At 44.8% G+C, this 72089-nt stretch overlaps 1 protein-coding gene and 1 pseudogene across 2 annotated transcripts; one reads left to right on the forward strand and one right to left on the reverse strand.

The window, feature by feature from the left end:
* Positions 1 to 7684: 7684 nt before the first annotated feature.
* Positions 7685 to 8158, reverse strand: LOC132213841 (jun dimerization protein 2-like; annotated as a pseudogene).
* A 13890-nt stretch (positions 8159 to 22048) lies between these two features.
* Positions 22049 to 59589, forward strand: APOB (apolipoprotein B). 2 transcript variants are annotated; one of them, XM_059660452.1, is made up of 29 exons: positions 22049 to 22296; positions 22678 to 22716; positions 23772 to 23887; positions 25306 to 25451; positions 27503 to 27656; positions 28476 to 28631; positions 30137 to 30261; positions 30928 to 31013; positions 32201 to 32420; positions 33168 to 33395; positions 33614 to 33731; positions 33836 to 33982; positions 34701 to 34912; positions 35177 to 35414; positions 35939 to 36115; positions 37517 to 37708; positions 38805 to 38972; positions 39436 to 39650; positions 40433 to 40600; positions 41798 to 41919; positions 44182 to 44392; positions 44973 to 45148; positions 45272 to 45459; positions 45937 to 46073; positions 47573 to 47946; positions 48462 to 55982; positions 56367 to 56481; positions 56583 to 56763; positions 57639 to 59589. In XM_059660452.1, exons 1-29 carry the CDS (start codon positions 22227 to 22229, stop codon positions 59292 to 59294), a joined length of 13656 nt encoding a protein of 4551 aa, XP_059516435.1. In that variant the 5' UTR covers positions 22049 to 22226; the 3' UTR covers positions 59295 to 59589. The 2 variants fall into 2 exon arrangements, with proteins under 2 accessions (XP_059516435.1, XP_059516436.1); XM_059660453.1 differs by having other exon boundaries at positions 22681 to 22716.
* The last annotated feature ends 12500 nt before the right edge of the window (positions 59590 to 72089 follow it).

The following is a 72089-nucleotide window of genomic DNA, read 5'->3' on the forward strand; positions in this document are numbered from 1 at the left end:
AAACATTTCCAGTGACAACCCACCAAATATTGGCTCACAGAATATCACAGATCTAGATATCATGCATGAAGTGTAATTATACCTCATAAAAGGAAAGATTACTAAGTATTATATAAGGTTTTAGCATAAAGATGTCCTAAAGTACAATGTCAAAACCAGGACATGGCTTTTGACTAAGATTATTATACCATCCTGCTTATCAGGTAGTCATTGAGCACCGCCTGGGCACCCAGCATAGCATTAGGCACATACAACCAAGTTGACTAGGCTAGACATGTACTAATAAGATGATGGACGCAGCATGATAAAGTGGAAAGAGCCCTTGACTTAGAATCTTCAGACTGGTCATAGCTCTAAATGTCACCACTTGCTAGCTGTGAAACTCAGTTTAGAATTGTTGTAAGGATTTGTTTTAGATGTTATATAAATTTTGTATGGATAGAAAATATTTTTATGGTTTTAGAGGAGAATTCAAAATGGAGTGGAATTACTTGTCAGGTTCAATATAACCCAATAAGAAAAGCCAGTGTTTTGCAAACAAATTGTCAACCATTGGTGGCTCATGAAATCAGTTTAATGGGTGGTGGTCTTTTTTTGTTTGTTTGCTAAGTGGAACAGAATAGAAAAAAAACAGAGTATATTACATGTAGTATGGGCCTTTTTGTTTCAGGTAACTTTTGTCTCTATTATATATAGATTTGTGAGTATTATACTGTGATGAGAAAATATTTTCTTAGTATGGGTCACTTACCAAAAGTTTGAATAGCCTGGATTTTCTCTCCCTTGGGTCATCTTCTTTCAGCCTTGACCCTGGCCATTTACTATATACAGTAACTATAAGCCAGGAAAGGGCAAGAGATGGAGAGTGGACCAGTCTGTAATGTGAGACTTGCAACATTTGTGTTCTTGATGCATGTGCTTGAAGTGAACCTTTTCTGTCAGGGCATTCTCACAGAAGCTTGACCTCTGCACTCAGGAGCTATCAGTGACACGTCCTGCCTGCATAACTTGGTCCAGCTCCACTTTAAGGCAAGGGGTGAGGGTCTTCTGGGCCAATGCTGACAGCGCTGAACCAGAGCTAAAGTCATGTCCCAGGTCACATGGGCTTTAGGAAGCCTCGCTTAGAACACCCCTCGAAGCATGGATAGAGCCCATCACTTTGGGACCTCCTTCTCTGTCCCCGCTTCCTATCACTCACACACACACACACACACACACACACACACACACACACACACACACAACAATATCCTCACCCTGAGGAAGACCTAATTCTAAGGCTGGAGCAGGAACCTAATTTGAAGCCACTGGGTGTATTCTTTCCAAAGCACAAATGTTTTGTCAAGACAACTGGTTCTGATCTTGTGACTCAGTGCACTGATTCTCTGGCTCCTCCAGAGATTTTCTGGTGAGAAAGGAGCAGTTGAAACTTTACTTCTGCCCAGCTGGTGTGGCTCAGTGGTTGAGCGTCAACCTGTGAACCAGGAGGTCATGGTTCGATTCCTGGTCAGGGCACATGCCTGTATTGTGGGCTCGATCCCTCACATCCCCAGTGAGGGCTTGCAGGAGGCAGCCTATCAATGATTCTCTCTCAACATTGATGTTTCTGTCTCTCCCTGTCTCTTTCTCTCTGAAATCAATAAAAATATATATATATATATTTTTTTTTAGAAAAACTGTAGTACTTAATGAAGAACAATGATATTCTAATATTCTAAGATCATGGTCACTGACAGCAGTGACCTCATGCATGACTTGCCCAGTGTGGTCAGGTTGGGGCTGTTGTGCTTGCCCTTGATTGCCACCCACGCCCAGCACTCACAGTGCATCCCCGCCTTGCCAGCCTTGAGGAATCCTTCTCCCCTGAGAGCTTAGACTGGGGGCAGTGGTGGGAGTGTCCTCTGGAGATGTCAGACACCAGAGCACTGAGTTTCTAGGGGGTTTCCCACTGGTGCCCTGGAGCTCCCTGTGGTGACAGCACCAGCCTCAACTCCTGGTAAATTGTATATCCCCACAGGATCTAAAAACTTACTCCAGGCCAGTCACTGAGCTAGGAAGTTTGGAGATCCAGAGATGAACAAAGTGTGAGGCTGACCCTTTAGTTGTCACAGTAGACACCTTAACTGAGGAGTTGTTGGGCTCTATAGATGGGTTTCAGGGGCTTCATGACCTGAAGACTGGCGTTCTGGGCGGAATTATTTGCTGCACATTTGTAGAGTTTTATAGTAAGAGGGTACCAGCTTTTCTCAGATCATCAAAGGGCAGGACTCTGCGGTCCCAACATTTCAGGAATGATGAGTTTTCTCACCTGTGATTTTTATATATTCTCATATTGAGAGGAATAGCCCTATAACCCTGGATTTAAAAAAAAAAAATGAGGGGAAGGCCTTTTAAGTCACAAAAGCTGGCTTCTCTCTGGTTGACTGCCCAGCATCTACTCAATAAGTGGTCAGTTAGCAGATTCTAGTGACCAGAGTATCATCTCCTCAGTGGGAATATGTTTACTGTAGAAGGTCAATCAGAAGTGCTTTAACCAAAGGTAAGGGCTGACCCTCATTTCCTGAAAATATAGTCACTGCACTCTCTAACACTTGTGCAAGTATTCCAGAGTCTGCCCTATTTAGTAGCATGTTCACATCAAGTAAATTGATGGTAGTCAACTGGTTGTGAAATGCAGCCAATCCCACTGTTTCTTGTCAACGGGGTGAGGAACGGGAATTGCCCCACGGTGGATTCTGTCACCATGATTACTGCTGTCGCTATAATATATCCAGTTGGACCAGGATGTTTCTTTTTGAGTTGGCTTAATGAAATTCATAGTCCCAGTTAGCTAATTGTTATTTGAATGCATTGTGTTTATACATTCTGATTTCTAAAAATTAAATCTATGCAAATCTAAAATGGGTAATTTCAAATTGGGTAATTTCTCTTTGCTATTGTTGTGCAAGAGGTATTTTTCTTTTTTTAACATATATTTATTTATTTCAGAGAAGAAGGGAGAAGGAGAGAGAGTGCCGGGAGCCGGTCCATCCTTGCTGTTTCAAGGGACCTGGCATATATGGCATACGGTTCTTAATATGTTTGCTCACCTTCTTGGCGCTGTGTTTTAACCAAGGTCACCTCTCCGAGAAAGGTTGAATCCCCAGGTAGGGATTTTCCCCTGAAGTTAGGGAGGGAATAAAACCCCTCAACTAAGTGCCAGGCGGGTAATTAATCCCTTTAACTACGAACAATCATGCTTAAACTACATAATCTTTTCTCCCTGGAATGGAGATAAGAAACGCCCTAACCTTTGTAATAGAGATTGATAGGATTGAATCAACTGGTATAAATACAGTTGTAACAAGACAGAAACTCTCAGAACTTAGAACAGAATCAAGAAGACAGAATCTACACGGAGCCTAGAGACAGAAGAACTTTGCTGGAGAGAGCATGCCGGAGGATCCTGGAGAGGGACTGGCCTCGGAGCCTAGAGACAGAGCCTAGCGGGAGAACATGGCAAGGGATCCTGGACTGAACCTGACTACAGAGATTGGCAGGAGAACCTGACTGGAACCTGGACACTGAACCTGACTGGAGAGCCTGGACAGAACCTGGCTGGAGAACCTAGCGAGGGAACATGGCTACAGAACCTCGCTGGAGATCCAAAGCAGAACCTCTCTGGCGATCCTGGCTAGGCTACTGATCAACTGGACGCTGTCTCCGTGCCCTTCCTTCTTCGCCGACTCCGTCTACACCTTTGGGGACCCCTGGACCCGCTGGGGTTGGACCCCGGCAAGAGAGATAGAAACATCAATGATGAGAATCATTGATAGGCTGCCTCCTGCACGCCCCCTACTAGGGATCGAGCCTGCAACCCGGGCATGTGCTCTTGACTGGAATCAAACCAGGGACCCTTCAGTCCACAGGCCAACGCTCTATCCATTGAGTCAAACCAGCAAAGGCTCTTTTTTTCTTTATTGTTGAGGATCTGGGGGTGGGGGGGAGTTTACCTGCAGAAATTGTCCTCTAAATTACGAAATAACTTTTACACAATTGTGTAATCTGAATCCACGTGTTTTTAACAAAAGATTAACTGTGACCTAATTTCACAGCTTGTAGCTTTCCTTAGTTTAAAGAATGTTCATTCTCCATGTATGCCTGAAACTAATACAAAATAATGTTAAATGCAAACCATAATTGAAAAAAAAAATAAAATGAGAATGAGATATCACCTCCTAATAAGAAAAGACAAGAGGTAAGTGCTAGCAAAGAGATGAAGAAAAGAGAATCCTTGAGTACTGTTGTAAATTGGTACAGCCACTGTAGAAAATAGTATGAAGTATTTCTTCCCTCAAGAAGTTAAAAATAGAACTCCCATATGATCCAGAAATTCCACTTCTGGGTACATATCCAAAGGAAATAAAATCAGTAACTCAAAGAGATACCTGCACTCCAGTGGCTATTGCAGCATCATTCACAATAACCAAGGAATGGAAACAACCTATGTGTCCATTGATGGAAAAGCAGATAAAGACATGGCATACATATAATAAAATATTATTCAGCCTTAAATAGAAAGAAGTCCTGTCCTTTGTGACAACATAGTTGAACTTGGATGGCATTGTATGCTGAAATAAGCCAGACAAATTCTTCATGGGATCCCTTATATGTGAAATATTTTCTTTAAAAAAAAATTGAACTCATAGAAACAGAGAGTATAAAAGTAATTTCCAGGGGATGGGGGATGAGGGAAGAGATTAGTAAAGGGGAATAAACTTTCAGTTATAAGATGAATTATTTCGGAGGATCTAATTTATAACATGACTGTAGTTGATGACGCTGTATTGTAATTTGCTAAGAACAGAGAATGTAAATGTTCTGACAAAAAAAAGAAAGGTGAACATATGAGGTGATGGATATGTTAGTTCAATGCATACATATAGCAAATTTTCACATTGTACACTTTCACTATCTTAAATTTTATTTGTCAAGGATACCTCAATAAAGCTGAGGTAGAAAGGTTGACTCCTAACTTAAATTGAGATTGCTTCTTTCTCTTTGCATGAAAATACCTAATTTTTTAGAATAAGTTTCTTACAGAGACATAATACTAGTAAAATTAATTCATTCACTGTTAAAAGTAGTGTTCTGACAACAAGTGAAAACTTTATGATGCAGAAAATGTAAGTTGTCCTCTATTCATTCTGTCCAATATTCTAAATCATAGCTGGGTAATTATTTTGATGAAATACTAAAGGGTAGGGAAAGTTCACAGTTAACTATACTGTGTAACTTTAGTTATGTAATGTTGATTTTGGAGCGCTATATAGAATGAGTTGTATAGAATAACCTCTGGTTGGCTGCTAAGATAATAGAAAATAATGTCAGGCAACTTTGTGACCAGTAAAAATTTAATATGACAATTTAAAAATATCCAATTAGATTATGAGGTTGTATTTCAAATACATATTTAAGTGATAATGGGAAATATTATTAGAATTGGCCCAGTAACATTTTTCAGGTAGCTGAGGTGTAAGAAATATATTCTTCCCTTCATAACTTTATGTTTCATTGGCATGAATTGGTAGGTTCTTTGCTAAAGATGTGAGCTGGTGGTCCATGTACCAGAACATTAATACTTCCCAATTCTAAACTACTTTATTTTTCTAAACCCCAAAGAATTTGCCCTAGCTGGTTTGGCTCAGTGGATAGAGTGTTGGCCTGTAGACTAAAAGGTCCCAGGTTCAATTCTGGCCAAGGGCATGTATCTCGCTTGCAGGTTCAAACCCTGGCCCTGGTCAGGGCATGTGCAGGAGGCAACCAATCCATGTGTCTCTCTCACATTGATATCTCTCTTTCTCTGACTCTCCCCATGCCTTCTACTCTCTCTAAAAACCAATGGAAAAATAGCCTCAGGTGAGGATTAACCAAAAAACAAACAAGCAAACATATAAAGCCCAAAGAATTGTACCAGAGTGAAAAGTATATCTTATTACTGAATCAATCATAAAAAGCAATTAAAAAGACCCTGTGCTATTGCTCAGAACAGAACAATGTCTTATGAAGTGGAGAGCCAAAAGGAATTTCTTATGACACAAAGGCCAGACAGACCATAGAAACTGCTAATACACAGGCTACGTTGGGAGTCACTGTGGTATATTCCACATGGGCCTGAATCATGGCTCATAACTTAATTCAAAAATAAATCATGTCAATTTGGTACCAAAATGGTGGAGATGATAAAGAAAACTAAAGGCTCGGTGCATGAAAATTCATGCACTCGGGGGGGTGGGGGTCCCTCAGCCTGGCCTGCACCCTCTCACAATACTGGACCCCTTGGTTAGGGTCTCTAGGCCTGGCCTGAGATCAGGGCCTATGGGGCTTTCCTTCCCTGCTACAGGCAGCTGGCCCCACCCCCACTGCTGCCACTGCTTGCCATCTGTGCAGCCCTGCCCACCCTCCCCTGCCACCGGTCACCTCCCTTTGCAGGCAACAGGCATGGGGTGCGATGGCTTGGCTGGCCTGGGCCTCTTTCTTTCTTTCTTTCTTTCTTTCTTTCTTTCTTTCTTTCTTTCTTTCTTTCTTTCTTTCTTTCTTTCTTTCTCTCTCTCTCTCTCTCTCTCTCTCTCTCTCTCTCTTCTTTCTTTCTTTCTTTCTTTCTTTTTATAAGTAAGATAATGTTTACTGAGCAATACAGAACTGAGTACTATTACGGATTTACCAGAATGGAAATGCACCGCACTGCGCCCCTGCCACCCCCAACACGCAGAGACTGCAGTACTTAGAAGTTACACACAACAGCCCTAACTGCTGAATATCTGTTCATAACAAACAAACTATAGCATATTTATACTGTATCACATATCGAGTGATTATAGAAATCTATTTATATATTGCTTGTATAAAGTCTTCTTTTTTGTAAAAAATATGTATTAAAAAAAGAGAAAGTATAAAAAAAACATGTGCAGTGGAAAGCCCTGCCAGGACAGCCAGTCTGTAAACATTCGGTGAGCATGTGCTTTGGAAGGGCACCCGTGCCTCGTGACCACAGCAACTCCAGCAGGGCCGGCGAGGGTGCGCCTTGGCTGCCACTCCGGGCAGGACTGAGCTGGACCACGGTGGGTGGGTACAGCAGGGCCTAGCACTGTGCCCTTCTCTAGCCTTGCATCAGGATCAGGGCCAGGGTCAGGGGTGGGGGCAGGCAGAGTGCAGTTTCACTCTGAGATCCATACTCACCCTAATTTTGGTTGCAACTCATGGCTTTTCCTGGCCGCTCGGAGGTTCTTTGGGTAGGTGCCCTGGCGGAGAAGCTGGAGAAGTGCCCACAGCTACCTGATTGGGCATCTCCCCGGCCCAGAGCCTCTGTCCTGCCTCCTGCAAGCCTGGCCCCAGGCAGAACAGGACCCGCTCAGGACTACTTTGGTCTCAGCGCTTGGTCCTGGGTTTCATCAGCCTGGGTTTCTTCCCCTGGTGTGGCTGATCTGAGTTTCACAAAAAAGCCTGGTGGGTGCTGGCTGTGCTGAGCCTCATTGAAGAGTTTTTCATGCAACAAGGAAGAGCCTTATGGGACCCTCCTCCTCCTCCTCTCTCTATCTCCTCCTCCTCCTCCTCCTCCTCCTCCTCTCTCTATCTCCTCCTCCTCCTCCTCCTCCTCCTCCTCCTCCTCCTCCTCCTCCTCCTCCCCCCCCCCCCCCCGCCATGGTCACTTCTTCTCCAGCTGCTCCAGCAGTGGGTTGCCTTCTGGAGTTGGGGGTCTTAACGCTGTCGGTCCTGACGATGCAGGTGGGGCGATGCTGGTTGAGTATCAGGATGAGCTGCTGCCACTCCTGCTCCTCCATCTGGGTTTTCAGCTCTGCATTCATGAGCTCCAGCCACTCAGATTCCCGCTGCAGAAACTCCTTCTGCTCCTTCTTCTTGTTCCGGCATGGGGCTGCTGCCACTTTGTTCTTTTCCCGGAGCTGCTCCTCTTCCTCATCTAGCTCACTTTTCACAGGTTGAGGCCTCTTGCCCAGTTTCACCTCCAGGAAGTGCAAAGGGATGATCATGGCCCCAATGTTCAGGATGTCAGCGTATTTCAGCTCCTCTGCAGTCAGGGCGGAGCTGGGGAGTCCGGTCAGGAGGCCAAGCCCTGGCAGAGAGCCGCAGTCATGGAAGGGTCCGGGATCTGCCCAGGCATCCTAGCAGGAGGAGTGGCAGTCCAGCCCTGCAGAAGTAGCAGGGGGAGGCTGCGACCCTGGGCCCTGGGCCAGACTGCAGGCACCATGCCCACTCAGGAGCCGCAGTGGCGCCAGCCCCGCCCTGCAGCATCCACGGCTGCCAGTGCCTACTGTCACAGCTGCCGAACGACCCTCCGCAGGCTGTGGTCTGAGTCTCCCTCTTTAAGGTGACCCATCGCAGGGCTCTGCCTGCCTGCCTGATCACCCCTAACCCCTCGCCTGCCTACCTGATCACCCCTAACCACTTGCTAGGGGGCCATCTGCCTACCTGATCACCCCTAACCTTTTCACCTGCTTACCTGATCACCCCTAACCACTCATCTTCCTGCCTGATTGCCCCTAACTGCTTGCTGGGGGGTGGGGCCAGCCCAGCAAGGGGCCGTGGTGGTTCTGGTTTCTGGTGGTTCTGGTCGTTTCGCCCCTGGGCTTTTATTATATAGGATGTGAAGGAAGAGGTAGACTAGTATAGACAATCTTAACAGAGGAAGTGGAGATTAGGGCTTAGGTTTGGTGACTAGAGCAAGAGTGAGGGGTAGAGAAGTGACAGGAGAGACTGGGAGATGAAGAAATTCACACACACAATTCTGGAAGAATTTTAGGAAGGGAAGAATTTACAGGGGTGAAGAAGAACAGCTGCTCCTGCCCTAAAGACAGGGATCCACTCATCAGTGGGATGGGCGGAAGCTGCTGGAGCTATCTGAGTCTCCCACCGCTCCACCTCCCTCCTTTTGGGGAGGGTCTAGCTGCTCTGAGCATTAAGGGAGAAATAGCTTATCTGCCCTCTGACAAGGAGACACAGCTCTGTTGTTAATGAAGTGAGAACCAAGTAATTCTCTGGGCAATTCAGGCATCCATCACCATTTTCAACTAACATGTTCAGGTAAAAAAGGTCTAAGAGTCAAGAAGAACAGATGAATCTGAATTAATTGCCTCAATTTACCATTTTATATTGGACTTGTCCAAATTAAGTCACATAAATGGCCTTTAGCCGTGCGTGTGGGTCAGCAGTGATGGAGACTGCTGCTGGCCAGTGTTCTGCCAAGGACTCTAGTCCCAAGACCTGTTCTGGAATGAGGGCACAGACATCATTTCACACTGACTCACTCTAGGAGGTACTTTCTGGGGGTGAGGCAGTGTGTCAATCCAGTAGGATTACCCACGCCAAGATCACAATGTGCAGGATAAGAATGGAAGAAGAACGGAGGTGTCTGAGCCAGCTTCTTGTTTACCTACTTGAAGAAGATGCAGGCAGGCATTTGGAAGGGGAAAATAACAATAAACAGCATCGATGTTAAGCCCTCATCCAAAGAGCAGCAAGCACAGGTGTCGGCACATCTGTGCTTTTTCCCTAATCACATCTCCTCAGAAATCTGGATGTTATGAAAGGCAATGCTTAGCAAATGCCACTTAGCCACCAACCCCTCCTCTGGCAGCAGTATTTCTATGGTATTTTCATCTTGTCTCTCTTAGTATCCTCTCTGAGAGCCAGCTCAGGCTCAGAACCCCCATGCCTTTTTATTTTATTCTAAAAAAAAAAAAAAAGCAAGATTTAGAGAGATCTGGGTTTCCTAATGCTCTCGTTGAGATTCAGGTTGGTGGAGTATAAGCCACAGAGTGGCTGAGCTTGAGCTCCAGCTCAGTTAGTTATTATGCCAGGTGATCCTGAAACCCATTTAACTCCAGGGAGCCTCAGTGTCTCACCTGTGATATATACCATAAACTCACAGTATTATTAAAAGGATTAAAATAAATAATGAATACCAAAGCCCCACCAAACCTTACTACAGTGTGCGATGGCAGCTCTTGTTAGTAGAACACTGACTTATTTCCCCAGGTAGAGGGCAACTAGTGTGTGGATGCTCAGAGTCACTGAAATGCAACCTGATGGGGTTTATTTGATCCTCTTACACATCCATCCTCATCTCTTCTAGCTGCCTGTACTTGCATAATGAAGACAGTAGAATTGGGTGAGTTATGCAGAATGCAGCCTGGCTTCCTTATTTGCAGGAACGGGGGTTAAAATATCTATTTTGTAGGTTTTGTCTTTTGAATAGTCAAGGAGATCATCTATGAAATTTAGTTATCACAATGATTGGTAAATTTTTGGTGCTTAATAAATACTGGGTTTTTAATAAATATTTGTTAACGACATGACTGCACAGAGGGATGACTGCTCACCCTCCCCAGCACCTGGCTCACAGTTACCATGTGAAGTGTGAAGGCCCCATCTCATTTTTTTTTTGTTTGTTTAACTGTTTTATTCCCCACCCTGACTCCCCATCACTACTCCCAACTCCTGTTCTCTACTTCACCCCAAAACAACCAGCCATTCTAAGGTGTTTGATGTCGCTTTATTTGTTTAATGATTCCTAGTTTTGTATGTATTTTCTTGTAAACCATATTGAGCTGTTTGGGGTGCAGGAGAGCTTCGTGTCTCAACCACTGCATACTCTCCAAAGGAAAAAAGAATGTTCATCAGAGGATGATGCACTCCAAAAGCAGACCCAGAGACCGAGAACATCCCTTTTTCTCCTTCTGAAAGGACAAGGGCTCAGGGCCTGGCCCCTCAGTGACTGTGAATGGAAGATTCCTTTCAGAATCTTCCAGACTACTCTTGGCCCCATGAAACTGGTCACTGGTTGGAAAGCACCCGGGAGGCACAATACCCTGATAAGGGACTGACGCTGCTCATTGAGCAAGAAGACTGATGTCATCCTCACATGGGAAGAGGTCACGCCCTGTTAGCAGGGAGGAGGAAGAGGTTACTCTGGGCTATATGCAGGCTCATGGAACCTGGAAATGTCTAATAACAAGGCTCAAAAAGGAATCTTCCATTCACAAAAATTAATAGAGTGTAGACATAAACATAAGTCCTAAAACTATAAACCTCCTAGAAGAAAATATAGGAATAAATGTTCTTGACCTTGTTTTAGGCAATGCTGCTTAGATATGACACCAAAAGAACAGGTAACAAAAGAAAAAATAGGTAAAGTCAACTTCATCAAGATTAAAAACTTTTGTACTTCAAAGAACACCATCAAGAAACTGAAAAGAGCCGGGCTAGTGTGGCTCAGTGGTTGAGTGTCAACCCATGAACCAGGAGGTCACAGTTCAAGGGGGCACGTACAGGAGGCAGCTGATCAATGATTCTCTCTCGTCATTGATGTTTCTATCTCTCCCTCTCCCTTCTCTCTGAAATCAATAAAAAATATTTTAAGTGAAAAGAAACACACAGAATGAAAGAAAAATTTGAAAATTATATGTCGGATAAGAGACATATGTAGAATATATAAGGAACACTTACAACTTAATAAAAAGTGAAAACAACTCAATTAAAAAGTTCAAACTCAAAGGATTTGAATAGACATTTCTCCAAAAGAGATATACAAATTGCCAATAAGAACACAAAAAGATGCCCAACATCATTAGCCATCATAGGAACGCCAACCAAACCACAATGAGATATCCCTTCACACCCACTAGGATGACTATAATGAAAAAGACAGATAATAACAAGTGTTGGCAAGGATGTGGAGAGATTGGAACCTTTAAACACTGGTGGTGAGAATGTAAAATGGTCACTTTGGAAAACAGTCTGGAAGTTGCTCAAATAATTATACATAGAATTACCACATTACCCAGCAATTTCACTCTTAGGCATATCACTAAGAGAAATGAAAACACATGCCCATGCAAAAAAAACTGTACGCAAATGTTCACAACAGCACCATTCAAAATAGCCATTAAATGGAAGCAACACAAATACCATCATTTATGAATAGATTAAACTGTGGTATATCTATTTCCTGGAATATTGGTCGGCATTAAAGAGGAATGAAATGCTACAACATGGATGACCCAGGAAAACATCATGCTAAGTGAAAAAAAAAATCACAAAAGGCCACACACTGTGTGATCCCATTTGTGTAGAAGGTCTAGCATAGGCAACTCTATAGAGACAGAGTGTAGATCCGTGCTTTGGTTTGGGGGAATGAGGGCGTTTGGGAAGTTATGTCTAATTGGTACAAGATTTCTTTTTGAGGTGATAAAAATGTTACAAAATTAATTATGGTAATTGTTGTAGAATCCTGTGAATATACTAAAAACCATTAAATTTTACACTTTAAAGGGGTGTATTTTATGATTCTAATTTTATCACAATAAAACTGTTTTTAAAAGAAGTCCCTTTCCAGGGTTGACCACAGAACAACTGAAGGTGGCCATTATTTTTTTTAATGACTTTATTAAAAGCTAAATGTTGCCATTAAACAAATAAAGAGAAGTAAAATTGTCCCTATTCGCAGATGACATGATACTGTACATAGAAAACCCTAAAGACTCCATCAAACAATTATTAGGATTAATAAATGAATTTGGCAATGTAGCAGGATACAAAATTAATGCCAAGAAATCAATGGCCTTTTTATACACCAACAATGAACTTACAGAAAGAGAGACTAAAAAAACAATCCCATTTACCATTGCACAAAAAATTAAGATACCTAGGAATAAACTTAACTAAGGAGGTAAAAAACCTATATGCTAAAAACTACAGGACATTGAAAAAAGAGATAGAGGAAGACATAAACAGATGGAAGAACATACCATGTTCATGGATTGGTAGAATCAACATCATTAAAATGTCCATAATACCCAAAGCAATCTATAAATTCAATGCACTCCCCATTAAAATACCAATGGCATATTTCACAGACCTAGAACGAACTCTCCAAAAATTCATCTGGAATAAAAAAGACCCTGAATACCTGCAGCGATCCTGAGAAAGAAGAACGAAGTAGGAGGGATCTCAATACCAGATATCAAGCTGTATTACAGAGCCACTGTTCTCAAAACTGCCTGGTACTGGCACAAGAACAGACATATAGATCAATGGAATAGAATAGAGAACCCCGAAATTGACCCGAACCAATATGCTCAATTGATATTTGACAAAGGAGGCAAGAACATACAATGGAGTCAAGACAGTCTCTTTAATAAATGGTGTTGGGAAAATTGGACAGATACATGCAAAATAATGAAACTAGACCACCAACTTACACCACACACAAAAATAAACTCAAAATGGATAAAGGACTTAAATGTACGACGGGAAACCATAAAAATACTAGAGGAATCCAAAGGCAACAAAATCTCAGACATAGGCCAAAGCAATTTCTTCACCGATACAGCTCCTAGGGCATTGGAAACTAAAGGGAAAATAAACAAATGGGACTACATCAAAATAAAAAGCTTCTGCACAGCAAAAGAAACCATCAACAAAACAACAAGAACCCCCACTGCATGGGAGAACATATTTGCCAGTGTTATCACCGATAAGGGTTTAATCTCCAACATTTATAGGGAACTCTTACAACTTAACAAAATGAAGATAAACAATCCAATCAAAAAATGGGCAAAGGACCTAAATAGATACTTTTCAAAAGAGGACATTCAGAAAGCCAAGAGACATATGAAAACATGCTCCAAGTCACTAATCATCCGAGAGATGCAAATCAAAACAACAATGAAGTACCATCTCACAGCTGTCAGAATGGCTATTATCAACAAATCAACAAACGACAAGTGCTGGAGAGGATGTGAAGAAAAAGGAACCCTCCTGCACTGCTAGTGGGAATGCAGACTGGTGCAGCCACTATGGAAGACAGTATGGAGTTTCCTCAAAAAGTTAAAAATGGAACTCCCATTTGACCCAGTGATCCCACTTCTAGGAATATATCCCAAGAAACCAGAAACACCAATCAGAAAGGATATATGCATCCCTATGTTCATAGCAGCAGCCTCCCTATGTTCATAATTTACCATAGCTAAGATTTGGAAACAGTCTAAGTGCTCATTAGCAGATGAGTGGATTAAAAGACTGTGGTACATCTACACAATGGAATACTAGGCTGCTGTAAAAAAGAAGGAATTCTTACCATTTTCCACAGCATGGATGGAACTGGAGAGCATTATGCTAAGTGAAATAAGCCAGTCAGAGAAGAATAAATACCACATGGTCTCACTCATTTGTGGAATATAATGAACAACATAAACTGATCAACAAGGACAGATCCAGAGACGGAGAGGCATTGATTGGACTGTCGGGCCTTGGAGGGAAGGTAGGGAAGGGTGGGGGTAAAGGGGAGAGATCAACCAAAGGACTTATATGCAAGCATATAGGCCTATCCAATGGACACAGACAACAGGGGGTGAGGGCATGAGTGGGGGGATAGGGGTAATGTGGGGATAAGGACATATGTAATATCTTAATCAATAAAAAAAATATATTAAAAAAAGAAAGAGGTGCACGATTTTTGTCCAGTCTCTTCCCGCATCCCCCACACCCCTTTCCCCCCCCAAGAATAATCAGTTCACTCCCTTTCTATGCCCCTGATTCTATTATAATCACCAGTTCATTCTGTTCATCAGATTATTCACTTGACTTTCAGATTCACTTGTTGATAGATGTGTATTTGTTGTTCAAAATTTGTATCTTTACCTTTTTCTTCTTCTTCCTCTTCTTAAAGGATACCTTTCAGCATTTCATATAATACTGGTTTGGTGGTGATGAACTCCTTTAGCTTTTTCTTATCTGCGAAGCTCTTTATCTGGCCTTCAATTCTGAATGTTAGCTTTGCTGGATAAAGTAATCTTGGTTGTAGGTTCTTGGCATTCATCACTTGGACAAAAATCATGCACCTATGGATGAGGACAGTGGGTGAGGAGTGAGGGAGGAGGGTGGGGTGGGTACTGGGTGGAGGGGAGTTATGGGGGGAAAAAAGAGGAACAAATGTAATAATCTGAACAATAAAGATTTAATTAAAAAAAAAGAAAAGAAAGAGAAGGAACCCCTGAAACTAATTGGTACATGTTTCTACCCCCGCTTCTGCTTTAATAACCAAAGCCGACTGGGTTCTGGGGGTGGCCTGACTCCTTCCTCCTCCCAATGCTAATAACTTCTATTCCAAAGTAGATACCTTTCCCTGTGACCTGGATCGGGGACAGAAATAGAAGGAACCTGAGATATGACCTCAAAGCATTGCTATCTATATACAAGACCTATCTGGCCATCTATAGATTTGCAGGGAAGAGAAGTTTCCCTTTTAGGGACTCTTAATTTCTATGCTCACTAGAGCATTACCTAATTTTACTAAATTCTACCAGTTAGGCAGCCTGCTAATGGGTGGCCAGGTACTCTCAGATTGATGGAACCCTTATATTGGGAGATGAGTTGGATTCAATGACCTTAATGGCCCTTTGAGGCCCTGAGTATCTGTGATTCTATATAACCAGTTACATAGCAATATCTATTCTGAATACAAACCCACAAAAAATCAATTAAGTTTATCACTTTTAATGACTAATCAATTACAAGGAGAAAAAGTATCAAAGATTCATCATCTTCAGAAAGCAATCTCCAAGGAATTTTATGCCGTCAACGTAGATTTAGTGCAATTAAGGTAGAATGAATATTCTATTATAAACTAGAAGACCCAAGTTCTTGCCCTACCGCCATTTATTTTCATGGGGGGGAAAACCCGCAGGCTGTCAAGACCTCCATTTATCTGTGAAATGAGAATATCTAGAGTCAGTCTCTCCGGTCCTCTCCATGTCTGACACTTTCCTCCTCCATTTCCCTTCATAGCTCTGGACCAAGAGAGTCGGCCCAATACCCATGGCCTTCTATACAATCTAGAGTTTTCATGCCATATGTGCTAAATTTTATGCTGAATACATAAGATGAAGTTTATACAGTAACCCATAATTAAACAAAGACGGAATTAGCCAGAAAGTCCTGTCCACCGCCCAGGCACAGTGAAGTATGATCTTTCCCAGTCCTCATCCGACTTTTCTTCACCTTCTCCATGTCCACGGACTCAGCTGGCTGGCTGGGTTACAGACCGTCCGACATGTCTAACATAGTCTCAGCTTCCCGGCATTGCTCTTCAGTGGGGCCGCCCAACCCAATTACGCAAATCCTGCCCATCAACCAAGATCCTGCTCACGTTCACCTCCTCCAGAGCCCCTAGGAGCACCTTAGACCAATGCGGTCTAGCTGTATAGACCCCACCTTGGGCATGTTATGGGCACTCATTCCTAGCTGAGATGTGTATTCATGCCCTTTTACTTTTCTGTAAGCTCTCAGAGGACAGAAGGCTCAGGGGCTCCCTAAATCCTTAAAGAGAATCAGTGGTCCTGGGAATGGCGAGGCTTGTTTATCCAGCCAGCCAGCCATTTATCATGAGCACTGGTCTCAGCCTTTTGAGGGTAGTTCTTTCTGGTTCTTAGTCCTATGAGAATATAAAGAAAACTAAAACAAAGCAAAACAAAACACAAATGGGTAAAGAGTAATTGACCGCCCTGGCCAGTGTGCTCAGTGGTTAGACTGTTCTATTTCGCAGGCAGTGTGTCTTTGTAGAGGTGGGTCACCTCCTGGAAAACCCATCCTGCTAATGGTTCTGAATTCTCAGCCCCTAACTGCCCGGAGACTTGAACCCCATATAATTTATGCCTTTTAAAAAATTACCACATCCTCATAGAACAGTGGTCAGCAAACTCATTAGTCAACAGAGCCAAATAGCAACAGTACAACGATTGAAATTTCTTTTGAGAGCTAAATTTTTTAAACTTAAACTATATAGGTAGGTACATTGTTATTAACTTAATTAGGGTACTCCTAAGCTGGCCTTTGCTAAAAATGTCCTCAATCTGATTGAGGTACGTTCACTGAGGTCGACCCCTTCCAACTCTCCCTTCCACACTCATCTTGTATACTTGTTTCGTCTACCTCCTTTCGTTCATCCTCTCTATATGTCCAAACCATCTCAATATACCTTTCTCAATCCTCGACACTACATCTTCTTTCACTCCACAACGTTCCCTAAAATTAACTTAATAAACTTTACTTAAAGTTTTAAGTCAACTTCGCACTGTAGGTGCGCACTGCACGTGGTATTTTGTGGAAGAGCCACACTCAAGGGGCCAAAGAGCCGTGTGTGGGTCGCGAGCTGCAGTTTGCCAACCACTGTCATAGAATCAAAGTAATCAGAGCTACAATGGGCCTAAGAGGTCATCTAGTCCTGTCCACTCATCACAGAGATGGAACCAACACTCAGAGTCTTAGAGACTGTCCCATGATCCTAGTTTATAGATGCTGCCCCTTCTCATACTGATTCAAAGTTACCATACATACGCCGAAACCAGTTTGGCTCAGTGGATAGAGCGTCGGCCTGCGGACCAAAAGGTCCCAGGTTCGATTCCGGTCAAGGGCATGTACCTGGGTTGCGGGCACATCCCCAGTGGGAGATGTGCAGGAGGCAGCTGATCGATGTTTCTCTCTCATCAATGTTTCTAACTCTCTATCTCTCTCCCTTCCTCTCTGTAAAAAATCAATAAAAAAAATATATATCAAAGTTACCATACATTCTACATTAAGCTATACACATATAAAGCAAACCTATCTCACAAGGACCATCCCACATTATAATCACAGTGTTTACTCCTTAGCTACTATGTGCCCAGCCTGAAAGAGGTGTTGGTGAGGGAGAGGGGAGAGGGATACAAAGGGGAAAACTTCACACCATTCTTGCCCTCTAAGCTTCTCTCTCTGGTTTCAAAGGTAATATGTAAACAGGTGAAAAACTAAGTCTTATTACTAGAGAAAAATATCAGTTCAGGGCAACAATAGACAGTTTGTACGAAGGCCCTCTATAGAAACTGATAGGAGATCAGGGTCAGAAGCCAGGAGGTCTAACTGGGCTGGACTAGGGAAAGGCTCCTCGCAGTAGGTGGGGCTGGATGGATGAGCTCTGCATTGTCAAGGAAGTGATACTGCATCGCACAGGAGTGCACATGGACAGTGTGGACTTCAGGCCTCTTTTTCCCCAGAAGTAACTGCTGCTCAATATTCTGACCTTGGCTCTTGGATAGCAGAACGACAGAGTAGGAAGATCTCTTTTCCCCTCCTCACAGCAAGTTCATTATCCATTGGTGATGTCTCCATTTGGTTGACACTGGCCCATTCCACCATCTCCCACCTGTGCCATTCACATGAATGCCCGATTTTTTCTTGACAGTTCTCATTTGTGTGTGTGTGTGTGTGTGTGTGTGAGAGAGAGAGAGAGAGAGAGAGAGAGAGAGAGAGAGAGAGAGAGAATGTACAGACCACACTGGGCATAGTTCCATCTATAATTCTTGAAGTTGATGAGATTTTCAGCTTCTGGGCATCATTTGCAATTATAATGCCATCATAGGCAGAAAAGAGATAGACTAATTAATCATTGTCAATACTCATCCCTATTTGCCAAATGAGCTTTCCGAGCAGCATAGCTGGAGGTTCTTTGTATCAAATCAGATACCCTTGTTTCATTTAGCATCATGGTCATTGTACGTAAGTATCCTGGTAGCAATGGGGTATAAGAAGGGCATCGATTCATTGATTTGTATTCACCAAATGATGTACTGAATGCTTATTTCAGTATGAGAACAACACTGAACTCAGAAATTGGGCTTCTGAGGGGCCTTTCATAGCATCCACTGTTTCCTAGACTTGGCCAGGACTCCCTTCTGGTCACCTTCAGATAAACAGAATGCATAGCCTCCCTTCCAGAAGCCATCACTGGTACAGTCCTCATTATCTAATTCCTTGAAATTCTGCCGGCCAGGCTGCTTTCTAATGGGTACCCAGAGCTCTGTGATCACTCAGACTGATGGTTCACCCCATGGGACTTTGCATTCATGAGCTGATAAGCCATAGCCACCCACTGAGATTAGCTTTGTGACAGCGGAGTGTGTCTCTGCTGGAGTCACTAATCTGTCTGCCGGAGCAAGGCCTCCTTTCCCCGCAAGAGAACAGTGATTTCAAATACCCAGAAATGTTAGGAAGCAGCAGAGATAAATGGTGTCTCAAGCATACCAGCAGCCGCAGTGTTCGTGGCCCTCCTGAATGCCTGATTTTGCTTCTGAGCCCTTTCTTCAGCACCGATTTCCTATCTTTGTCCTATTAGCCTGTGTTCATATAAGTTGTGGTTAGCTAGCTCCAATTGGTAACCTTAACATGCACTTCCTCTGTAACACACACATAATAAGTGGTAGCTGTTACCATTTATTGAGGATCTTTTATTTGCCAGGCATCCTGCTATCAATGCAACTCTTTACATAGTTGTTTCATTTAAAATATGTATTTTATTGATTTTTTTTTTACAGAGAGGAAGGGAGAGGGATAGAGAGTTAGAAACATCAATGAGAGAGGAACATCGATCAGCTGCCTCCTGCACACCTCCTACTGGGGATGTGCTCGCAACCAAGGTACATGCCCTTGGTTGGAATCAAACCTGGGACCTTTCAGTCCGCAGACCGACGCTCTATCCACTGAGCCAAACCAGTTAGGGCTAGTTGTTTCATTTAATTCTCAGAAGTTCCTATGGGAAAGGGAGATCTTTTTAATTCTGTTTTAGGGATGATGAAAAAGAGACCCAGGCTGGTGAAGTCACTTGCCCAAGATTTCAGACCTCATAAGAAACCCAGCTCAGATTCGACTCCAGGTCTTCTTGACACTGGTTTCCTTTGCATAAAGCTGACCTCTACGAACTAGTATTTTCTCTGTTCAATGAGTAACTTATACTGGAAGATTTTCTGACTCTTCGGTCTATGTGAGGTCTCTCTGAAGAGTGGTCTATAGTCTTGAAACTTAAAACATTTTTAGGAGAGGGAATTGAGAAATGTTCTACTTACTAGTAAAGGGAAAGGATGAAGGGTGGCATCTGTGGTCCCAAATAAAACTATATTTCAAATCACTTTTGAAAAAGGATCTAGGTGGATTTTGTAATTTAAGAAAAAAATCTGTGCACTAAACCTTACCGTATTTTTGTGAGTCTGCTCAAGTTCAACTCAACAATTCAACATGTGCTGTGGTGCTGGTGTACTTGAGAAATGAGCACGGAGGCCCAGCGCAGGGTGACTTCCAGAGGAAATCAGAGAAAGCAAGAGATCACCCCAGTCTCCAGGCTTTCTCCTGTAGAGATGATGACAGTCAACTCAGGGACAGCCAAACATCCCACAAGTTTTCCCTGTGCCCAAGTTATCAGATTCATTTTTGATTCCCAAATCATAGAAATCACGTTTGTCTGCTGACGCTGACTCTAGGACAGTGACTCCATCTGTTATCAAGAGAGGAAGCCTGGATTTGTGCTGGTGAATTGGAGTTAGCCATCTCTATCTGGTTTCTTTGTGACTCACCCATTCTCCTTAAAGAGACAATTTCCTAAAATACAGCAACTCCTTCTGTGGCAAGTCAGCCCACTTAAAATAGGTGTGTGTGTTTTTAATGCTCAGAGAATACACCTGAAACTAATACAAAATAAGTAAAATGTTATTTTAAAAAGTTTTAATGCTCAGAGAAATGGCATCTTGGAGTGATGAGTTTCTCCAGCAACTTCACAGTTCAGTGGCGTAGGCTTGGCCAGCCTTGGGTTGAGACCTTTTCAATATCCCCCTTTAACAATGGACGCAAAGCAACTGACCATTGAAGGGAGTGTAGCTGCCCACGGGGGTTTGTGTTAAACACAACAATACTGTACATGAATGAGGAGACGGGTGGAGCCGCGAGGCCGGGAACAAGGCCCCCATCACAGTCTTTGTACACTGTTACTATTGCAGAATATGACTCTTCTGGAATCACCGGTCCCGCCACCAGAAGATTTTTAAATCTTCACAATTATTGGTTACATCTGGATATGGCACAGAAACAACGAATTTTAGCAAGTAGTGATTCTGTGATAGGTGTTTTGGGTATTCCTTAGTCGACACTCTCTCTTCATGGCCCTCCACGCCCACTCTGCCAGCAGGCATACCCGCACCATTCTGCCCTGCTCACGGCCTACCTCCATGGCTCACCAGCAGTTTCCTGTTTACCCATCTTGTCTCCCCTACCAGATTAGAGGTGCCTTGACGACAGGGCCAGTCCTGAGCGATCTGCACTGAGCCTGATCCTCCACAGCCTGGGAGAGGAGGGGCGCCTTGGGAAGTCTCCTGTGGGAAATGTCCTGTGGAGAAGGTTCCCAGATGTTTGGGAGGAACATGGCATGTCCAGTCCACTACTCTGCTTCTCCTTTCCAGCCTCCCCATCTCTGGAGGAAACCCAGGCTCCTCCCCTCAATTTGCCCAGAAGACTCTGCCCAAGGGGTGGGCTCTGGGGGATGGGGGGTAAAGGGGTGGGGAGACCCCCACTTCATGAGGGGTTCTGGAAGATTTGGGCACCTGGCTCCTGTTGTGACTATGACTTCCTTGCCCCTTGGGGTGACTTCAGGTCCCTCAGGGTAACTTTGGGTCAGTTACTCACCAGACCTCCCTCCTTCCCTTTTCTCTCTGCTTCCTTCCCATGATATGAATTCTGAGCAGATAACCACAGCCACGGGCACCTATCAGGATTAGGGGTGCCCCATCAACCCAAATGGGAAAGAATGGAGAGGGAAATGTCTCCACCAAGACACTGTGAAGGGCTGGCTCCCCAAAGGGCTACAAAGTGGGACTAGGGAGCTGGGGTGGGTTGGCCCCAGTGCCTGGTCATCTGAAGGCCCTGCTGGGCCAGGCAGGCTTCTCAGATGCCAGCCCACTGTCCCCATGGCCTCACCCTCTGAGACCCCCCTGGGGAGAGGACCAGCCAGGCCAGAGGAAAGACCGGTGTGGCTCTGACTGGGTCCCAGCTGAGCCCCCTCGCCGCAGGCCCCTCCTCAGGTTCTGAGAGGAGCCCTGGAAAAGCAAACAGGCCTGGAGGCTGCCCTTTGGACCTTTTGTAGTTCACTGGGCGTTCCGAAAGCTGGGCGGCAGGCCTCATATAAATAGGGTGCCGACTCAGGGTGCGCATTCTCACCTGGGTGCGGAGACCTGCCTGCGTGTACCCCTCCCGGAGCGCCTTCTCACCTCTGTGCAGAGTTCTGTCTGTGTGAACCTCTGTGCGTGGAACCAGCGAGCGTCCTGAGGCCAGGCCCAGCCTGCGAGGTGCAGGGAGGTAGCAGGCCGAGGTCGGCCATGGGCCCATCAGGCCCCGCGCTGCTGGCGCTGCTGCTGCTGATGATGATCACAGCAGGTGCCCGGGCAGGTGAGTGCAGCGGCCCCCAGCCCGCCCGCCCCGCTGGGGTACAGCATCCAGGGTGTCCAAGAACCCAGCCAGAGGGGCAAAAAGCCAGTGGCAGGAGAGGTGACTCAGACCTGCTGGGGCAGCTGAGACCTGGGTCAGATGGAGGGCAGTCATGTCCAGGGCCAAGGGGCTGGGGGGCCAGGGCCTGGTGGGTGGCTCCCAGCCTCAGGATGGGGGGAGGCCTGGGGGCAGGGGACGGAGGGGCCGGGGAGCCGGTTCTCTAGAACCTGCTTCCTCCTTAAAAGAGAAAGGCGCTGTGGGTGCAGAGGTCCTCCCTATAAGACCCCAGGGCCCATCGGAAGACAGGAAAAACCCACAGTTGTCCTTCTCCGTTTCTTACAGAAGACGAAGTGCTGGAAAATGTCAACCCGAGCTGTTCAAGTAAGGCATTTCCCCACTGGGCAGGGAAGGGCACCCCCAAACCCCCACCCATCCACCTGCACATCACGATGCTGTGATGCTGGGACTAATGTGCACTGCACTGAGCCCAAGGAGCCATTTCTTTGGCCTCTGCCCACCCCCTCGGGTCTCAACTCCCTTCTACCTGACCTTCTGTCTATCCGTGGCCAGGGGTAGGGTGGGGGTAGGAATGTCATTCTGTTGGCCCCTGGACATTTTGAGACATCACCATCCTGTTTGTCAGTGGCTAATCATTGATTCCAAGCACATGACTGTGAAAAAATGCTGACTTTAACCTTTGTGCGGAGACCCAGACACCCACCCCTTTGTATTTACCTGACCCCTAAGGGTCAAGGGAGCTGGCCTTGCAGTGGTACCCTGTGTTCTTCCGAGAGCAGAAGGGTGGCCTCTGACGGGGAAGCACTGCCATCTGGTGGGACTCTGCCATCACTGCAGCCTGGTGCCTGTCTCAATGTCCTTTTTCTCAAATTGTTCAGAAAATTCCTCTCAGGCACAATGGCAACATTCCGATGTTTCTCCAGTCAGCCAGATACCCCTAATGCTTAACTGAGCTTCGCCTCAGGTGTTTAGGAGCACCGAGAAAGAGCCACAGGAGTGTGCTAGTTCCCAGCTGACCAGGCATTGGAGATGTCTGCTTTATGTTGTCCTCTTAATTTTCCAGTCTCTCCTTTTGATTTTCTGAGCCCCACCACTTGAAAATCACCTCCTTGTATCTCAAATGACATATTCAAGGAAATCTAGCTAATTGAAACGTTAGCCCCAGCAAAACATCATAGAGACATTAAATCTATAAAGGAAAATTCAGCATAATATGAAGTCAATTAGAAATAATTTGAAAAATAAAATTTAAAAAAAAGAACAAGCAGAAATCAACCATTTAACCTTTAATATAAATAAAAATAATTTTAGTTCAATTACCTTTTTTTAAATTATCTATGCCCCTGCCCATCCCTGCCCAGAACTGACTCTTGGGAGTTATTTCTGCTACGTGGCTGACTGATCTCTCCTCATTTTAGAAGGTACGACTCGATTCAAGCACCTCAGGAAATACGTATACAACTATGAAGCCGAGAGTTCCAGTGGAGCCTCCGCGTCTACGGACTCGAGGAGTGTCACCAAGATCAACTGCAAGGTAGGAGGGGGGACACTGGAGGACCCGGAGGCCACGGCTGAGCAAACCCAACTCACGCCAAGACGTTTGTGATCCCAAAGGGCTGGGAGCTGGCCCTCAGTGTGAAAGCCACTTTGCTGAGCTATCTGACACACACACACACACACACACACACACACACACACACACACACACACAAATTGCCAACCGGAGTTATTTTCCCATCAGTTTCTAAGATGTCGTTGTGATTTAACATGACGAGGGAAGTCTGGTGGGTGAGCAAGGGGAGTGGGCATCTCAGGAGAACATTCTGAAAGGCCGTGTTTATCATCTCAGTCAAATAGCATCTTTTACTAAAGACCAATGGGAAAGAAGAAAAATGGAAGCATGCAGTTTGTTCTCAAGTCTGACTTTTCTTATTGAGGCTGGGCGCACTCCTGTGTGTTCATATGGAACAAAGCTAAGAGCCACTATGGGGGTTCGCGTGGGGAAACCAGGCCAGGGAGCTGCCCTTGTCTTTCTGAGGCCCCTTTGTCTGTGTGGTCAAATAAGGTAGCCATGAGCCAAAGTGGCTATTTCAATGGAATAAAAGTAAGACTTCTGTTTCTTAGTCCCACCAGCCACATTTCAATGGCCCGAGAGCCACACCCAGCTGGTGGCTCCCATGTTAGATAGTGCAAATAGGGATCCCTTCCATCATATGGCAAGTTTTTGAACAGTTCTGGGTGACAAGTAGGGAGCTGTTTAAACGCCAGCCAAATGTGAAGGCTTGAATGGTTCCTAAGAGATATAAACGGGTTTGATTTTTCTGATTTTTTTTTTTTTGGTGTGTGTGCGACTCTAAGGACACCTTTGCTATTAAAACTAATGGTAGCCCTCCTCCCACTTCCTGTTTTTTCTTCTTAACTCCCACTCCCAGGCTACATGTCTTCTGAGCAGTCATAACTCTTTATAACTGAAGTGAGCACATCTAGAACCAGCGAAAGACATCCTCCTTGACATGCATGAGGGCAAGCTTAAGAGACAGAACAAAACATCAAAAATAGGGCCTGGCCAGTATGGCTTAGTGGTTGAGTGTCGACCTATGAACCAGGAGGTCACAGTTCAATCCCCGGTCAGGGCACATGCCCGGGGTTGCAGGTTCTATCTTCTGTAGCAGACATGTAGGAGGCAGCCGATCAATGATTCTCTCTCATCATTGATGTTTCAATCCCCCCCTCTCTCTCTCCCTTCCCCTCTGAAATGAATAAAAATATATTTTTAAAAGTAGGACTATGTCTAGGTTGATTCAGGAGGGCTACTGAGGCCTGTTAAGGACACCTGTGGCGTTGGGGGGCAGATGCCCTGTCTGAAGGGAGGGAGGAAGCCCTGGGCCGCGGGGGTGGGGAATCTCACATTCTTGTCGGAGGGTCTCCATGTGCTGCTCCTCTGTCTTCTAGGTCGAGCTGGAGGTCCCCCAACTCTGCAGCTTCATCCTGAGGACAAGCCAGTGCACCCTGAAAGAAGTGTATGGCTTCAGCCCCGAGGGCCAGGCCTTGCTGAAGAGGACCAAGAGCTCCGAGGAGTTTGCTGCGGCCATGGCCAAGTAAGCAAGCGCGGGCTGTGCGCTCCAGCTCCGGAGCCTTCGGTGTTGTGCTGCGAGCTGTGTTGTGAGGGAGGGAGGGTGTGTGTGTGTGTGTGTCCACTGAGGTATGAATATGTGTGTTCACAGTAGGCACATATATGAATGTATTTGTATTCGATATTCACCATGGATCAGGGGATTGCTGAGTGTTCACAACAATCCAAGGGAGGAAAGCATTGTTTACCCTCCCCTAGCGATGGTCCCCTAATTGTTATTTAAATGTGTGTCTAAAAGATCTCATGCTTAAATTCCTTGAGATAATAAAGCTGAGATGGTTTGTTGAAACATGGAAATTCTTGTTTAAGGAATTAAGTAAGAGTGGGTGGATGGTGGTCTCCAGGGAGGGTCCCAGCAGGACTAGGTGCTGGGGCCTAGCCATGGCAGGGCAGGGGCTGCTCAGTCTTCTTATAGACGACAGTGGGAAACTGAGAAGCACATAAGGGGGTCCTGGCCTGGCCTCAGGGAGTCCAGGGGGAGCGCAGGCCTGAGCCTTTGCCAGGACACCCCCACCGGTGTAGTCCTATGGTCCACCACTGGCACCTCTTCTAACTGATCGTGGCCACCTGGTACCAGTTGCTAAATGCTTTGAACGTCGCCCCTGCCTCATCTTCCAATCACAATTTTTAAATTCCCAGGAGTGTGGAAATTCAGGCAGTCATAGATCCGTGGCCTCGGTAGCATTGGAAACTCCCTGCCCATCTTTCGGTTGGCAGAGAAGGCCTTGACACTGCTGTCTCTCATCAATGCACCTTATGTGATCTGAGACTTAGATGTTATATGAGGGAGCAGGTACAGTGATGGAAGGGAGTGAGCAGTCATTACGTGTTGGTCCTTACCCTCCTCCAAACTAAAGGGACTCCTGCCCTTGACCACCTCAAGGCTTCTCAAGCCTGCATCACAGTGTCTGGAACTTTCTGAGGGAGCACAGATCTGGGGAGACGTGCCTGTGCTCCTTCTCCTCCTGACTTAACTAGAGCAGGTGTGGCAGGTGCTTTGAAATCCCCAAGAGGAAGTTCCCAAAGGGAAGTCCTTGAGAGTGAAGGCCTCGGACATGGCCTGAGACCATGTCAAAGAGTGAATGTCCAACAAGTGTGTGAAAAGGCGCTCAAATTGCCTAGCGGTGAGGAAATGCAACTGACGTCCTAGGGTCTGTATCCCCTTATACTCATAAGATGACAAAACTGTGAAGCAGCTGTAGCACCTGTTGCAGGTGGGTCTGTGAGGAAAAGTATACTTTCGTGCATTGTTGATGGAATGAGAACCATTAGTCAATATCTATTATTAATAAAAATACTATAGCCTTTTGACAGCAGTTTTGCATTGCAGGACTCCAGTCCATAAAAAGAAAAGCAGTATAGTGTGTGAAGATGTAGACATAGGGATGTTCATTTCAGTGTTGTTCATGTAGGAAAAAAAATCCAGAAAGGGAGAAAGTCAACGCCATTAAATAGGGGAATGTCTGAATAATAAGAACAACAACAACAACAACTCTATATAAGCATAGAATTCAGTGTTTTGCAGTTTTTTAGAAAGAATCTGTTACGGCTCTACCAAATGACTCAGAAGGATTTTCGTGGAGAATTGAAGAAAGGGAGATCGGAAAAAAATGTGCAGAGTGCGATGCCATTTGTACAAAACAAGCACCGAGGAACTCTTTCTGTGTAGATGTTTACACCCGCATGTCTATGTAGGACTATCTGAGTGGGGAGGGACAGCAGCAGAGCTATGGGTGGAGCAGAGAGGGGACAGGTGAGCCAGCATTAAAGGAAAAGAAATAAAAGAATGCCAATCACATACACACACTTGTATAACTTTTTAAAAAGGTAGGGATATATTTCTAAAGAAAAGATGTAAGAAGAAAAACAATAAGTAAAATAAAAAACTTTAAAAGGCTGCAGAGCCACCCAGCTTATGTCCAACAGGCTCCTGCTGGAGAAAGGACACTTCTGTGACCTCTCTCTCTCTCTCTCTCTCTCTCTCTCTCTCTCTCTCTCTCTCTCTCTCTGGGACAGGTTTGAGCTCAGGCTGGCCATTCCCGAAGGGAAACAGGTTTTACTTTACCCAGACAAGGAGGAGCCCAAACACATCCTGAACATCAAGAGAGGCATCATTTCCGCCCTCCTGGTTCCCCCGGAAACGGAAGAGGACAAGCAAGTGTTGTTTCTGGTGAGAATTTAGAAAGCTGATAAGAATGGCCCTTTGACCTCATCTCCCCATGTCTGAGCTGGGTCCCACTGTAGACATGAAGTGGAGTGTTGACTTAGCTACTTACACAGGAGACCCTACATCCGTGTGAAACACCAGTGCCCACGGCTTTCCTGTCCTCTGGGCTCACTGTCAGATCGTCCCGAGCAGATCTAATGTTACAGCAGTTCCTAGGGAGCCCTGGCCACCCTACTCCTTTGTTGGGTTATGTTCTATTCCCACAAGATGCAACATGGTGAAGCCTATGAGTGTTGCAAACACGGGAAAACGATTGAACCGGTTGCCAGCCTCATTTAAGAATTCAAGGTTTCAATCTGAGAGAATTCCATTTCCTTCAGTCCCACGACCATTTTTGAGCCCTTGCTGGGTTCTCGGTTCTAGACTTCATCACAGTTGGAGAACACAAAGCTTCATCCTGAGGGGGCCTTCTTGGGGCCTGGGGGGAGAATCAGAACAGTACAACCCAAGGCAGATGGAGTCCATGTTGTTAATGAGCAGAGGAGAAAATGTTCTGAGAGCACAGAGCATAAAGTCAGAGTCGGCTGGGTCCCAGGCGGCCAGGCCACTTTGCCTCAGAATCAAAACCCTCTTCCCCGTGTCCTCACCGCACCTCTGGCTGGCCAGGCGCCTGCAATGCCCACGCTCTGCCTGGGGGAAGAAGGTCCCTCCAAATTCATGTCGCTCCTACCTTCTCTTCCAGCTCCTTCCCCAGCCCTTTCCAAAGCACCTAAGGATATTTTCCCACGTTGACTATGCCTGTTGTATCTTCTGCTCCCATAGGATACCGTGTATGGAAACTGTTCCAGTGACATTACCGTGAAAACGAGGAAGGGAAATGTAGCAACAGAAATATCCATCGAAAGAAACCTGGAGAAGTGTGACCACTTCATGCCTGTTAGCACAGGAGTGAGCCCACTCGCTTTGATCAAAGGCCTGGTAAGTCTCACATCAGCATTGCTGTTCTCACTATCCTCTTTGTTAGCAAACTTCTGGAATGTAGAGCTAGCAGGAATCTCAGAGAAGGACCTGCCCAGCCTCCTCCTCTTATAGACTACAGTGGGAACCTGAGAAGCACATAAGGGAAGGGCTGCCCAAGGCCACATGGCCTGTTATGAGGTGATCCAGCACTAGAATCAGGTTTCTCACTTCCAATCCAGAACTCTGTCCTTTTTGCTGTCATTCTGTCATTGGCACCAAATCTTCTGCCATCACTTGAGAATAATGACTGGCCATCCCTCAGAAGGCTCCAAGACCCAGGGTAGGCGAGCAAGCCACATCCTGTTCCTTCCTGTGCAAGGGCTGGATGTCTGCAGCTCTAAGCCTCTAGCCTCCAAGAAAGTCCCAAGACCTGGGTTCTGCCCTTCTCTCCCCCTAATTCCCATGGAGTGGCATGGCTGAGAGCACACCAGGGTCCTGTCTTTCCATTCCATGTATGACCCTGATCCATGCCTGGCCCCTCTGTCTCCTGCCTGGGACACGCCCTCGGTACTGACCTCTAATTGTCCTTAACAAAGTTCATGTAGCACCACATTACCTGAGCTCACCTAATGCTTATAATATCTCCTGGACATGAATCACAGCTTAGCTCGGTAAACACAAAGGACTTGAGCAATCACGCCATGCCTGGCGGTGCTTGTGGTCACTGTCCTTGGCCCAGAAAACAGGGAGTCTGGTGACCACAGGGCCATCGCCAAAAAGGGCCAGTGCCCTGGTGTCTGTTGTTTTTCCTAAGCAGCTACTGTGTGCTCAGCCCCACTCTGGGCAGCACGGAGGGAGGGTCAGTGGCAGGTGAATGTGGACCTTGTCCTCAAGGTGTTTTCAGTCTAACGCGGGAATATGGTTCATACACATGTCAACTAAGGCAAAGATGATATAGTGATGAACTGAACAGGTCAGACAAGCAGTCCTAGGCCTGACCACAAAGGGGAAAGCACTAGTCACGTAGCTCTTTGGGCAAAGCAGCTGGTAAAACCAGTTAGAAGAAATGATGGGTGAACATCGAGTCTAGCTCAGTTTCACAGAAGATGTGGAGCATGAGACTGAAAGATACAAAGGATGTATCGATGGATGAGAGACACAAGGATGGGCTTCCAGGCAAAGGAAACACGGGGACCAGTGGTGTGTGAAGTAGTAATGTGTGGTGGGGCAGGTATGTGTAGGATGCCAGGCTGTATATCCTTTGTGCAGGATGAGGTGTCCAATGGGGCAGAATAAGAAGAGTCTGTAACTTGACTCAGCTTTGGGTATGCCAAGTTATTCATCCCCTTGTCTCAATGTCAAGTACCAAGTTCTCTTCTTCAACCAAGTTTGTCTAATGGTACAGAATTCCCACTCTCTCCCCACCTGACCCCTTCTTCCTTGAAGGTAAATGCCTATGGCAGAAGACTCAGGTTCAAGCCCCAGAGACTGATCAAAATGCTTTTCCCTCCTCTCATTCACAGACCCAACCCTTGTCAACTCAGATCAGCAGCAGCCAGTCCTGCCAGTATACCCTGGACCCCAAGAGGAAGCATGTGTCAGAAGCCATCTGCCAGGAACAACACCTGTTCCTACCTTTCTCCCACAAGTAGGTCACCTGCTGAACCCCTGGTTTATCAGTGAATGGGGTCGGGGTGAGCTGAATGCCTCTCAGCTTCCCTGGTCCAGGCTAGGCTGTGAAGAAGTACAAAGCAGAGCCCATCCCTGACCCCTTTTCAAGCTAACAGGTGATTTGTTAGGAAAAATCTTAGACATGCAAAACAATTTGAGACCAACAAAGGATACCCGAGACCCAGACTTTAAGGGTTATAGGTCAGGAAAATCCAGGATCATTGCAGGCTTCTCTGGTTAGAAAGACTTTGTGGAGGATTTGGAATTTAGACTGGAGACCTATGTATCCAAATCCATTTTGAAAACTGGTCAATCAACTAATGTTTATTGAATAACTTACATTCTTGGCACTGTGGTGGGAGATACCAAGGAATTTCGAGGCACAGACTTAGTCCTTTACTCTCCAGACACTCCAAACTGGTTGAAGGTATAAGGTGCATATGTCCTTTGATAGAAGGATAGCTAGTGTGACCAGGAGGAGGTGAGTGCTGTTTATTAGGAGGGTCAGGATGTTTGGATTTAACTACGGTTTGAAAGGTGGGCAGGACTTAGGTAGAAGTGGAGACGGGGGTAACATTCAACATGAAGTTACTCTGGGGAGCGGGCCATCCCTTGTTACCTGCTGTCCTTCCTTTATTTCCAGGGACAAGTATGGAATGATGGCACTGGTTACACAGACTTTGAAACTTGAAGATACACCAAAGATCAACAGCCGCTTTTTTGATGAAGGTAAGACTTTATACCCACATGTTTTCCAGGGCTGGGGAATCTGCCCAACATGGTCCAGATGTCATAGCTTAGCTCTTTGCTGGGGCCCAGGAAACATCTTCTGACTAAAGAATTCAGTGGGCTCTGGTGTTCTAGCTGTGGGCTACTCTAGTGAGAAAGCATGTTCATTTGAGAATGTCAGAGTGACAATGACATACAGGAATGGGAGAAGTTTCCCAAAGCTACCTAGGTTTTTGTAAGTAGGCAACTGGCCTCCTAAGTCTAACTTTCATAGATCTGACAACCTCATACACCCCGTGATAAGACCTTGAACCTGGGGCAAGTGGCAGAGAGCCTTCGGAATCAGGAATCAGTCTTTGGTAGGGACTTCAGAAGTCTCAAGCCCAACTCTAGCCCTGCATTTGTCTTGTATTTAAATCTGTCTTATGCATTACTTCACTGTTCTCAGCAATCTGTGATGTTAGGTGGTAACAATGTGTGCTTTTACACTCCTTCTGCAGAAAAGAAAATGGCACATAGAGGGGCTTAGTGATGTATTCGAGGTCATAGAATATTAGAGGTGGTACAAAAGGAGCTCCTATGTTTAACCTAAGCCAGAGCTCTTTCCAATACACATTTCCATGCTGAATTGCACACACACACACACACACACACACACACACACACACACACTCACATCCTCCCTAGCAGGTCAGAGGAGGATACTAGAAGAGACACAAAAGGATCCTCCTGTCCTAACAAGATGCTATTAGATTCAACTGGAAGAAATGATGGGTGAGCCTCAGCTCTTGCCTTAGCTGTAGCCATATTAGCAGCAGCAGCTAATCAGGGGTTCTTGTGGGCAGAGAGGTCATCTGATACCACATTCAAATAAGCCTGGATTCAATTCCAGCTCTGCCTCTTATACCCAGAGAGGGCTTGGACAAGGCAAGACACTCCAACATGAATCTTAGTTCTCTTATCTTTAAATTGAGGAGTAATACTCACTCATAGTGTGATGACTCAGTGAAAACCTTGAAGTCACATGCCTAACACAGAGCCAGATACATAGTAAGCCCTGATACAGGATAGTTTTCTTTTCTTCTCCCCTTTGCTGAAACCCCACTGATTCCCAGTCTCCAGTAGACCAAGATAGGATTGAGCTGTAGAGGTAAGCAAGGGTTCCTTTGACACTTCCCTCCTTCCAGGTACCGAGGAGGTGGGTCTTACCTTTGAGACCACCACGTCTACATCACCGCCAAAGCAGGCCGAGGCCATTGTCAAGACCCTCCAGGAGCTTCAAAAACTGCACGTCTCCGAGCAGAACGCCCAGAGAGCTAACCTCTTCAGTAGACTGGTCACTGAGCTGCGAGGCCTCAACAACGAGGCAGTCGCATCCCTCTTGCCAAAGCTGGTCGAGGTGTCCAGGTATTTCTTCAATGGTGGCAGCTCCGTCTTTCATAGGTTATACACCTATGGCAGTGCTGAACCTTGGCCAAACAGAAAAGCTCAGGGACCACTGAAATATTGACCCAGCTAGTCAATCAGTTCACGTTTGCTGGACAGAGAAATAGCAGCTAAGCTGCCTAGAGTTCCATGGGGAACACACGCACACTTTGCATCTAAGACAGATATGTATATTTTTTTAAATAAGAAGGAAATATTTCCCACATTTTGATGGGTATCTTCTCATTCCTTGTTCTGTTACCCTAGAAGGTTTCAGAGTCAAAGAAGTCTGGCCTTTTGGAAGCCTCTTAGTGGGAAGAGAGCTCAAGCAAACAAAATAATACTGTGGTTTCTGTATACGTCAAGGCACTTGCTCTTAGTGCTGTGAAGGTCAGAGAAGAAAGTGAGGGCTGAGATGAGACCATGCTGATATTTTCTTGACTTTTTCTGTGTCCTGGCCAAAGGACAGTGGTAATGGTGCTCTTGAGTTATAAGACCAGAGGTCCTTCTTCAGACTTGGTGCCACGATGCCTCTTCTGTGGCTAATGCTCAGAGGGAAGACTTCCTGATCCTTGGGAGAATGGTTCTTGGGTCTGAGTTGGATTTTGAAATAGGTCGGATTTGAACAGTGAATAAGGGAAATAAGGGCAGAAGGAATACCACGGGCCAAGGAGCTTTTAGCTGCCTTGAAGGTGACATATGTAACTTTCTCTGTCCTTTCCTCATCAGCCCCATCACTTTGCAAGCCCTGATTCAGTGTGGACAGCCCCAGTGTTACACTCACATCCTCCAGTGGCTGAGAAATGAGAAAGCCAACCCACTTCTGATAGATGTTGTGACCTATTTGGTGGCCCTGATCCCAGGGCCCTCAGCCCAGAGGCTGCAGGAGATCTTTAACACAGCGAAGGAGCAGCAGAGCCGGGCCACTTTCTATGCTCTGAGTCATGTGATCCACAAGTAAGTTTTCCCCTGGTTCTCCTCATAGGAGCTGAGGAACACCCACGTCTCTATATTAAGAGTGTACCCCTTCTTCTGCATTCAGACTCTGATGCTCGCTTTTGTTTTTCTCCTGGTCTTTTTGAGAGTAATGACTTGAAATAAGAAATCAGCAAATGCAATTTGGATTTTAAGATAAACTTAGTTGTGGTTACTAAGTCCTAACTCTTATGCTATAGCTATCATAAGACACACCCTACAGCGACTCAAGAGCTGCTGGACATTGCTGATTACCTGCTGGAGCAGATTCAAGATGACTGCACTGGGAACGAAGATCACACCTACTTGAGTCTGAGGGTACTTTAATCTTTTGTATAATATGCATCATTTCAGAAGCACTTTTCCTGGGCACCTCTTCCTTCTCCTGCATCCTGATTCCCTCTGGTTGCTTTTCAATGCAGGTCATTGGAAACATTGGCGGAACCCTCCAGAAGCTCACCCCAAGACTCACATCTTCAGTCTTGAAATGTGTCAAAAGTACAGCGCCATCCCTGCTGATTCAGAAGGCTGCTATCCAAGCCCTGCGGAAAATGGAAAATAAAGACGAGGTAAGGTCCACAGAGGAGGTCTTAAATTGAACATTATTCAGACTGACAAGGATTTGGAATGCAAGCCTAAATCTCATCATTCTATGGACTTAATTCTACTGCTTTCTAATTGTAAATTTTCAGCAAGCCTATTGACTTGACTGCCTGGCAGTATGTGAACATGAGAAATATTTGACCTTGCTGCTGCTCCAGAATGCAGAGTTCGAAATGCTCACTGCATGTTACCCTCCTACCAGATCAAACATCATGTTCACTCTCACTTAGGAAAATAGGACTGATTTCCCCCCATCTAAAATAGGCAACCTACCTTCATCTTAGTTGGCAATGGCTCCATGTCTTTGGATTCTACCTTGTTTATTAGCGCCAACTCTCACTATCCCTTTCAACCTTTACTCTCATATTGAAATAATTTATGTTAAAAACAACTTTATTTTCAGTTAGTGGCAAGTCTCCAACAAGTCATACCTTGGCCATAACTTGCATATTTTAGTGAAATTGAATTTGACATGCATTTGATAGGAGTCTTCTGAGAACCCCTCCTTGAGCTGGCTGCTTTGGGAAACACTAGCAAGAAGATTCAGTACCAGCATTAGAAGAGTTATTAAAGAGAAATTTGGCTTATACATAATAAATTGCTTACAAACCATGCCAAGTGTTTGCCAGGCTTGTTCTGTGTCAACCAAAGGACAGTGGTAACAATCTCCTCCTTTGGCTCCAGGTCCGGGAAGTCCTCCTTCAGACTTTCCTGGATGATGCCGCTCCAGGAGATAAGCGACTGGCTGCCTACCTCATGCTGATGAGGGACCCTTCTCAGTCAGATGTTAGCAAAATCACCCAACTTCTCCCAGAGGAACAGAATGAGCAAGTGAAGAACTTTGTGGCCTCCCACATCGCCAACATCTTAAACTCAGATGAATTTTATGTCCAGAGGTAAGTAAGAGTAGTTTTCCCCCACCTGTTACAAAAGGCAGAAATTCCAAACCTAGATTGGGATTTAGTCACTGACTGTTCTTTCTAAAGCATTCTTTCTTCTGGAAAAAACCCAAACAAAACACTTGTTCAAAAGTACAGCAGACCTGAGCCAAACTCTTGGGGGCAAACTCAATTGAAAATCCATCTTTACTTGGGGTGAGAGAGATAATGCATAAGTTACATGATGTGTCAGCTCAAAATATACTCCTTCTTTTCATCTAGTTTGAAAGAGTTAGTGAAAGAAGCTCTGAAAGACTCTCAACTTCCAACTGTCATGGACTTCAGAAAATTTTCCCGGAACTACCAATTTTCCAAATCCGTTTCTCTTCCATCCCTTACCCCATTCTTAACCAAACTCGAAGGCAATCTTATATTTGATCCAAATAATTACCTGCCTAAAGAAAGCATGCTGAAAACGACCCTCACTGTCTTTGGATTTGAATCAGCTGACCTCTTCGAGGTAAGTGTGAGACTGGGAAGAGTTGTGTTTTCTAGCCTACTGTGTTCTACACCATAAATACAAAGTCAAGAGATCCATGAGCCAGCAGGAGAGGAACAAGAATGATCATTTTGAGGCCTTTTTTCTTCCCACCTCCCTGCCTCCCTTGGAGGGGTCATCTGAAGCATGACTTCTTATTGTGAATGGAAATGCAGATGTCCCAGAAAAGACCTTAGACCTAAAATCCAAGGGAGTACATGAGGTGTGCTATCAGACAGACCTACCAACTCTGAATCTTTGATTTAATTATTTGTTCTCTCTAAACCTTAGCTGCCTCTTCTGGAAAAAGGCGAATAATAAGTTCTGTCTTTCAAGGTTCTACTAAGATTTAAATAATGCAACTCCTGAGTAGTGCTAAGCTCAGTTTCTATCTTACGGTATTTACCAAATACTTGTTTAATTGGATGGACCTAAAGAAGGAAATGAGAGGTGGAAATACAACAAGGAAACCTGATAGCATTTTCTTCCCTGGTTTTCTTTCTCAGCTTGGTTTGGAAGGAAAAGGGTTTGAGCCGACCCTGGAAGCTTTCTTTGGGAAGCAAGGATTTTTCCCAGACAGTGTCAACAAGGCTCTGTACTGGGTTGATGGTAAAGTTCCTGATCATGTCTCTGAGGTCCTGGTGGACCACTTTGGCTTCATCAAAGATGATAAACGTGAGCAGGTATGTGTTTGTTAAGAATCCTCTTAAGGAAAGCTTTGGGTCTCAGTACAAAAACATTCTTTTTCTAAACCTGGAAGCAAGCTGGAAGCAACTATTTAACTGAAGTGACAACTATGACTTTTATTAATCAGTCCCATAAAAGTAAGAACCAGTATCTTCTGCCGTATGGGCCTCCTGGCGATGTAGAGTGCCCAGGAAACAGACTTTTTAGAGGCACCAAAGCCTATTGACTAAGAGTGTGAACTCTGGAGCATGGGTTTGAATTCTTACCTCACTGTCTTCAAGCTATGCAACCCTGGGCATGTGCTTGATATTATGTCTGTCTGTTTCTGCATCTCCAGAGTGCTAATAATAACCCATACCTCACAAGGTTATTTAAAGACTAAATGCGATAAAGTATATAAAACATTAAGCAGAGTGCCTGGCTCTGATACTGATTCTTCAATAAACAGATACTATTAATAATTTTTAAATTCATATTTTCATTATTAACTTCTTTTTTGGCTCTCACTCACATCAGTGCAATAGCTTAATGAAAGCAAAATTCACATTGAAGCTAGCAAAAGCCCCCACTAACAGAGTAGAAAATAGATTGTATAATCTGGAGCTTCTTGGTCTTTAATTTTTTGCTACCCAGAGTGTGGTCCAGTCATTGGCATCAAATCAAAGTTTGTTAGAAATGCAGGTTCTCAAGCTCCACTGGGATCTACTGAATCCAAGCCTGCGATTTAATAGGATCCCCAGGTAACTTGCACACACATTTCATTTGAGAAGCAGGGAAGTCATTTACTCCTAGGTGCTCACAGATGGTCCCACCTCCATCTTCTAATCTACTTACCTCCACTTGAGGCTGAGGGTCCTTGATCTATTTTGAGTCTGTCAATCACTCTTTTCTCTCTCAATGCCTAAGCATCAGTCTATGGAATTCTGATTGCTAAGGAAAAGCTTGTCAAGTATCAGGTGTTTTTCAAGCATTTGGCCAATTTATTTGGCAGCTCATTTTCCCAAGAAACCCCTACCTATTATTCTTCCGTAGACAAAGGAGAGAGGGTATAAGCAGGGGAGTGGGTGGGGGATAGAGGATTTGCTCATTGTGGGGAGCCATAGGGATCCTAGCATCCTGGAGAGTAGAGATCCCTCTTACTATGCATTCACTATTCAAGGTAAGAACAGTGGGGAAGCACCACTGTTCCTGACAAGACCTCAGTTTTCTTCATCTCAATTTGGAGAAGCTCTTTATCCTTCAAATAAGAGGCGAGAGCCTGGTTCCAGTGTCTGCCCTGTACCTACCCTGACTGTTTGTGTTTAGATCCATCGTGGTCAGCAGACAGGCCCCATGTCAGAAACCTAAAGGTGTTTGACAGCTCTGACATCTCACTAGATATGTTGTTAAAATCCTAGGACATGGTCAAAGGAATTATGGGTAATGTTGAGAAGCTGATCAAGGACTTGAAATCCAAAGATTTCCCAGAAGCCAGAGCCTACCTCCGCATCTTAGGAGAGGAGCTTGGCTTTGTCAAGCTCGACGACCTCCAGCTCCTGGGAAGGCTGCTCCTGAATGGTGTCCGTACTCTGAAGGGGATCCCCCACATGGTAAGTGGGTCAGGCCCCATCACGGGTGGTGAGATTAGCCTGTGCTCTTTCTAGATCTCCCTGCAGATTCTAGCCACACAACCCAGCAAAAGTGCATGAGCTTCCTTCAAAGGTTTGCCTTGACGTTCAGTGAAGAAGATTGTTGGATCACAGGGAATTGGTAACATTTAGAAATTAAACTGTTAGATGTATCTCTTAAGAGCATTCGTTTGAGATTGTCAAACTGCAGCGGGAAGGCCGGGGAGGGTTGGGGGGCAGGAGGTAGGGGGGTAAGAGATCAACTAAAGGACTTGTATGCATGCATATAAGCATAACCAATGGACATAAGACACTGGGGGATAGGGGAGGCTAGGGGACTGTCTAGGGCGGGGGGATAAAATGGATACATATGTAATACCCTTTGTAATACTTTAAGCAATAAAAAAAAAAGAGCATTCGTTTGTTCATGTGGAAAACAATGCTACAGGTTTATTTTGATATTGAAATGATGCAGTGATTATGAAAGAACATATTTGGTCAATTGTAATCTATTATCTAAATGTGAGCTAGTTTTTATTAATTTATTAAGAAGGGAGAAAATATGGACATTTACTCCCTAGGATATAATAAATAGTTTGCTTTAAGAAAACACCTCAAGTTATTTTCTAGCTACATCTTAAAAAACAAAAGCCAATGAATACTAATATGTATGTCATCTCAATAACTCAGTTTCAAAAAATTAGTGGCTTTTAAATTCATTTTATCATAACATATTGTACTTCAAGTAAATCTTCATTTACATTTAGACTCCAAAAAACCAGAATGAAGCCATGCCAGGTAATGAGACTTCAATCCCAAAAGCTCTGAGGCCCAGCAAAGTCTTAAATGCCTTCTGAATCACCAGTTGAAAATGATATGATATCTATCCAGGGCAATATTTTATATTCCAATGTGTTGAAATCAATAATTCATGTTTACTTATTATACTATTCAGCTAATCTATGCTAGATCCTTCCTTTCTGGTGAAGAAGAATTATTGTCTAATGGGAGGGAACATTTCACAAAGCCCACTTCGAGGAGGCTGACGTTTCGTGGTTCTCCCCTGTTGGGTCTACAGGTCGCAGAGGCCCTAAAGAAAGGTTCAAAGAATGGCTTGTTTCTTCACTACATCTTCATGGACAATGCCTTTGAACTCCCCACTGGACTTGGGTTACCACTGCAAGTGTCCTCCTCTGGAGTCCTCGCTCCTGGAATCCAGGCTGGGGTGAAACTGGAAGTAAAGGATGTAAGAGTCTGTTCACCTTCTTATTCCTCCGGTTCTTCTTTTCCTCCTGGGTGGTGCCCTTGTGCAACTTTCAAATGTGTTTCCAGTTCAAGGTGAAGTGCCTCATCAGTGCAATCGCCACATTCATGTTTATGAAAAACTTTAGGGTTCCACCTCGCTAGCTGCCACGGGGCATGGTGGTCACATGAGAACTCAGCTATTCTCTCAATACATGGGGATTCCTGTCATCTTTTTATCTTATGCTTAAAGTTAACTTGGGCACTTTCTCATCCTGGGTATCAGTGTTGTCTGGATAATAGAGAATGGAGAACTTGGCTTTTCTTCCTTCAATCAAATCACAGTAATGTTTGCTGAGGTGTGATCTATCCAGACATGTTTGCCCATGGATGGGGAGGGGGCTTGATCTGATTGACTGGGACTAAAGTAGTTAACAAAGCTGAACAGGTCATTTTCTGACTTACAGGAGATGCAGATGGAACTGGTGACAAAGCCCTCTGTGTCTGTGGAGTTTGTGACAAATATGGGCATCGTCATTCCAGACTTTGCTAGGAATGGGGTCCAAATGAACACCAACTTCTTCCATGAGACGGGCTTGGAGGCCCGAGTTGGCCTAAACTTGGGGCATCTGAAGTTCAGCATTCCAGCTCCAAAGAGGCCAGTCAAGCTGTTCAGTGTCAGGTAATTCTTTCAGTTAATTCTAACTAGCCAGTTCGAAAGAGAATCGAGTCTGTACCTGCAGGACTTGGCCAGGCCAGACAGTTAATTGAGATAATTCTGGCCCCAGTGGATATGTGGAGACAGAGGGAGAGAAGGTACTGGATTACCTATTTTAACCTAGCTAGACTCACAAAATAATTACAATTTCACCAACCTTCCACATTTTACTAAATAGAGACTAAAGACCTACTGATTAACTAGTTGTTATTAGGTTGTGATTCTTTGTTATTCATCTGTTTGTTTTGAGAATGAAAAAAACACTAGCTCTAGAGAAATCATCCTTGGGAGGGAGGGAGGGAGGGAGGGAGGGAGGGAGGGAGGGAGGGAGGGAGGGAGGGAGGGAGGGAGGGAGAGGAGAGAGAGAGAGAGAGAGAGAGAGAGAGAGAGAGAGAGAGAGAGAGTGTTTAATGCAGATGGAAAAAAGCCAGTAGACAGTTATTTAACACCTCTGAGCCTCTGTTTTCTGTGTAAAATTAGGCTCCTCGGTACCTGCTTTTGAGGGTATTACAGATAACAAATGTAAATAACCTAGTGCAGTGTCTGAAACATAGAGTCACTGTGATTGTTAGCATTGTTGATGTTCTTCTTACTATGATTTGTTTCAGAGTGAATCAAAGAATTTGAGGTGGGTTTAACCGGGGGTGGGTGGATATAGAGGACAAGATAAGGGGACATTTGTGATCAGTGATGTTCATTTTGATTCATGACTTGGAGATAACTTGGGATTTTTCTTTCTTCACTAGTAACAAAATGCATTTGGTCTCTACCACCAAAACGGAATTGATTCCACCTCTAAAGGAGAACAGAAATTCCTGGTCAACTTGCAAGCCTTTCTTTACTGGCCTGAACTACTGTACCACAGGCACTTACTCCAACACCAGTTCCTACTCTCCTCTGACTGGAGACACCAGGTCAGTCATGCTCAATGTCCCGCCCAGCATCTGCATACCTTCTACATTATGACCACATAGCAGGGCAACGGAAAAAAATGCCACGTATTGTAGGCCTGTTTCACAAGCCTCAGGGATTTGCACCATCTAGTAATTATTTAAAACAGTGGTCCTCTACCCAGCACACCTGAAGGTTATACAAATTCCTACCTAAACTTTGAGTCTAGGACTGGGTTCTTCCATAGGAGGGAAGCGAGTGGCAGTATTGGAAGGTGAGGAGTCATGAACACTGAGGGAAGTCTTAGCTCAAAAAATAAATAGCCAAGTTGATTTTTTCATACTACCCCGAGGGACCTACACCCATTGCCATTGAGAATCACTCCTTTAAAAGCACCTCTTTGGCCCTGGTCGGTGTGGTCAGTAGTTGGAACATCAACCTGCGAACCGGAGGATTGTGGGTTCGATTCCCTGTCAACGCACAAGTGGAAGGCCACCAATGGATGTGTCTCTATCATATTGATATTTCTCCGTTTCTTCTCTCCCTCTCCCTCTCCCTCTCCCTCTCCCTCTCCCTTTCTCTCTCTCTCTCTCTCTCTCTCTCTCTCTCTCTCTCTCTCTCTCTCTCTATCTCTATCTCTATCTCTATCTCTATCTCTCTCCCCCCCCCTCCACTCAATCAAAAAAAATCAATGGAAAAAATATCCTTACTCCTTGGGTGAGGATTAAATAAATAAATTTATAATTAAGTAGTAAAAGTATCTCTTTGTAGAAGGTGCCCCCTCTTTCTCCTTATGCATTAGATGAGGGGATCACAGCACAGATTGTGATTTTCTTCTGACTCTGTTTCTGAGCCTCCAGATACATTGGGGTGGCCTTTCCTGGAGTCCATTGTTATCCAAAGCCCTCACCTTGCTTAAAAGCAACTTGTCTTCAACCCCCTACCCCACTTCCACTGCTTGGTCTCATCTTTGCTGACACAACCAGCAACTCCTGCTGCTCTGCTTGTCCAGAAACCCTGGGAATCCTGGGTTTTGTCCTTGCCTTGGGCTCTTGGAGGGACTGAAAGGGACCATAAAGCTCACCACTAGTGAAGGAGAAGAGTCAATGTTAAAAAAGGACCATGTTTTTGTTGCTATTGAGGCTAAGTTGCTTTGTTGACGTTCTCATTGTCATAAAAAGCTCTAACATCATTCACTCTATGCATTGTACCATCTTCAGATATGAACTGGAACTGCAGCCCACGGGAGAAGTGGAGCAGTATTCTGCCAGCGCAATCTACAATCTCCAGAAAGAGGGCGAGGCCCGGGTGGACACACTGGAGTTTGTAGCTCGGGCAGAAGGTAAGTATCCAGAAAAGGGCTCTTCCATCTCTGCCCTCAGTCTCAGGTCCAGAACTCACAAGGAGGACATCTTCAAGTTAATGTGTATAACAAATAGGTACTGAGTGCCTGATATGTGCCAGGCCTATTCTTAGAGCTGAGGCTAGAACAGTAAACAGTGGAGATGGTTTCTACCCTCATGGAGTTTATAGTAACCTAGAGGCCCAGTGCATGAAAATTCATGCACTTGGGGGGTGGGGGTGAGGGGTCCCCTCAGCCCAGCCTGCGCCCTCTTGAAGTCCAGGACCCCTCGAGGGATGTCCATCTGCTGGCTTAAACTCACTCTCTGGGGGATCAGGCCTAAGCTGACGGTCAGACATCCCCTCTGACAGCCCATGAGCCCTCAGGGGATGTTTGACTGATGGCTTAGGCCCACTCCCTGCGGGGAGCGGCCTAAGCTGCAGTTGGACATCCTTAGCACTGCCATGGAGGTGGGAGAGGCTCCCGCCACTGCTGCTGCGCTCGCAGCTGTCAGCCCAGCTTGTGGCTGAGTGGAGCTCCCCCTGTGGGAGTGCACTGACCACCAGGGGGCAGCTCCTGCATTGAGCATCTGCCCCCTGGTGGTCAGTGCACACCACAGCAACCAGTCGTTCTGGTCATTCTGCTGTTACGGTCAATTTGCATATTACCCTTTTATTATATAGGATAACCAAAGTAAATATTGAGAATGTCCAGATTGGTGCTGAGGAGAAAAATAGGACATAGAGGAGTCCAAAGAATCTTGGGAGTAGGAAGAGACGGGAAGGCAGTGCCATTTCGAATGATACAGCCTCTCCACTAGAGGGAGCATAAAAGAGAGACTTGAAGGAAGTAATGAGATAAGCCATATGGAAAGCTTTACAAGCTGAGGAGCCAGCAAGTACAAAGGCCCTGTGGCAGGTGTATGGCTGCTATGGTTGAGGAAAAGGAAGGAAGCCAGTATGACTGAAGCAGAGAGATTAGGGAGGAAATGGTAGGAGATGAGGTCAGAATGAAAGGGGAGGTGGAGAAAGAATAGCCCTGTAGGTTTCGGTAAGGACATTGGCTTTTATTAAGTGAAATAAGAGGCCACAGGAGAGTTTTCACGATTTGATTTATGTTTATGTTGAGGAAAGGCTCTAGGGGCACAAAGGCAGAGAAATTAGTATGTAGGCTATGGCAGTAATCCAAGCCAAAGGTGGTGGGGCTTTGGATTAGAGCAGTGGCCTAGGAGATCTGAGATGTGATTGGATTCTGGCCATATTTTTAAGACTAGACTGACAAGATTTGCTGATATAGTGGGTGTTGAGTGTAAGGAAAAAAGGGATCTGACGACTGTAAATTTTTTTGGCTAGTGCAACTGAATAATGGAGATGCCATTTACTGAGCTAGGAAAGGCCACTAGAGAAGCATTTTAGGAGATGGGGCAAATTTAGATGTTCACTTCCAAAGATTTTTTTTAGGTAGGAATAGTGTGTTCCAAAATTAAACTAGGAAAACAAATCCACAGGGTGCCTGCTAAAAAATAATATGTCATGTAACAGTTTTACAAAAGACATAAAATGGGTAAACCTCTGAATTGAAGGAAATATGAAACCTTGTTATAAAGAAAGAAGGAGTCAGGGAGGAAAGAAGGTGAGGGAGGGACAAGGAACCAGGGAGGGTGTCATCATTGGAGAGTCATATAGAGGTGTCCCATATGCCTGACACAGAAGGACCTTGAGCCCTTACCGTTCCCTGAACATGCTGCGTGTTTCCCACAGCAGGTCCTCTGTATTTCGGGTTCCCTCTACCTGGAATGCTCTCCCCCCAGAATGTACCATGGCTCCACCATTCTCTTCATTCAATTCTCTGCCCAATTATCCCCTTATCAGGGAGAACTTCCCTGACCACCACACATGAAATAGCACCTCTTATATCCCTTTCTCACTTTACTGTCATATCCAGTTGCAGTTTATTTATACTATTTACCATCTGACGTAAATAACTACTTGTTCATTATCTGTATTCCCACACCAGGATGTGAGCTCCATGAAGGCAAGAACCCCACCCCCCACCGCCAAGAGCAGTGCCTAGCACATGATATATATTTGCAGATTGAACAAGTACATGAGCACCACTGAGTTAAAAAATTAGGGTAAAATCCCGCAGTGTTTCCTCATTTAAACCCATAGAGTACTTGGTCGTTTCTCTACCCTTTTCTCTCTCTCCTTCCCAAACAAAGCTTCTGAATACACGTTTTAATCATCTTTTGCATTCTTGCAGGTGTAAAGCAGACCGAGGCCACCATGACAATCAAATATAACCGGCAGACTATGACTTTGACCAGTGAAACGCAAATTCCAGATTTTGGCATTGACCTTGGGACGGTCCTCAGAGTTAGTGATGAATCTGCTGAGGAAAAAACATCTTACAAACTCACCCTGGACATTCAGAACAAGAAAATCACTGAGGTCGCCTTCACAGGCCACATGAGGTAAGGAAGGCTTGGGGTGATCTACTTGGAGCTGCTGGCCCTCGTGGCTCTTTCCTGTCTTCCTTTGCAGCTCTAAAGCTGACCAGACCAATCATTCATTCCCGGTCTATAGTCCAAGGGGCAGAGCCCTTAAGATTCTCACCCTCTGCACATGTCCAGTTAGACTTTTTTGCCATTTACTGGGCACTTACAATTCATCAGGCAATGTGATGGGTGTTTTAAAGAAATCATCTCAGTTCTTATAATAAACTCCAAGGTAGGTACAAGTTTTCTTGTTTTGTATATAAGGAGACAGTAGCTCAGAGGGGTTAGATACTTCGGCCAAGACAATAGAGCTAGCAGATGTTAAAGCAGCATTCAAACAGTTTCTGAAAACCTTCTTTTTCTCCCGTATCTCCCTGGAAAGTCCTGAATTTGTGCTGAAGTTGACGGTAGAAGTTAATGAGCTTGATCTCTGGAAATTTCTCTGAGCCATCCATGTATTTCATTTTTATCACCACAAGTCGAACTTCTGTTTAATTTTGCGTATCTCCTTGGAATGGACAAAGTCATTGATGTCAATTGATTTTCTTCCCAATAGTTATGACAAGAAGGAAGAAGCCAACATCAAAGGTGTTCTTTCTGTACCCCGTTTGCAAGCAGAAGCCAGAAGTGAAACCCTTGCCCAGTGGTCCCCTACAAAACTGCTCCTCCAAATGGACTCATCTGCTACAGCATATGGCTCAACAATTTCCAAGAAGTTGGCATGGCGTTATGGTGAGTACCTCTTCCCCATGAGAGCCCTTCTGAGAACACTCTGGACTTGAGTGCAGTGTTGCGAGCCATTGGTTAGAAGCTGACCTGATACCATTGACAACTATTTCACATGTGTGTTTTCAGATGAAGAGAAGATTGAATTTGAATGGAACGCAGGCACCGATGTGGATACCAAAAAAGCAGCTTCCAGTTTCCCCGTGGATCTGTCTGATTATCCTAAAAGCTTGCATATGTATACCAACAGACTCTTGGATCACAGAGTTCCTAAAACAGACATGACTTTCCGGCACATGGGTTCCAAATTAATGGTTGTAAGTACAAATCAGTCAATAAATGCATGGTTATAAGTGCTAATTACATGCTCAACTCTGAGTTAGGTGAAGGAGGGGATCCAAAGATGGATATGGCATGCTTCCTGCCCCCAGGGAATTTTCTGGGGAGAAAAGAAGCATGCACATGGTTAGCGCCCCCCGCCCTGCTCCCGTTACCCAAGGCTGTAGATGATAAGTAAAAAATGAATATACTAGTAAACAGAAAAGTTTGCCAAGACCAAAGGAAGTGTCAGTACACTGGCTAGGAGTCTTACTATGTTATGTGTTCCTTTAATAAAATACAGGAAGTGATCCATGACAAACAAAAATTTATAATTTTCTATAATTTATTTTTTAACTCTCAGTGCATCATCCTGTTTAGTGATTGATCTGTCAAATATGGATTATCACCTAATGTTAATTGCACTTTGAGGCCTTTCTATGCTCACTGCTCTGAAAATGTCTATTATGTTGTAGGCAACAAACACGTGGTTTCAGAAAGCATTCGCAAGTCTTCCTTATACCCAGAATTTGCAAGAATACCTAAAACAGTTGAACCTCCAGAAGATGGCACTGCCAGAGTTCCACATTCCAGAGAACCTCTTCTTGAAAAGGTATAAAAAAAAAACAGAAAATTTTCTTTTTTCCATTTTTTAAATTATTTTTCTTTATTTTAAATATATTTTTATTGATTTCAGAGAGAAAGGAAGGAGAGAGAGAGAGACATAAACATCAATGATGAGAGAGAATCATTAATCTGCCATCTCTTGCATGCCTCCTACCAGGGACTGAGTCCGCAACCCGGGCATGTGCCCTTAACCAGAATCAAACCTGGGATCCTTCAGTCCGCAGGCCAATGCTCTATCCACTGAGCCAAACCAGCTAGGGCCATTTTTTATTATTGACAGTACTACAGATGTCTCTCTTTATCCCTCTTAGCCTCCCCCCACCCCCAGCTCCTGTCCTACCCTAGGCCTTTACCACACTATTGTCTGTATCTACGGGTTATGCATGTATGCATATAAGTTCTTTGGTTAATCTCTTCCCATCCTCCTCCCCCTCTGATATCTGTCAGTTTGTTCCATGCTTCAATACCTCTGGACCTATTTTGTTCCTCCGTTTATTTTGTTCATTCGATTCCACATATAAGTGAGATCATGTGATACTTGTCATTGACTGGTTATTTCACTTAGCATAATACTCTCCAGGTCCCTCCATGCTGTCCCAAAGGTTAAAAGATCCTTCTTTCTTTTCTTTTTTTTATAGCCACATAGTATTCCATTGTGTAAATGTATCACAGCTTTTTAATCCACTCATCTATTGATGGGCACTTGGACTGTTTCCAGATCTTAGCTATTTATTGTAAATAGAAAAATTTCTTGAACCACACAAAGTAAATGGAAGATTTTACTTAGCATGATTTAGACTCTAATTCACATTTTTAAGGAAAATAATTTAAGCACTTTAAGGAGATTAATAACTGAAGCATCAACACTGTGGCATTTTTGCATTATTAAACATGAGGTCAGAATGTGAATGCCAATCCAGTCAGAAAGAAGCTTAGCAATCGTTGAGGATTCTAGTACTTTCACCCTAATATATTTTATTCACTACAACCTAAACTTGAAAGCCATTCAGTTTTCCTCCATTATAAGTGAATTCCCCCTTTGTTCAGGATCAGGATGTACTCATAATTGGTTGACTGTGAAGAATTCAAGAGTGTCTAGCAGAATTGCTGACTATAAGTTTGCCGTTGAGCTCAGAAGGGAAGGAGCAGTCACTGAACACTGAAGAGAGGCAGTATTCCGAGAGAGTATTTCACTTTAGCAATACGGCTTCATCCTCATAGGGAAGTCAGATTCCCAATTTCTCGGGCCACCTTTATATTTACGGAAATGCACGTAATGCTTTGCTTTATTTCATGGACATAAAATTAAAAATCTGAGTATGAGCTGTATAGGCAATAGTCTTTCCTAGATCGACTCGTCTCTGTATGATCTCCAGGGTTAAGAAAACAAAGGGCCTGTGTCACATGGGCCTTTCCATAGTGCGTGGCTGAGTTGCAGAGTTCTTGATGTCTGATTGTGGACATTATCTTTGTTCTTTATTTCAGTGATGGCCGGGTCAAATACACCTTCAACAAGAACAGTGTGAAAATTGAGATTCCTTTGCCTTTGGGTGGCAAATCCTCCAAAGATCTAAAGATGTTGGAGACTATTCGGACACCAGTCATTAGCTTGCCATTTCTGGGATTCTACCAGCCTCCTCAAGAGTTCCAACTCCCCAGTTTTACCATTCCCAAGTTGTATGAATTGTGGGTGCCTCACTTGGGTGTTCTTGACCTCTCCACAAATATCTACAGCAACTTGTACAACTGGTCCGCCTCCTACACTGGCGGCAACACCAGCACAGACCACTTTAGCCTTCAGGCTCGGTACCACATGAAGGCTGACTCTGCAGTTGACCTGCTGTCCTACAGTGTACAAGGTGGGTCATACTTGGGTAGAGGGTGCACAGGGATAATTTATTGCAGGTTCTGATGGGATAGCCTCCTACAGGGAGAAAAAGACTTAGGCTTTTTACAAATATTTTTCTTGTTACTTGGATGTCTATTCAATTATTCATTCATTTATTCAACCAGTAAAAATATTTATTAAACATATAAAATATACTAAGTAGTCTACTAGGCAGTAACAGAGAAAACAGGTAAACTGGCAATTAAAATTCACTGTAAGAGGTACTATGATAGGGTATCATGTATAAGAATAAGGTACAGAGGAAGCACTTAATAACGAAACCCAGCAATGTCGTTAGTGGTCAGGGAAGTCTTCCTGTGGGAATACTTATTGCTATCAGATTCTATCCTTATAGTAGAGATGGAGGAGACTGTTACACAATTGACCCAGATCAATGGGGTTTTATTATTGAAAGTCTGACAACACAGAAATTGTTCTGGAAATGTATAGCCTAATTTAACCCGTGTGATTTAATTTTTGTGTTAGGTTCTGGAGAAACAACATACGACCACAGGAATACATTCACGTTATCATGCGGTGGATCCCTACACCACAAACTTCTGGATTCGAATGTCAAATTCAGCCATGTAGAAAAGATGGGAAACAATCCAGCCTCCAAGGGTTTGCTAACATTCGATGCATCTAGTCCCTGGGGACCACAGATGTCCGCTTCCGTGCACCTGGACTCCAAACAGAAGGAGCACTTGTACATCAAGGAAGTCAAGATTGATGGGCAGTTCAGAGTCTCCTCATTCTATGCTAACGGTGCATATGGCCTGTCTTATGAAAAGGATCCTGCCTCTGGCCAGCGAACCGGAGAGTCCAACCTGAGGTTTAACTCCACCTACCTCCAGGGCACTAATCAGATAATAGGAAGATATGAAGATGGAACATTCTCCCTCACCTCCAGCTCAGATCTGCAAGATGGCATCATTAAAAATACTGCTTCCCTGAAATATGAGAACTACGAGCTGACTGTGAAATCTGACACCAACGGGCAGTATGAGGACTTTACCACTTCTAACAAAGTAGAACTGGCCTTCTCTACACAAAAGGCATCGCTGAGTTCTGTGTATCAGGCTGACTACAAGTCACTGAGGTTCTTCACCCAGCTTTCTGGATCCATGAATTCTCATGGTCTTGAACTAAACGCTGAAATCTTGGGCACTGACAAAATTAATACTGGTGCTCACAAAGCAACACTAAGGATTGCCCGAGATGGAATGTCTACCAGCGCAACGACCAACTTGAAGTATAGTCCCCTGATGTTGGAGAATGAGCTGAATGCAGCCCTTGGGCTCTCTGGGGCATCTGTGAAATTAACAACAAATGGTCGCTTCAGGGAGCACAATGCAAAATTCAGTCTAGATGGAAAAGCTGCCCTCACGGAGGTGTCACTGGGAAGTGCCTATCAGGCCATGATTCTGGGTGTCGACAGCAAAAATATTTTCAACTTCAAAATTAACCAGGAGGGACTTAAGCTTTCAAATGACATGATGGGCTCATATGCTGAAATGAAACTCCACCACATACACAGTCTGAACATGGCAGGGTTATCACTAGACTTCTCTTCAAAACTGGACAACATTTATAGCTCCGACAAGTCATATAAGCAAACGTTTAATTTACAACTACAGCCCTATTCTCTTGTAACTACTTTAAACAATGACCTGGAATTCAATGATCTGGATCTGACCAACCATGCGAAATTACGGCTAGAACCCCTGAAGCTGAATGTGGGTGGGAACATAAAGGGAGCCTACCGAAATGATGAAATAAAACACATCTACACCCTTTCTTACGCAGACCTGTCAGCAAGCTATAAAGCAGACACCGTAGCTAAAGTGCAGAACACAGAGTTCAGCCATCGGCTCAGCACAAACATCGCCGGGCTAGCTTCCACCACTGACATCAGTACAAGCTACAACTCGGACTCACTGCATTTCAGCAACGTTTTCCACTCTGTGATGGCCCCGTTTACAGTGACCGTTGATGTACATACAAACAGCAACGGGAAACTGGTTCTCTGGGGAGAACACACTGGGCAACTGTACAGCAAATTCCTCTTGAAAGCAGAACCTCTGGCCCTAACCTTCTCTCATGATTACAAAGGATCCACCAGTCACCATCTCATGTCCAAAAGGAGCGTCAGCACTGCTCTTGATAACAAAGTCGGCGCCCTGCTCACTCCAGCTGAACAGACAGCCACCTGGAAACTTAAGACCCAGGTGAACAAAAATGAATACACCCAGGAGTTTGATGCTTACAATACCAAAGACAAAGTCGGTATGGACCTTACTGGGCGCGCCCTGGCTGACCTCACCATGCTAGACTCCCCGATTGAAGTGCCATTTTTAGTCCGAGATCCTGTCAATGTAATCGATGCTTTGGAGATAAAGGATACTATTGACCAGCCCCAGGAATTCACTATGGTTGCTTCTGTAAAATATGACAAGAACCAAGATGTCCACACCATCAACCTCCCATTCTTTAACCTCCTGCCAGAACATTTTGAGAAGAGTCGAATAATAATTATAACTGCATTGGAAGCCATACAGAGAGAATTGAAACTTATCGATATTGATCAGTTCGTGATGAACTACAGAGCAGCCTTGGACAAATTCTCAGAGAAAGTTAATGTCCAGCTGAATGAAGTCAACTGGGAGACACAAGTTTCAAGAGCCAAGGAGAAACTGACTGCTTTCATAAAAACTTATGGAATTACAGAAAATGATCTAAAAATGGCACTGTACAATGCCCAAATCAACTTTAATGAAACACTATCTCAACTACAAACATATGTGATACAAGTTGATCAGTATATTAAAGATAATTATGATGTTAAAGCAGCTATTGCTAAGATTATTGATCTAATCATTGAAAAATTGAACATTCTTGATGAACATTACCGTATCCGTGTAACTTTAGTAAACGTAATCCATTCTTTACATTTATTTATTGAAAAGATTGATTTTAACAAAGTGGGAAGTAATACAGTGTCTTGGATTCAAAATGTGACTGATGAAAAATTGCAACAGCTCAAGACACAAATTCAGAATTTTGACATGCAGCACCTTGCAGAAAAGTTAAAACAACAGATTGAAGCTATTGATGTCAGAGTGCTTTTAGATCAGTTGAGGGCTGCAATTTCATTTCAAAAAATAAAGCAAATGATTGAACATGTCAAAAACTATGTCGGAAAGCTCATTGAAGATTTTGAAATAACTGAGAAAATCAATGCTTTTAGAACCATGGTTCACAAGCTAATTAATAGGTATAAAATAGAGCAGCACATCCAGATTTTAATGGATAAATCAATACAGTTGGCCCAAAAATATAAGTTGAAGGAGACTCTTCAGAAGTTGGGCAATGCCTTAAAACAAGTTGGGATAAAAGATCACTTTGAGAAATTGGTTGGGTTTATTGATGATGCTGTCACTCAGCTTAAAGCACTGTCTTTTAAAAATTTCATTGAAGAAGTAAACAGATTCCTTGACATGTTGATAAATAAATTAAGATCATTTGATTACCACCAGTTCATAGATGAGACCAATAACAAAATCCATGAGGTGACTCAGAGAATCAATGAGGAAATCCAGGCTCTGGACCTTCCACAGAAAGCTGAAGCACTAAAACTGTTTGTGGACGACATCAAGGCTGCGGTCTCTGTCCATCTGAAAAACCTAAACAGCACCAAAATAACTTTATTCATTGATTGGTTACAGGAGGCTTTAAGGTCACCATCTTTAAATCACATGAAAGCCAAATTCCATGAGACCCTAGAAGATATACGAGACCAAATGTATCAGATGGACCTTCAACAGAACCTTCAGCAATACTTGCCCCTAGTAGGCCAAATTTACAACACAATTGTTACTTATATTTCTGACTTGTGGAGTCTTGCTGTTAAGAACCTCACTGACTTTGCAGAAGAGTATTCTATGCAAGACTGGGCTGAAAATCTGAAAGCACTGGTAGAACAAGGGTTCACTGTTCCTGAAATCCAAACCATCTTTGTGACCATACCTTCCTTTGAAGTCAGTCTCCGGGCCCTTCAGGAAGCTACGTATCAGACTCCTGAGTTCATAGTTCCCCTGACAGATTTGAAGGTTCCATCAGTTCAGATAAATTTCAAAAAGTTAGAAGATATAAAAGTCCCATCCAGGTTTTCCACACCAGAATTTACTGTCCTCAACACCTTCCACATTCCTTCCTTCACAGTTGACTTGGTAGAAATAAAAGCAAAGATCATCAGAATCATTGACCAGATGCTGAACAGTGAACTGCAGTGGCCAGTTCCAGAAGTATACCTGAAGGATCTGATGGACACAGACACCATTCTTGCTAGAATCACTCTGCCAGACTTCCATGTATCAGAAATCACAATTCCAGAATTCGTAATCCCAAAGCTTGACCTTAAAGCTTTTCAAATTCCTGACCTTCACATACCAGAATTCCAGCTTCCCCAAATCTCACAGACAATTGAAGTACCTACTTTCGGCAAGCTGCATAGCGTTTTGAAAATCCAATCTCCCCTTTTCACGTTAGATGCGAATGCTGACATTCACAATGTAACAACATCCGTGAATGAGGCAGGGGTTACAGCTTCCATCACTGCCAAAGGACACTCCAAATTCGAAGTTCTCAAATTTGATCTTCAAGCAAATGCACAACTTTCGTACCCTAAGATGAAACCACTTGTTCTGAAGGAATCCGTGAGTTTCTCCAGCAAGTACCTGAACACAGAGCATAAGAGCGAAGTGCTATTTTTTGAAAATACTTTTGAGGGGAAATCAAACACAGTGGCAGGTTTGCAAACAGAAAAAAATACAATGGAGCTTAGTAATGGTGTGCTAATCAAGATAAACAATCAGATTACCCTGGACAGCAACACAAAGTACTTTCACAAATTGAACATCCCCAAATTGGATTTCTCCAGTCAGGCTGACCTACACGATGAAATCAAGACCCTGTGGGACTCTGAAAAGATAGCATGGACTTCTTCTGGGAGAGCATCATGGAAATTGGCCTGCCCCAAATTCTCAGATGAGGGAACACGTGAATCACAAATTAGCTTCACTATGAGAGGACTCCTCACTTCCTTTGAATTTTCTAATAAGATCAATAGCAAACACCTGAGAGTAAACCAAACCTTGGCTTATGAATCTGGCTTTCTCAACCATTATCAATTGGAAATCCAGTCACAAGTTGAATCCCAGCATGTGGGCCACAGTATTCTTACTGCTAAAGGCACAGCACAGCTTAGTGAAAGGAAGGTAGAGGTAACTGGCAACCATGATGCTCAATTAAATGGAAAAGTTAGTGGAAATTTGAAAAATTCTCTTTTCTTTTCAGCAATTCCATTTGAGATTACTGCATCCACAAACAATGAAGGAAATCTGAAAGTTATTTTTCCATTAAAATTGACAGGGAAAATAGACTTCCTGAATAATTATGCACTGTTCCTGAGCCCCAATGCCCAGCAAGCAAGTTGGCAAGCCAGTGCCAGGTTCAATCAGTATAAGTACAATCAAAATTTCTCTGCTGGAAACAATGAGAACAGCACCGACGCCCATATAGGAATAAGTGGAGAAGCCAACCTGGATTTCCTAAACAGTCCTTTAACAATTCCTGAAATGACTCTACCTTATACAGGATTCAAAATTCCCCAGGTGAAAGATTTCTCCTTATGGGAAAAAACGGGCTTGAAGGAATTCTTGAAAACAACAAAGCAATCATTTGATTTAAGTGTAAAGGCTCAGTATAAGAAAAACAAAGACAAACATTCCATCCCAATTCCTTTGGACGTATTTTATGTGTTTATCAATCAGAACATCAATTCCTTCAACAGGCATTTTGAGAAAGTCAGAGGCAAGGCATTAAATCTTTTTACCAAATCCTATAATGAAGCAAAAAATAAGCTTAATAAGTATATGGTTGAAAAATCTCTGAACAAGGAACCCATGACCCTTCAAATTCCTGGATATACTATTCCAGTAGTCAACACTGAACTATCTCCATTCACAGCAAAGATGTGGACATTCGGCTTTGAGATCAGCACCCCCAACCTCACCACCCCAGATTCTGGCTTCTATGTGCCCTCCTATGCAATAGTCCTGCCATCTCTAGAGCTGCCAGCCCTTAATGTCCCTAGGAATTTTCTCAAGTTTTCTCTTCCAGAATTGAAGGTATTAAGTATCCCAAACATTTTAATTCCAGCCATGGGCAATATTACCTATGATTTTTCCTTTAAATCAAGTGTCATTACACTGAATACAAATGTTGGACTTTATAACCAATCAGATATTGTTGCTCACTTCCTTTCTTCCTCCTCTTCAGTTATTGATGCACTGCAGTACAAATTAGAGGGCTCCTCGAGTTTGACAAGGAAAAGAGGGTTGAAGTTAGCCACAGCTTTGTCTCTGAGTAACAAATATGTGGAAGGCAATCATGATAGTACCATTAGCTTAACCAAGAAAACCATGGAAGCTTCAGTGACAACAACAGCAAACGTTCAAATTCCAATTCTGAGGATGAATTTCAAGCAGGAACTGAATGGCAATACCAAGTCAAAACCTACTGTCTCTTCTTCCATTGAATTAAAGTATGATTTCAATTCCACCAAACTGTACTCTACTGCTACAGGGACAGTCAACCACAAATTCAGCTTAGAAAGCCTCACTTCTTACTTTTCCATTGAATTATCTAACAAAGGAGATATCAAGGGTTCAGTCCTTTCACGGGAATATTCAGGAATGATTGCCAGTGAGGTCAGCACTTATTTAAATTCCAAGGGGACTCGGTCTTCAGTGAAGCTACAAGGGGCTTCCAAAGTTGATAGACTCTGGAACCTTGAAGTAAAAGAAAGCTTTGCTGGAGAAGCCTCTCTCCAACGCATTTATGCCACCTGGGAACACAACACCAAAAACAACGTTCAGCTACTATACCCCTTAACATCTGGAGAGCATTCAGGCAAAGCCACCCTGGAACTCTCCCCATGGAAAATGTCAGCCCTTGCTCAGGTCCATGCAAGTCAGCTCAGTTCCTTCCTTGATCTCAATCACCTTGGTCAGGAAATGTCCCTGAATGTCAACCCTGAGAACCAGAAGGCCAGCTGGAAAGGTGAGGTCCAGGTTCACTCCTTGTCTCTCCAGAATGACGTACAACTCTCCAATGACCAAGACGAAACACGCCTTGACATTGCAGGTTCCTTAGAAGGGTACCTGAAGTTCCTCGACAGCATTGCCCTACCTGTTTATGACAAGACTTTATGGGAATTCTTTAAGCTGGATGTAACCACCAGTAAGGATAGGAAACAGTCTTTCCATGCTTCAACAGCCCTTGTATACACCAAAAACCCCAAGGGCTATACTTTCTCTGTCCCTGTGCAAGAACTGGCTGATAAATTTGTTATTCCTGGACTGAGGCTAAATAATCTGAACTCGGTTCTTCTCACACCTGCATTCCAAGTCCCATTTACAGATCTCCAGGTTCCATCCTACACACTTGACTTCAGTGAAATTAAGATCTACAAGAAGCTAAGTACTTCACCATTTTCCCTCAATGTACCAGCACTACCCAAAGTGAAATTCCCCGAAGTTGATGTGTTAACCAAGTATTCTGGACCAGAAGACTCCTCAGTTCCCTTTTTTGAGATAACTGTGCCTGGATTTCAGTTAACTATGCCCCAGTTTACGTACCCAAACAGTATTTCTGTTGGTGCTACTGTTTTGGATCTAAATGAGATGGCCGGCAAGATTGCAGACTTCAGATTGCCAAACATCACTGTGCCTGATCAGACTATTGAGATTCCTTCCATTAAGTTCTCTATACCTTCTGGGATTTACATCCCTTCCTTTGGAGCACTGACGGCACGTTTTGGAGTGGCCTCTCCCTTGTATAATGCTACTTGGAATGCTGGCTTGAAAAACAAAGAAGATCATGTTGAAGCATACCTGGATTCCACCTGTAGCTCAATTATACAGTTCCTGAAATATGACCTTAAAGGTAAGGAAATGTCCCGACTCCTCCTATATAAGAATTCTATAAGTTATATGTTTTCAGGGGGAGTTGTGAATCAATAATGATGTATTTATATATGACTAGAGGCAAATTTAAAAGAAGAGATTCATCTATACCGACATGTAGCATCCTGTAGAAACCTACTGACATTTAAGAAGAACATGTTCAAAGAAAATAGAATTTTCTGTAATGACTTAAGACTGATAATGTCTCCTATTTTTTTAAAATGTGGCTGCATGTTTCAAATATATGTGTGTGTGTGGGGGGGTGTATTTACCATTTGAGTTAAGATAGATTTATCCTGTTTTTCACAGTGAAAATGTCTGTGTCCTACAGTTATTAATCAAATGAAAAATCTCTCCTTTACAGGTATTGGAACATACAAGATTGAAGATGGCATGTTTGTCTATGAGGCTAAAGGAACATTTACACACCGTGACATCAGCGTGGAATATAAAGAAGATGCCAAATTACAAGAATATCCGTATAGAACTTTTATTGAAACTTAATCCCTTTTCAGATAATTGTGATTTTTGCCACCTTTGTACCCCTTTCATGACGGCTCATCTGCTTTTCTGCTTGCAGGGACTGGAAAGTAGAGGTCCGCCTGGACATCACCAGCCCCGTATTCACTGATGTCCATATACACTGCCATGCACATGAAAACGTCTTCTACTCAGCAGCCTCTCCAGCCATAGGCACGGTGGTCTTGGACTTGGGATCTGATAATACTACCATAACATACAATTTCTACTACCGCCCTCAGGTGAGTCCCACCTAATGGGGAGTAGAGATTTGGGGCAGATAAATATAATTCAGTACAAAGTGTTTTCTCAGGGCTTTCCCAGATTAGGTGAAACACAGCAATGAGCAGGTCTGGAAATATTACAATGCGTCTTTTATTGATTCTAATTATTAGACATACCTGTGACATCATTTCACCAGTTATTTTACTACTATTGGGCAAATATAGAAAGAGGAGGGTTATGGCTCACCACCTGAGGCATGAGCAAACTGTGCAATATGCTGCATACATTTCCAGACAGTGGCTTCTGGAGAATTTTCGGATGAGATGTCCCAGATTGGTCTCATTGTACTTTGCAAGCTCTCTAGGGTCAAGTCAAAGATGCCATTCAATTTCATAGACGAGAAGAAGCTATGAGATTCTATGACTAAAGTTTGTCATAGGCTTGGAAAAATGAATGGCTCCCGATGCTGGTATTCTAGATCTCTGCTGGATGGGCTCTGGACATTAACCTTTTTTGCTACTACTTTTTTTTCTCTGAATTAGTCTTTTCATGTCGGTATAGACGAGTCTCTTTCTCCTCTTTCTCTCCTCCCCCTGCTCCTCCTCTGATCTTCAGTCCTGGGAAGGCCTTAATGTTAAGTGTTACTGTGTATAAATGCCATGCATAATTTTATCCTTTCTGAGGCGCGTGATAAAGAGGAATTAACAACAGTAGACTTGTTTAACCATAAGACAAACACATGAACCGACATAAGAAAGATAAATTCCCTTGAGAATGTGAAAGACTCTCTGATCTTTACTTTCAACTGCTAATGAAGTTTTAGTGTAGTATATTATGTAATCAGGATAATTGAAAACATGTTCTTTTTATCCTTTTTTTTTTCTCGTTTTAGTCATCTCCAGATAAAAACCTCAGCATATTCAAAATTGAGTATAGGCACCCGTACTCTGAATCTAATGAGAAATTTCAGATCAAAGTTAACTGGGAAAAGGAAGCAGTGTCTCAATTGCTCAGTTCTCTAAAAGACAACGTGCCCAAGGCAACAGGGGCCCTTTATAACTATGTCAACAAGTGCCACCAGGAGTACACAGGACTTAATCTGAAAGAGGCCTCTTTAAAACTGAGAAGAGGTCTGCAGAACAAGGCTGAGGAGACCTACCAAGGAGCGCTGATTCTGATTGACAAGGTGGAAAAGACACTCGAACTCAAGAGGGTGGCCAGAGGCGCTGCTAGAACCTACCAGCTGTGGAATGACAAGGTCCAGATTCTGTACAAGGATCTGTTGGACCAGGAAGGCCACATCGATCTCCAGAGACTCCAAAATAAGGTGCTTAACATCCTAATAAATATTACTAGGGAATGCGAAACAATAGTCAGGCACGTGATTGCCTGGTTCATTGATTACCTGCAGCTCACAAGATTCCAGCTCCCAGGAAGAGCCAGCACGAACACTGCAGATGAACTCTCTACTTTGGTCATGAGGGGAGTAGGGAAGATACTGCTGCAGGTACATTCAAATATCCATAATGGGTTAGAAATACTGTTTTCCTATGTCCAAGACCTGATGGAGAAATCCGAATTAATCAAGGACCTAAAGATTAAATTTCCTTTTGATTCAAGAAGTCTTCAACTAACAAATGTAACCTTGGAGTATGGGAAACGGTTGAACTCTTTCTCACAAATGGTCCAAAGGGCATTGAATGCCCTCAAATCAAACAAAACTACAGTAATACTAGGTGATCTCCAGAGATATTTAGAAGGTGTTTTCGAATACGTAAGAGAAGAAGTTAACCACTTAAAGATGAAGAGACTTACTGTTATCATTAAGAACATCAAACACGAGATCAAGCTCATCTTCGACAGTTGTATTCAATATGTTTCTCAATTCCTGAAAAAGAACCTAGACCTTGACTTCGATAAGTTACACGAACTTGTTCAAAACAAATTTCAAGAAGCGTCTGAAGAGTTAGAGCAGCTCCATCAGTACATAAAGGCTCTTCGCAAAGAATATCTTGATTCAAGTGTGGTCAGCTGGACACTGAAATATTATGAATTTGAAGAAAAGGTAATCAACCTGGTCAAGAAGTTAGTACATGCCCTGAAGTACTTCCATTCCAAATACATTGTCAATGCTGCTGGCATTGCTTCCCAACTCTCAAGTGAGGCTGAGCAATTAGTGCAGCAAGCAATCCAGAAATACCTTAGCATTCTTGTCGATGCCGATGGAAAAGGGAAAGAGAAGATTGTGGAGCTTTTTACCCGCGCTCAGAAAATAATTAAAAGCTGGACCACTGCAATGAAGGAAATCATTTCTGATTACCACCAGCAGTTCACAGATATCCTATGGAATTTTTCAGACCGACTCTTTATTTACTATGAAAAGTTCATCATTGCTGAGCCCGTAAGATTGATTGACCTGTCCATTCAAACATACCACATGTTTCTGAAATATATCACTGGGTTACTAAAAGAGCTGCAATCGACCACAGTCTATGACTTGAGCCGTTATCTAAAGATTGCTCCAGGAGAATTAACTATCACCTTCTAATTTGTGTAAAGCAATTCTCATTTATTCTTCTATTCCAATTAAGTTTCCATATAGTAGAAAAAAATCAAGCTGTATGCATTGATGTAATTATATGCTGAGCTGGTCCTGGAGCTGACTGTGAGCAGAAGCGCGTGGGAACTGGACCTGCACTGACGCTGGTGGCAGGTCTCTGAAGGTCTCTGAACTCTGGGAAACATATTTTTTTTTTGCAAGTTAAAGGAAATCAGTATCCGAATTATTTTGTTAAACTTGGGGGAGGGGAGGGAGAACAAATAAATGAATTCTTTATTATGTATCATCTCTCTCATATGGTTCATTCCTCTTGAAAGCAAAATGAGGGTTTTGATTCACTTGTCTGATGTTTCAAAACCCCCAGAAGAACACACTGTATTTAGAGCGACAAAGGGAAAAGGTAGAATTTGTGAAAGGAAATATTTTGCCACTTTAACTGATCTCAGGGATTGTATTTGCCAATTAGGAAGGAAAAGCAATTTGCAAAGTTTGTCACATAATTTGATCCCGAGGAGCATGTCATTTGTCCTCATGTACCCACACCCTTGCTCACCAACCCTCTGCCTCTGCCAGGCCAGGCCAGGCTCTCCGCTAGGCTCTGAGATAAACCAACCCCAGAGGTCTCCCAGAAGTCTCTCTCAGCCAGGATCCATTGAATGCAAAGTAAGGGTAGAAGAGAAGGCAGGGGGATATGAATTCCTCACATTCCTGGGATCCGCACATATTTATTCTCTTGAATGTTCTTATTTTTCCAAGTGTGATATCTAACAATCCCAAGTGTAATTAAGACCTGAGGATTTCTCTTGCCACATCCACTTACTTCAATCTCTGATTGTAAACATTGGAGAGGTCCCTTCAGAACATCCTAGCTGAGCTTTAGTAAGGGAAAGCGGCAAAGATCCTATGCAACACAACTTTCACTAATATCATTGGGAAAACTAAACATGGCTTTCCTTTCCATGGCACTGAAGAACAAAGGAAGGCTGTGTAACTTAGGAAGTTAGAGATCACCCCCAGGTCTTACATGAGTTCTGTTTGGAGAAGGCCCTTTGTATCCAAAAATGCCTTCCACCTCCACCATTCTTTCATAAAGCCTTCATATTCTCTTGGTGAAGCCCATTGTTAAAATGCACACATGTGCCCTGACCGGTTTGGCTCAGTGGATAGAGCGTCGGCCTGCGGACTGAAGGGTCCCAGGTTCGATTCTGGTCAGGGGCATGTGCCTTGGTTGCGGGCATGCCCCCAGTGGGTGGTGTCCAGGAGGCAGCTGATCAATGTTTCTCTCTCATCGGTGTTTCTAACTCTCTATCCCTCTCCCTTCCTCTCTGTAAAACATCAACAAAATATATTTTTAAAAAATGCACACCTGTTACCTAGGAAAGAAAACACGTTAGCCCATTGGGAACTTTGCAGAATTCTTCGGCCTGGAACTGAAGAACCAGAAAGCATCCTAGGAACTGGGATCCATGGCAGTGCATGGATCTGGTGCTCAAGAAAAGTCTATTGGATAATGACTCAATGGATAGATGTATAAGTGAATGAATGAATGAATAAATGAATGAATATATAAGGAGTTAGTTCCAAGTGTGAGAAAAGGGGGGAAATTAGGCCCAGATCCCAGAGTTTCTTGATGAGCTATGAGCAGCCAGAATCTACTGAATGTTCAAATTGAAAGGAGGCCTGGAGTTATGACTTAATTTGAAGGGCAAGGAGGAGTCCAAGGTTCCTGGTGCTCATATGATGCTATGTGTATCTGGGGCTGAAAGGGAAAAAAAATGACACAAATTTAAAATGATCATGTAATTACACAGCACCACCTTCCCAAGTCCCTGACTGATAACCCGTTATGAGGTGCTCCCGGCTGGCTTAGAATATCTTCATCACACTCAACAAAGTGGGAAGATGAAGGGGTCCTTGGGATGACTGGGGCTTCACTTGATCTCTTCCCTGGTCTTTGACCGTGCATCAGGATACTCCTCTGAGTCCAATTAATGGCTACATTCTTTACGTGCTTATAGCTTTGGGCAACCTAGTTCCCCTCTGTGAGACTCAGTTTTTGTATCTATAAAATGAGAATATCTATCCTGCCTGCCTTTAAGGGCCGTTCATGAACATTAGATGTGAAAAGGTTTGTAACTTTTAATGTAGAGAAGCAAAGTGCCATTTTTATCAGATCTTATTCTCTTTACTAAGAGAGAGAGAGAAAGAAAGAGAGAGAGGGAATCCAATGAAAGTTTTTGAGTGGGAGGGTGATATGAGTTGTGATTTATAAAAAACTGAAATGGCAACTCATGCAAGTGAACTATAAATGAATGAATCTTGATATGAGACTATGCCAGGGCCCAAGTAGAAGATGCTGAGTATTTTGACCAAGTCATAGATGCTGGGAATGGTGAGGAGGGTTTGGATACAAGAAGCATCATGAAGGCACAAGGGCTGATTGTTCAGAATAGAATGGACAAGTTCAAAAGCTGCCAGAAGTAGAGCTGCCTTGGTAAGTCTTTGGAGCCTAGAATGGGAGAGATAAGAAGAGCAAGGGTGAACATTGAATAAAGCAGACTTCAGAGTTATGAAATTTTGAAGCTGCATAACTTGAAGAGCTGTGGGCACCAATAGAAACAGGAGGGGTATGTTGGGGAGAGGGATATTTTTAGTGTAAGGCAGGGACTCAGAGACTCTCAGACCAAAAAAGGGACTGTGATGTCACATGGTGAGTTTCAAGTTTCAGTGTTATATCCAAGCAGAAATATCTAGCAGACTACTAAATTGGAAGTGTGGGCTAAAGAAACAATATCCAAAGGCATATTTTCACTGGGAATGCAGACTGGTGCAGCCACTGTGGAGAACAGTGTGGAGTTTCCTAAAAATGGAACTCCCATTTGACCCAGTGATCCCACTTCTAGGAATATATCCCAAGAAACCAGAAACACCAATCAGAAAGGATATATGCATCTCTATGTTCATAGCAGCACAATTCACCATAGCTAAGATTTGGAAACAGCCTAAGTGCCCATCAGCAGATGAGTGGATTAGAAAACTGTGGTACATCTACACAATGGAATACTACGCTGCAGTAAAAAAGAAGGAATTTTTACCATTTGCAACACCATGAATGGAACTGGAGAGCATTATGCTAAGTGAAATAAGCCAGTCAGAGAAAGATAAATATCACATGATCTCACTCATATATGGAATATAATGCACAATATAAACTGATGAACAAAAACAGATCCAGAGACAGAGAAGCATCAATCAAACCATCAAACCTCAAAGGGAAGGTGGGGAGGGTGGGGGCAAGGGGGAGAGATCAACCAAAGGACTTGTATGCATGCATATAAGCCTAACCAATGGACATAGACACCAGGGGAGTGAAGGTATGAGTGGGGGGTGAGGGAGGTAATGGGGGGATAAGGACACATATGTAATACCTTATAATTAGAAAAAATGATATTTGGGATATGATGGATTCAATAAAAGACATTATTCAAATTTTAAAAAATAAAATATCTGTTTTCTAAAAAATACTAAAAAAACACACAAAGAAATATTTAACCAATTATTGTATTGATTTGATGTTCTTATAAGTACCTTTACAAACTAAACAAGAAAACAGCTTTTCCTCTTGTACAGTTATTAATTGGCCAATTGTCCTGAGAGTCAGCCAACGTGTACATCTCCTAAGAACATACTGTGCGATAACATGGAAAGTCCTGCTATAAACACAGATATTCCTCCTGTAAAACAAATATCCAAAGTTTAAAACCAAAGGACAAATGAAATAATGGAACCTAGCCCAGGTTCATAGAATGTTGGAAGAACTTTCGAGCTGTGTGCTTTGATTTGACTCCCATATCCTGCCCAGACTAGTTGCGCTGTCCCCAGAACATGCCTTGTAATAAAGGGGTCAGTTGGGAGTGGGCACCACCAGGTGCATTAAAAACTACCTCCATTTTCTTTGCTTTTCACTTGAAGGCTGGTCAGCTGAGGAGCCCAATTGCCCTTTTTGGTGAGATGAGCAAAGCCCTATCTGGCTTCATATTCCAGGTCCCTCTTGTGGCTCTAATTTATGACTTAGTCCCCATTCAGTCAGAGAAGGGACCAAGCTGGACCTCAAATGGGGCCTGAAATATGGAGCCAGAGTGGACAAACAGATGTTCCCTCTAAAAGTGTCTAATAACCAGAGATAAATGTGCAGAAACAGACCCTACCTCTTAGCTCATCTCCTTGTCTTAGTTTCACAGTAAGAGGTCAGCTACAGCTCCCTTCAGAGAAATCCATTTGTTGGTGGGATGGTTGAGTGGTCAACCACAAATAACATTCCAGGGCCTCATAAAAGTTGGTGGAGTAGGTACACATGTTTTACGAGGAGCCCTGCCCTTCTTCTCCTGTACAAACGGACTCACACCTACCTCAGGTCTGAGCAGTGCTTCAGGTCAGTGATACTGGGTACTAGGTGCTAAGCTCTGACCATGGTATCAATTGTATCCCTTGACTGGCACCATGGACACCTGGTTTTGGGTGAGAAGAATAACTCAAGCCTTGGAGTTGGTCTGGTTTATAAGCTGGTGACCTGTGTCCCATCCTGGTTTTAAAGCTATATCTAGGGCTACAACTGTACCAAAAGCCACACTGAGCAGAGGCCCCCAGGTTTAGCCTCTATACTAGAGTCTGACCTGAGGAAAGGGCAGCTCAGCAACAGCTCAGTTCCACCACCATTTCTCATGTTGCCCAAGTAGACTCCCCACTCCTTCTCATCCATTTGTGAGACCCAACTAGGTTGGCATGTAGGTCCCTGTAGAGCAGTGGGCCCAGGATAACCCCAGAAGCCTTAAGGCCCTTGTCCTGGGGCTGGGCTAGCTGGCCCCATGATGCATTGGGAAATTATGAGGAAAAACAGTAGGGAGAGATTGGAGTACTGCGTGCAGCTCTACTGAACTGAGATCAAGAAGCCTGGGGCAGCCAATATGTCTCTCTTTTCAAAAGAAGGCCTAAACTCTGAGGCCAAATTTAAGTGTCACTATTGGTGAACTCTGTAAGCTCATGAAGGTACCTAATCTTTCTAATCCTTAGTTTCATCTTTAAAATGGGGATCATGAAAGAAGGATAGGTTGAGGCACTCTGAACAGGAGTAGGAGGTGGTTCCCTCTTGTGTTACAGGACTGTAATGAAGATTAAATGAAATCATGTCTGTCAAGTGCCTGCACACAGAGTGGATAAATTGATTGTATCATGTTGACAGAAGTTAAAATGAATGAAGGATAATTACAATTACACACAACTGTGAAATACACACATTACTTCAGTGTGATATGGAGTAAAAAGATAAGTCCCAGAAAATAAAACACAACACGATACACTTTTTAAAAAGTTAGACTCAACTAAAACCAAATAATTTGCTTTCTAGGATGATAGTTTTAAAGAAGGGCAATAATAAACTTAAAATTCAGGATAAATTACATCTGGTGGAGAGAGGCAGGGGAAAGATGAATGTATTAGAGTTCTTCAGAAAAATGGAACTGAAAAGAGAGAGTGATGAGATTTATTATAGGAATTGTCTAGGAAATGGAGGCTGAGAAATCTTACTACCTGCTATCTGCAACCGGGAGAACCAGGAAAACAGGGTGGTATTTTGCACTTGAAAGCCTAAGAATCTGAAAGCCAATGGTGTAAGGCCCGAGAACCAAGAGTACCAAAGTCCAAGGGCAAGAGATGGATGTGCAGCTCAAGGAGAGGCCAGTTCTCCCTTCCTCCACCTTTTGTTCTATGTAGGCCTCAACAGATTGGCCGATGCCTACTTATATTGGTGAGGACCATCTGCTTGACTCAGTCTACTGAGTCAAATACTGCTCTCTTCTGGAAACACCCATTGAATGCTGGGAGACCCCAGTGGAAACCTAGCCTTCCAGGAGTCCTTCATCTGGTCCAGTGGGCAGCCGGCCATTTCTTAGCTGGGGCCACTACTCAAGAGAGCTCCCCCACAGAGCCATGAATCACTAAGCAACATCCCATCCAGCCACTAGAAGGGCCCTCCCAGAGGCTGTACAAAATGGAGTTTTTATTGAAAGAAAGGTGGGCAAGATATTAGCAAAAGAAAGCAAAGGATTATGTGTAGGCCAGGACATCTTTTGGAGAGGAGAATGCAAGGTTTCTATCACGCAGATCGCCTCCTCTTCCTATGGAGGGGATGGTGAGTGGGGGATGGAGAGGGCCCACCCCCACCCACTGACGGGTTACCTTACCGGCCCTTGACCAGAAAATTTCAGACTATTTAGTTGATTAAGATTCTATTTCTGGGAGAGGTTGAAATTGCAATGAGGTCAGGTATTGTCTAGGTTTGGTATCATGGACACCATTTGGGGCCCGTGGTTTTCTCTTTGATAGAATATGTGATACATTTTCCTCACAGAAGCCCCAGACTGACATGGGGACAGGAGATGTTTCCTGTCGCCTCATTACAGCTGACACATGCTTGAGCATGGGGTTTCCTTGGGTAGTCAGTCAGTAAAGTTTCCACTCACACCTGACATTGGGTTCCTCCTGCCTCCTTGGCTCTACACCATGCTTTCTCACCCACCTCCAGGTTTTGCTGAACCCCCTCCCCATGCCTGGGACTCCCTCCCCAGACTCTCTACGGAATATTTGGTGTCTTCTCAAGTCCCACCTCCTCTAGGAAGCCTTCTAAGACTTGCCAGCCCTCTCCTGAGCTCTGTCAGCCTTGACCATCTGTCTGCGCACAGTGGAGCCCCACTGTTCTCCATCAGGTCTGCTGTTCCCGCGATGCCTGACTCGGGCTCATCACCTCAGCACCATCAGCCTGGACCATCTAGTCTGCAGGCCCTCTCAGAGAGGGGATGAGTTTCCCTCCCCCATGAAAACAGGATTTGGTTGTGCTCCCCCAAGGAAGGTATGCCCCGCCCAGCCCTGGAGGTGGCCCTGCCTCAGGCCAGCCAGTAATTTCTTTGTGGTGGAAAGGGCAGGTTAGGTTAAGGCGAGACTGGTGGCCCTGCCTCAGGCCAGCCAGTAATTTCTTTGTGGTGGAAAGGGCAGGTTAGGTTAAGGCGAGACTGGACTTGGGGGCCAGAGGGACTGGGTTCTGATCTCAGCTCTGCCTCAGTCAGGCCTGTAACCTTAGTCTAGGGAAGTCACGTGGGTCATTGGGTCATCTCTCCCTCTCACAGGCGCACAGGAGCTCCTGGTGGCTGCGGGAGGCATTGCACACGCAGCCTCGCACACTGCCCGCACACTGCCATGCTCAGAAAGGTATGTTGCGTGGGTGAAGTTAGGTCCAGAGTCCTTTCCTGGAGCCCTGACCCCACCCTGCCCGGCTCTGCCCAGCCTGGCCTACCCACCTGCCCAGCACAGGCTAGCTCTCTGCACGACCTTGATTCTCTGATTGGACAGAACACACTTCCCGCCCTGGCCGGTTTGGCTCAGTGGATAGAGCGTCAGCCTGCGGACTGAAGGGTCCCAGGTTCGATTCTGGCCAAGGGCATGTGCTTTGGTTGCAGGCACATCCCCAGTAGGAGGTGTGCAAGAGGCAGCTAATCGATGTTTCTCTCTCATCGATGTTTCTAACTCTCTATCCCTCTCCCTTCCTCTCTGTAAATAATCAATAAAATATATTTTTTTAAAAAGAACACATTTCCCGTCAGCTTTGATTTCAGAGGGCTTGCCTGCAAGCAGGGCATTCTGTTCTTGGAATTTCTTGTTAAAATATTTCACTTAATTAAGTTTTTACAGCCAGCTCGGCTTTGTGTCTGTCAGAAGGTAGGGGCCCGGGCAGCCCTCTCCACAGCTCTCCGGGAGGCCAGGTCACGGGGACTCTGGGGAGAGGCGAGCCCAGGCCGGGGATAGCGCCCCTGGGTCTCAGGCATTCTATGCAAACACAGGTCTGGGATATCAAAGGGTGGACCACTGCAGGCCCCACTGGAGACCTCGGTGCCACCATACGGCTGCCTGAGCCCTCTTAGGTGGAAAGGTTTCTCAGCCCAGGCGCTACCCTGTGTCTGACCACAAACACAGACAGTCCAGAGCGAATAATGGGTGATTATAGCCACCTCTTAGCACCCCCAAAACTCCAGCCCACACCATGTCCCCTTCATTCCCAGGGCTCCTCCTTAGCCCATTCCCTGGCCTCTTTGAGCTTTGCTCAATCCCTTTCCCCTGAGGGCCTCCCCAAGTCAGAGCCGCTTTCCTCCTCCACCCACACCCACACCCACATGGTGACTGTCCTGCCTGACCTGGTCCTTTACCCACCCTCTCATCCCCAACCAGGGCACACCTCAGGCCACAGCTGGGGCACATCTGTCTCCTGCACAGGCCCAGCTCAGGGCCTCGCTGAGGCAGCCTCGGGAGGTGCCAAACTCAGTAGAGCATGGCCTTCCTTCTGCCCATGGAGTCACTGCCACGGGACAGGAATCAGTGGTCAGGGAGGAGGCAGAGCGCGCTGTTTCAAAAGGTTACAGACCACGTGTGCCTAACAGGCAAAGCAGGAGGCCACAGTGGGGAGGGCAGGTGCCCAGGTAAGCAGGTGAGCAGGTGACTTATGCCAAGTGTTCCCAGTAGAGATCTGGCTGCACCCAGTCCCTGGCATGGAGCCTTGGTGAACTCTACACAACAACCAAGCCAGTGCTCCCCTGTATCCCTCCAGGGTTCTGTCACGCCCGCCCCCGCCCCCCTCCCCCCCAAAGCTGCTGGAAAGCCAGGACCCACCCGACAGGGTGCGGAGGTGGTTGCTGCTGCACCCTTCCCAGCTGACCACCTGGCTGAGGACATACCCCGGCCTGCCCCGGGGCAGCACTGGGCCCAGGCGCTGCTTCTGTGGGCTCCTTCCCCACAACAGGACTTCCCTGACCCGTCCCGTATCTGGCCAAGGGAAACCACTGTGGCCCCTGGGTAATTCCGGGCTCCTTCTGCCGTTGCTAAGCGCCCGGCTGCCACCTGTCAGGAATGTGAGGTCAGGGATGTGGCAGAATGCGCTGTTTTCCCACACTCATATTTTAAAAGGTTACAGACCATGTGTGCGTAACAGGCAGAACATTAGGTCACTTGTCTCACTTAGAACAATAATCCGTTTTGCTAGGGGTCAGGTTGACACAAAGAATCTGCCCAGACCAGGTCTCTGGATGGGACTTAGCCCTCCCCTCAAACTAATGAAATTTTCAACTCGTGGGTCCTTGAGTTAATAAAGTGTGCCACACATCTGCTCCGGCCGCTGGCAGAAGAAAGCGCTGGGGTTCGGTTTTGAGATCCCTGACATAATGTTTGAGTGGCCTCCCGCGGGCGCCCGGCAGGACACCAAATTAAGGAAAGCCGCACAATGAATGTGTGAGAAAAAACATTAGTGTCTAAACACAGGGGCCAAGGTTCCCCGAGGGGAGGGCGCGCGAGGGGAGGCCACGGGATTACAGACAGAGGGTCCCGCGGGGCTCCGCTGGGATTTCACGCCAGTGGCCTACAGGTAATGAATTATTTTAAAGGAAATTGGCACCAACATGATCTTAGGTCAAGACGACAAGAAAAAAAAAAGAGCACGTTTTCTATGGCTGTTGAATTCAGTGCTAACGTACAATGTGATCTGTTCTGAACCAAATACAAAGCTGGGGGTGAGGCTATAAAACAGCCCCAAGAGAGATTAGGTTTCAAGCCCATGGACCCTGCAGGATCTCGCCACCTTGCTCCTGTGCCCCCACCAGGCTGGGGCCGGCTCAGGGGCCAGGGAGGAAGGAGCCCACGGCCCTGGGACATAAACTCGCCACCGGCTTTCCCAGCTGCCCACAGACGGAAAATCAAACTTAAAATTCTTCGGGATATGCAAACCCCCGAGACACGCACCCATCCTAGAGAGGAAGGGGAGAGGGGCCCCTTGGGGAAGGGGGAAAAGACTCCTTCATTCCACAGTCTGGCTCCCAGGGAATACCACAGTGTATGCTTTGAGGTCACTTTAAACCAAAGTGAGGCCGGGGTAGTTGAAGAGTGAGGGGCACCTGTCGGGCAGGCACCCCCATACCACTGCCCTGTATCTCCCCTAGTCCTGCCTGGTGGGAGGGGGTGGGAGGGGGGGGGTGCTGAGGGCTCCCATGGCCGCAGACCAGGCCCCAGGAAGGAACCTGAGAGTGTGCGGGCTGCGGAGGCACACGCCTGGGTGAAGTCAAGGCCACACCTCAGTCCTGGGGCTTGGCCGGACCTTCTGCTGCAGGCGCTCTGCTGGGGCACCAAGGGCAGGCAGGGGACCTCCTGTTTACTTCAAGTGCCTCCCATGTGCTTTGGGGCCTGCCCCATGGGGTCACAGAGGGCCGGGGTGGTGCGAGCACACGGGGTGAATAAAGGAGCCTGCACAGGGTCTCTGTGGCCAGCACCTTGAGATGCGCACACATGAGGAAGGGGTTCATAAAATGGCTTTGCCAGCAGCCCCCAACCCCACTCTTCCCCTTCCCCAGTGACACGCCCCCTCCCAGAGTCCCCCATCTCTGAGAAGCCTTCTCTGACCCAGTTCCCCTTTCCCCAGGGACCCCCGTTCCTCTGAGCCATCAGCCCTCTCCTCCTGGCCCTGTGGCCTGTGCGCTCCCCCTGGCAGGCCTAGGCCTCACACATCTCATCCCTTCTGAGCTCACCTGGCCCAGGTCCCTGGCAGAGGCACAGTTGGTCCCAACTACACAACTTCAGGGGGTGCCAGAAGCCCACCCTCCAAGGGAAAGCCAGGCTCCCTTTCTGGGTGAGAATCCAGCAAGTGAGAGAGGAGAAGCAGGGCGAGGTGGGGCTGGTCCCCAGGAGGGGCCACACCATGATTAATGATGCTCCCCAGAGGCTCCTAAGCGACTGCGCATGGCCGCCGTGGAATGCAGGGCGAGCTCCCGCTCCTAGCTTCCCGGCCCGCTGTGGGCCAGGCTTCCCACTTTCCGGGAGAAGATGTCCGTGCTTACCGTTTCCAGCGTTCAGCCCAGATCTCCCCAAAGGGAAAAGACAGCTCTGTCCCTCGGCCCCATCCTTCAACAGGGGACACAGAAACAACAGACTCCAGAGCCCAGACTCCTGGGTAGAATTCCAGCTCCCTCGGCAGCCAGTGGGTCCCTCAGGCCACAAGGCCAGGGCGGCGACCTGAAGTCAGTCCCATGTCGCACATCTTCAGACCTCTGCAGTCCCATCTGTACAGTGAAACAATCTAACCGCGTGATTTCTAAAGGCCTTCATGTTCTGTTAGACTGCGGAGGGGTCCCTCCTGTTATCATCATCATCATCATCATCATTATCATCATCAGGAATAATAATAATGGGACTCATGCATAGATTACTTCCTGGGTGCAAGGCAGTGTTAACAGTATTAGAGCAAACCCTTCTGTATTTTACAAATCGGGAAACTGAGGCTCACAGAGGTGGAGCCGCTTCCCTTTACAACTTATAAACAGCAAATTAGGCTTAAATCTAGCTCCGTGTGATCGCCAAAACCATGCTAGGAAACATACAGTATGCCATTTGTACAATACAAATGATGGCACCAATGTTAACAACTTCCCTGTGCCAGGCACACTGCATGGACGTAATCCCGTCTCGTCTTTACACCAGCTTGGCACAAGGTGAGGCAGGCCAGCCCAGGTTTACAGGGGGGTTATGCAACTTGTCTAGAGCCAACAGAGTGCCCTTTCTACCTGCCAGTCCGATCCTGGGACTCCCTTTACTGAAACGCTAACTCGCCTTAGCCAGACATGTTTTCCTAATTACATACCCAAGTTCATTATCCGTGATAGCAGAACTTCTGTTCTCTCCACGGGCACAAGGAAGGCTATTAAAATTCTGAAATGCATCTGGACCAATTGGTACATAGCTACTTCCACAAGCTCTTCATAGGCTCAAATAAACTCTTAAAATGTTTACTGTGACTCAGCTCACCTTTTACCACCTGTATAAAGACACTATGCATGGGCGTGCGCACGCAGATTCACATAGACCTGCACTCACCACGCGCGGCCTTTCTGGAACAGTTATGGAAATCCCCACAGGCCTGCATCACAGGACTTTACTCTCAGATGAACTCCTAGGCCCATCAGCTGACACCCCCAGGCCTGAGCGCAAATACAGCTCCCTCAGCTCCCTGCCTCCTACTCCAGCCAGTGCCACGGTGCTGATCCAGGCCCAGAAGTGGAGGGGGGCTCTACTCTTTCAGTCAACAAACATTTAATGAGCATCTGCTACATGCCAGATACTCTTCTAGGAGAAAACAAAACAAACGCAAATCTGTTCTTTGAGGTATTTGGGTCTCAGAACACTTATGTCCCTCCCAGCTTGGGCTTTTACCAGGGTAATTCCCAGAGATACCTACTCTCCCCCGGCCAGGCCTGCAAAGTCTGAGTCTGGTGGGTGCAGCAGCAATCGTGGTCCCTGCAGGAGAAGGCATCCCCTTAGCACAGGCCACAGGCTTGGGTTTCTCCAGGGAATATCTCATATAAGCTAAAATAAAACCCACTTCTTGCAAAGAACTCCCACCAGCCTGGGCCCTGGTTGCTGGGGGCACATGCTTCCAGGCACACACATGCTGTCTCTATTTCATTCCAGGGAGAGGGCCTGGGGAATTTCAGAGGTGACCCTGATGAATGGAACCCACAGGGCCTGCCTGCCAAGACCAACAGGGCTACTTGAAGACACTTCCAGCTAAATTTCCGTGCTCTGGAGTCCTCACCGGGGTTGCCGCCACGGGACCAAGCCACTCCCGACTGGGGCCACCTGCCTGCGTACAGCCTAAAAGAGACCTGCGCCTTTCCCAGCTTGCAAGGGTCATCCCACAACGTC

This window comes from Myotis daubentonii, chromosome 12, assembly GCF_963259705.1.
Source record: "Myotis daubentonii chromosome 12, mMyoDau2.1, whole genome shotgun sequence".
NCBI lineage: Eukaryota > Metazoa > Chordata > Mammalia > Chiroptera > Vespertilionidae > Myotis > Myotis daubentonii.

Coding starts and splice junctions, on each gene's coding strand:
- APOB (XM_059660452.1), top strand. CDS start 22,227: ATGGGCCCATCAGGCCCCGCGCTGCTGGCGCTGCTGCTGCTGATGATG. Junction 38,973..39,435: donor TGAAACTGGAAGTAAAGGAT/GTAAGAGTCTGT, acceptor TCTGACTTACAG/GAGATGCAGATGGAACTGGT. Junction 39,651..40,432: donor GTCAAGCTGTTCAGTGTCAG/GTAATTCTTTCA, acceptor TTTCTTCACTAG/TAACAAAATGCATTTGGTCT.